General features: G+C 35.0%; 1 protein-coding gene and 2 pseudogenes across 1 annotated transcript in view; 1 reads left to right on the top strand and 2 right to left on the bottom strand.

Moving 5' to 3' along the window:
* Positions 1-9,423: 9,423 nt before the first annotated feature.
* On the bottom strand, positions 9,424-29,497 carry LOC142628449 (putative disease resistance protein At1g50180; annotated as a pseudogene).
* Positions 29,498-49,578: 20,081 nt separating this feature from the next.
* Positions 49,579-52,008, top strand: LOC142628448 (uncharacterized; annotated as a pseudogene).
* Positions 52,009-63,047: 11,039 nt separating this feature from the next.
* Positions 63,048-68,886, bottom strand: part of LOC142628447 (putative disease resistance protein At1g50180) — a 17,838-nt gene continuing 11,999 nt past the window's right edge. Inside the window, exon 2 of the mRNA XM_075802553.1 lies at positions 63,048-64,669. Coding sequence (XP_075658668.1) covers positions 63,048-64,669 — 1,622 coding nt within the window. The remainder of the gene's footprint in view (positions 64,670-68,886) is intronic.

Raw genomic sequence — 68,886 nt, 5'->3', positions numbered from 1 at the left:
CAATCGAAATTCATACCAAAAGTGTCCTTCTAATTACCCTACATAAATAAATCTTTTGTTCCTTCCTTTTTTTTTTTTAACTTTTTAATGGAGTGAATACACACACACACATCAATGTATTAGAAGAAAACATACTATAATTTTTATGACTATAATATTATGCTATATTTTACTTTATCATATCCATAAAACAGAACAAAATTTTTCATTTAGTTTGTTTCATTATTATATTTCTTTTATAATACATTTTATATATTAGGGCATGAAAAATACTATTTATTTATTTTTATATTATATACATTTATGTTTTTTAAGCCTATTGTTATATTCTAATATGTAATATTTAATTAATTTAATAAAAAAAACCCTTGATTTAAGATATTTAAAACCTGTATAAGAAATAACACACAAACTTAATGAAAGAAAATATTTGCCTCAAATTATAGAAAGCCACCATTATGAAATTTTCTTATGTAAGAAAAAATAATATTTAATATTAATAAATCATGTTAAAGGCATTTTTTTTTATGTGTGTGTGAATTTTTTTTATAAAAATATTAATATATTTGGCTTAGCTCCTTAAAAAACTTTCCAATTTCACTATTGGGTATAAATAATGGACCCACATATATAGGAAATGCAAACCAATAAGTCTTATTAATACTAAAAAAATTCACCAAAATTTCCAGATTCCACCCCTTATTTTTGTGTTTTGGGTTATGGTGGGCTCAGTCAAGATGAAATGACAATTCTCTGTGATAGAGGAGGATACCAAAATTTTGATGAAGCAAACAATGTAAAGAACAGAAATAAAAGGTTTGTAATTGTATCACTCTACACACAGCTAGGATCACTAATCTTCCACACCAAGTATGCTACAGTGGGCAAATCCGAGCTGTTGCTGAGTCACTAAGAACATTCTATAATCCAAAATATCTAGTGCCACAAAAAAATGACAATCTTTGCCGCAACTCTCTATGTGATTGATATATTATGATTGAAGGAGGAAAAATTGTGAGAGTATGTGAAAATGACATATAGTTAATCAAACAGTTTCAATTTATCTGAGAATTATGATAAAAGTTGAGTTTGTTTGTGGTACTAGAAGATAGAACTCATATAATTTCTTGCATCATGCCCACGTACTGCAGGCTTACGTGTGTGATTACATGTTAAGATTCTGGTCGGTTTGAAAACTTTTTTAAGTAATTGTAAATTATGCTGGGTTACGATATGAAAATGATGGATTATGCGTTCATGCATGAGCATGCAAGTCAACGAAATACAAAAAAAAAAAAATAGTGAGAGAGAGAGAGAGAGAGAGAGAGAGAGAGAGAGAGAGGGCAGAGGGTTAAATATTCCATGCCAAGTAGCGTGCTGCGTCCTGATCAGCTACAGGGAAAATAATACTTAGTTAAGGGAAAGAGTAGTATTATCACAGAAATTTGGGGGGAAAATAATTTTTTTACGTGCCAGAAGCAAACAATTCTGAAGAAAAATTTATCACAGAAATTTTCCTTTGGAAACTAATGGAGCTTTAATCTTGATAAACAAATTATAACATAAGATACATAAACTAGTGGAGCCTTAATCCTGATAAACAAATTATAAGATAAGATAGATAGCCAAACAAAATAAATGACTTTGTCTGCACTTTGTTGAAGATGGCACTTTGAAATAACTTTGTGCATGAAAGAATATGGCTTTGAATTGCTATCACCAATACATAAATACATAGATAAGAGCATCCACAGCAGTGGAGCTAAATAATTATATTGCTATTTTAGCTCCACTCAAACCACAAAAACCCTCCTGCAGCAGTGGAGGCAAAGCTAAAAAATTTTAGCTTTGCGCTACAGTGCTCATGTATCAATACATGAGCACTGTAGCTGAGAGTTATAAAAAAAAAAAAAATTTATTCGGGCATGGATTAAAAAATAATAGATCAGGTCTCTCTTTTCACGCTACCCTCTCTTTTCTCTTCAGTCACTCCGAAAGTCTCTCCATTTCACTCTCTCCTTCTCTTTCTCTTCACAGTCACTCTCTGAAGCTCACCGCCACCGACGCCGTCTTCAACATCAGCTGAGATCCACGCCGATCAGCTGAGACCCACGCCGACGCCGTCTCAACTCTCTCAAGCTCACCGCCGATCAACCTCAGCCCACGCCGTCCAAGCTCTCAACTCTCTCAAGCTCGCCGCCGCCGGCCCTTGCCGTCTTCAACGTCACCGTTCCACCTGGTAAGACCCACCGCCGATCAACTAAGACCCACGCCGACCCACGCCGATCAACCCTCTCGGCCTCAGACCCACGCCGATCAACTCAGACCCACCTCTCTGTTTCACTTCCGTCGATCAAACCAATCCGCCGATCAAACCCACACCTCTGTCCAGTCCACCATCTCAATGCTCACCCAACGCCGATTCACCGTCGATCCGTCGATCAGACCTCCGCCTCAATCCACTTCTCTTCCGCCGATTAGACCCACGCCGACACTGTCCTCCTCACCGAAGCCCAGCTCTATGATTGATGATTTTTATTTTGTTTATAATTGGTGATTTTGTTTGGTCTGGGTTGAGGAAAAAAATTGGAGATTTCGGTTGGTTTTTTTTTTTTTTTTTTTTTTTTTGCTGCTGTGGACTGGTGGTGGTGGTGGTGGTGGTGGTTGTGACTGTGGCTGATGGTAAAGGTGGTTGTGGTTGGTTGTATGAATGTTTTTTAAGTTGTGGGATATATTATTTTATTGTAGGAGATATATTATTTTATTGTAGGAGATATATTATTTTATTGTAGGAGATATATTATTTTATTGTAGGAGTTTATATTATTTTATTGTGTTGAAAGCTAAAATAGATCTACTGTTGCAGCATATGTGTAGATATGTATAGGTAAAATAGATAAAGTAACATTTGGTGAAGCTAAAAAGCTAATTTTTTAGCTCCACTGTTGTGGATGCTCTAAGGTCATAAAATATGTGTTATTATTTGTAAGTGATTGACAATTGGAATAATCAATTTTATAGTAGAGTTTATACATAATTTTAAATGATCAAGATTTATGAATCTAATTTTTATAACATTATAAAAGAAAATAATTCTATCTAATCAACTCAAATAATATAATTTTAATTATTATTTAATTGTTAACTATTTTCATATATTTGTAAATGTATAAAAAATCATCACGACCCAACACCTACAGTTTCAACCTATCAAAACAGGCCCATCTTTTAATTTAACCGACCGTCTTGTAAATATCATTTCATGGGGCGTGTTCTACAATGAGGCCCAGAAGCAAACTAACAAAGACGAGAACAGCTTAGAGCCCATTAAAACTATTATCCCATCGAATAAACCTCATAAAAGTTAGATGAGAAGTGAGAACCATAGCTCAGTGAAGCCCAAAAGCCAGATTTTTTTTTCTTTTTTTTCTTTTTTCTGACATGATATTTATGATTTTAGAGTATCACTAATCCTCCAAATAAGTGTAATTTGTGTATACCATTTTGATTAAGGATAATTGTCAATGCACATATCATACATACAATTTGTTTGAACCGAAATCGATTTCAGTTCAAAAACTGAAATATGCACATGATGTGTGGGATAGGCCATTTATAATAAACCCTCCCTTCTTTAAAACTTGTACATGGATAAATGTTATAATATTGAGTATCAAAAATAGCTATTCTTATTAAAATTGTAAATATTGTATCATATCGATCACTAAACTTATCTAAATACGCCCAAAACGTATCAAATAAATACAAGCATGTATAGTTGTATAAAAGACTTTTTTTTGAAAGCGTTGTATAAAAGACTTTCGAACTGGCTGATACAAGGAAAAAAAAAATTAAAATGTGTTATAAATTACGACAAATGGCCTCAGGTTATTGATAATTTTGAATCCAACATATTTAATTAAATTGTCAACATTTTAAACCCCTAAGCCTTAATCAATCTTGATTAAAATCAAAAAATCAAATTAAACCACATGTTTCAGCAAAATATATATATATATATATATATATATATATATATATATATATATCTTAATCAATCTTGATTAAAATCAAAAAATCAAATTAAACCACATGTTTCAGCAAAATATATATATATATATCAAACCACATGTGACCCTAAAATTTCAATTTTCGAGCATTGGAACATGATCTAGCAGGTTCAAGACACATGTTTCGATCTGTTTGGTTCTCTTGAAAATGAAAGAGAAAACAAAAAGGAAAAGGAATAATGCTCTAAAATCTAAATGCTAAACAACGTACCGCTTTCGCTAATAAATAGCAGCTTCATGAGGTAATTTTCCTTACTCTCTTTACCCACTGACGCTGCAAATGAAACAGGAGAAAAATTTGTTGAAATATAAAAAAAATAACTTCAATACCACAGAAGAGTTTTTGCAGAATATTCACAATGAAGACACCGTATATGTAACATTTGCTGAGAAAGAATTGAAGGTATGAAAGTATAAATTGAAACCCATCTTTCTGAACTTTAATGGCATTTTCAGACATATAAATTGACCTGGCAAAGCTAAGACTTAGTCCAACTTATGAAACATTGACTTATAAATAACAGTGACTTGTTCTTATCAGTGTTTATAAAGAAAATAGACTTGTTCTTATCATTTCTAATTATAGTTTTATTATATGATGCTTCCAGGAAAATTCATCAAAAAAAAATTATATATGATGCTTCCAGGACCTTGCAATAATGCAATCACAATGAGGAATATCCGAATATAACTCATAGGAAACCACTTATTAGATCAACCTAGTGTTTTACATACAGTCTAGGAAAAGATCCCAAACGATCAGCTTGGAGCAGGCACATGCCCCATGAGGATCAATTAAATATCAAACTCATATAAAAGTGCAACTACAAGTTTACACTGTCCATGCTTTATTAAAATAAAAAATAGAAATTAAAGCGAATAAAAAGATTTGCGCCGGCATTCTTGACTAATTGTCTATTAAAAACTTGTCTAGTTTTGTGTGAAAAATACTAATCTATACTATACTATACTACACATAGAAATATAGAAATAGAGAGAATAGCAAATTTCTAATATTTCTAATAGACACTTCTAAAGTTCGAATCTCCTTCCCCCACTTAAAATATATGTAACAAAATGTCAAAGTTCTCCTCCAACTTATTCCATTGTGATTTATAGGAAACATCCACATTTTAACAAATCACATAACTTATTTAAAAAATCATGTGACTAATTAAAAGTATACGAGGATGGATTAAAGGAATTTTCCTCTAAACTAGTTTTTAAATAATATTTCTATTCAAAAATGGAAAGTTATACCATATATAATAATATTCTTCTCAATATATGTATGTATAATAATAGAGAATTTAATTTTCTACTAATATTTTATTGTGCCACATCAGTCACCTATTTTGAATCAATCATTTCTTTTTCAATTTTGGACTCTTACAATCTTCACTTTTTCTATTGTGCCACATGACCCACATCAGTCACCTACCCTTTACTTCTATTTTTTGGCTTTTCTTCTCTCCTTTATTTTGCATCTTATACTTTGTTTGGTAAAACAAAGAGGGAGAGAAGGGAAGGGAAATGGGGAAGAGAGGGGAAAGGAGAGTGAAAAGAAAGGATAAATTTTTTTCCTCTCCCTTATTTGGTTTGTAAGGGAGAAATGAAGGAAAACGCACCTTATTAATGGGTCCCATCATAAGTACTCTCTTCTCTCTCCTATAGATTGCAATGGGGCGGGGCGGGGCTGAAAAATAGGATTTTTGTCCCCTCCCTGCATGGTTTTTTCTTACTCTATATATTCCTACCCCTTAGGGCCCTGTGAAGCCACGCCTCACTGTAAAACTCTATTTCTTGTTAATTTGCCTTACAACTATTACAATTTTTTCAAATAAAATTACACATTTCAATAATAAAAATATACTTGAAATTATATATAAATGGCGTAAATGTACTTTTAGTCCTTACATTTTGGGGTTTTCCATTTGAGTCCATACATTTTAATTTTATCACTTTTAGTTCCTAATTCAATTAACGCGTTCTATTTTGGTCATTTTCGTCAATCAACCGACGGAAATAGCTGAGGTAGTTGCCAGAAGAATTAAAATATTATAAAAAATGCCACATCACCATGACACATCAGCATATAAATTTAAAAATTTAATTTATTAATTTTAACTAAATAATAAAAACAAAAACAGAATTAAAAACTAAATTAAGAGGCCAGGTCCATTTAGGTGTGTTCCTACTCCTTTATACGACTAATATTTCTACAATTGGTTGCTTTGAAATGTGCCAGTTTCACATCAGCATCCTTGCGACTAGGTAGATGCAGAGATGATGATGGGGACGAGAATGAATTATTTGTCCTGTTAACACTACCGCACTATATACGAGGAATGGTGGCCATGATAAATCTGTGTTTATGCGAGTATAACAAATATTAATATTAATGGAATATTATTGTTCAAAAAACTTATTCAAAGATAGAACTTAATGTGTATTTATACATAAAAATGACCCCAAAAATAGGACATTTGAATTTTCTTTTCACTACTTTTTTCAATTTTTAAAATTAAAAGACGTAAAGAAAAAATTCATAAATATATGTGCAAAATTAAAGAAAGTACGGTTATTTGATCGAAATTACTTGAGATAAAATAAATAAATAAATAAAAAAAGAGGACAGTTCGAATAAAATCGTACGGTTTTTTTTAAAAAAAACATCCGGTTTTTCTCATTTTAATTGATTATTTTTGCTAATCTGGTATATCTTTAGTAGTAGCCCAAATTTTTGTTCAGTTCATTGGTTGACAGTTTAACCATTGGTTAGGTACGGTTGTAATAACTATGGTCTATTGGGATTGTGTGTTTGTAGTTGGTTTACAACATTTTGTCTTGACCAAAATACTTTTAGCTGGATAGGCACCTACCCCTAGTCTTCATGTTGTGAATTTAACCCGCCTTGCCCCCCAACCGAAACTGTTTGTATTGAAGTTCTTGTTCTAATAATATCACTCATTCACATTTAAAAAAAGAAAAAGAAAAAGAAAAAGAAAGAGGTGCTGGCTTGTCTAAAGTAGCTAGGACTAAGCAGGATACGAGTCGGGTTAGGTTAGATTGAAAGTCACCCCACTACAAAAAACGCGCACTATAGCCGCGTTTTTTAGCTGCGTTTATAAAAAAACGCGGCTATAGCTGATCTATAGCCGCGTTTTTAAGAAACGCAGCTATAGACATAGTCTATAGTCGCGTTTTTGGAAAACGCGGCTATAGGTCCCCCTCTGGCTGCGTTTTCAAACGCAGCTCCAGCCAAATAAATTTTTTTTTAAAAGTGGGGCCTGGAGCTGCGTTTGTGAACGCAGCTCCAACCAAATAAAATTTTTTTAAAAAGAGGGGCTTGGAGCTGCGCTTAGAAAAGCAGCCATAAGGGGGCCTATAGCCGCGTTTTTGGAAAATGCGGCTATAGGCTCTGGCTGTGTTTTTAGAAACGCAGCTCACAAAAAAAAAAAAAAAAAAAAAAAATTAAACTTCCCACGTGCCCCTCCCTTTCCCACCTACATCCTCACCCACCGCATTTCAATATAACTTCCTTTCTCTTTTTTTTTTTTCTTTTTTTTTCTTTCTTCATTCTTCACTTAGCTTCAGGTTCTTCTCTCTTTCCCTTTTTTTTTTTCCTTTTCTTTCTTCCTTCTTCACTAACTCTTCAGGTTCTTCTTCTTCTTTCTTCTTCTTTTTTTTCCTTTTTCTTTCTTCCTTCATTTTTCCAACGTAACTCTTTTTTTTTTTTTCTTTGTTTCTTTGGAGTTCCTGCATCTTTTTTTCTTCTTCACTCCAGCACAACTCTTTTTTGTTTTTTTTTCTTTGTTTCTTTGCAGCTACTTCTTCTTCTTTTTCTTCATCTCAGGCACTGATTTTTTTTATAGATCTAGTTTTTTTTTAATTTTTTAATTTTATGTTTAGTTAGTAAGAAAATGGAGAAAATGCTGAAAATTTTAAATTTGTGCTATTGTGTTCCTAATATTGTGCTTCTGTTTAAATGGGTTTGTGTTCTGAGTTTGTTCTTTTGTGTTTCTGAGCTTGTACTTGTGTTCCTTGAATGAATTTAGTGTTAGATTTGGGTTGGCTTTGTTGAAGGAGAGGAAATTTATGGGTTTGTGTTCTTATATTTTGGAGCAAGTTGTGGTTGTATTGTTAGTATGTTGTGTTTGATTTTGAATTTTTTGGGTGTGTTTGTATTGTGAGTATGTTGTGTTTGATTTTGAAATTTTTGGGATTGTATTTGATTTTGAATTTTCTGGGTTTACGTCTAATTTTGAATTTTTTTTTTTGAATTTTGAATTTCTTGGGGCGCAGCAACACCCAGAATTTTTTTTTTTTAAAAAAAAAAAACCTATAGCCGCGTTTTTAAAAATGCGGCTACAGACCCGTAGGGTCTGTTGCTGCGCCGCTTAGGCCGGGGTTGTAAACGCGGCCATAGAAAACGCGGCTTTAGGTCTATAGCCACGTTTTCGGGGTCTATAGCCGCGTTTTTGAAACGTGGCTATAGACCCTGTTTTTTGTAGTGCCCGCATGGACTCCAAACCTTATGAGATTTCAGCTACTTAAATTCAGAAAAATTGAATTTGGGATTTGTTTCATCAACAAAACATTGATCCATACCAAATGTAGGCCAAATCAAACAATTTACATCACTTACACGCATAATAGCCACAGTTGTTGAGATGCTATTGCTATACAAATAGAAGAGAGGTTAAGGTTTAAACTTTAATATGCTCTTCACCCATTTGCAGCTCCACATTGAGTCCAAAGTTGTCACACTCACCGAACCACCTTGATTTGTAAAAAGCATAATTATTTCATATAAAATTAAAAAAAATTTATTTTTGATTGTTAATTTTTTTTTTCCCTCCAAACTAGTAAGACGACATGTCTAAATTAGCTTCACTCCTTGATTTTATTTTGCAACATCCATTAGATTTGGGACAATCTGCTAAATAATTAAAAGAAACAATACTTTAGGTCAGTCAATGTGTATTGCGTGCATATATAGTCTATTTCTTACTTTTTAAAGACAATGTTAGTATATATATTTTATATTAGATATATAAACTCAGTTAGTTTACGTCCAAAACAAGAAGAAAAGTCCCAAATTAAGTGACTTAAATTCTATAGGTATTCTTTTTTACTAAACACAACCATAGTTTAGTGATATTAACCATGGTAAAACAAGATTTTTCTCCTTTCTTTTCTATCCTCAAAATCTGGTGCAAGATATCCACCATTGCTCCACCGGAGCTCCAGCTCTGTCCGCAGACCTAATATTGCTTCACTTTGTTTGTGCTTGGTAGTTATTGGTATCTTTACCTTTACAACCAAAATATTAAAAATAAAAAAACTTGAAGACCCTTTTCTTCATCCATCAACCAAGATCACCATGTTCCACACTCCCACCTGGAAACCCAGGGAAAATCAAAGTTTGAGTTTATATCAAAACATACTCTACTTGACTATATATTTAAACATGCCTTCCATCTGTTTTTTTTTTTTTTTCATATTTATCTTACATTGTAAAATTAAAGCATATAAAAATAATATTTATTGTAATCTTTAATTTATTTAATAAAAAACACCTTTAGTTATTTAAAATTTTATAAAAATATTTTAAAGGATAGTTACACATGAGAAAGAAAGAAAATATTTGCCTCAAATTATATAAAACCGACTTTATGAAATTGTCTTATGTAAGAAAAAAATACATATTATTTAATAATTAAATAAAGTTAGAATCATGTTTTAATTTAAGTGTAAAAGTACTGAAGGCAAACAATGTAAAGGCAACAATGTGAATAATAGAAGTAAAATAAGGTTTGTATCACCAGATACTGGTATATTATTACTAATCTTCAACAACAAGTGATGAGAATCAACAAGCATTCAAGGATCCATTGCCTGTTCCAGTTGGGCCTATTACAAGAGCAAGATCCAAGAAGATCAAAGAAGCACTTAATGGGCCGATTCTAACGCAAGACATTCCAAGCTTAGCCCAAAGGAAGATAAAGACGTAATAAATTTAATTCAAGCTATTGAGGGATGATCTGGCTTAATTGGGAGTGATTTATAGCGTGGATTAATGACTGATTGACTTTCCAGCTCTATATCAGTTAATAGAGATTTTTCCTATTCTAGAGCTGCTATTTCAGACCAAATCTACCTGAATTTAGGGCTTTTATTATTTAGAACGTTTTTTAGCTTTTTTCCTTGTTTTTAGGTGCATTTAATGCTTTTTAAGTCAAATTTGATTCCCGATATAGTAAGGTATCAATTAGGAATTATTTTAGAATATATTTTCTTGTCTGTCAAGTTTTATGGAACCCTTAAATAGGCCCTTAAGTCTGTAAACGTTTTTTTTTTTTTTTTTATAGATTATTGAATAAAATCAGAAAAGGTGAGTAAGGCTTTACTCTTCTTTTGGTTCTTCAAGAACTGTGAACTTATCAGGGATTCTTCCTTGTGGCATTCAAACTTTATACCTTCTGTTCGTGATTCTTTATAATCATTGGGTCAACGTCAACTTATACATTTGGTTCGCGTTTCGATTATAAACGTTGGGTCAGGGTTTCTATCATAAATCTGAATTTTAGCTTTCCTAGGTAAATATTCTAATATTTTTGTTGGGTCTCAAAGCGTGTCGATTGAGGTTCGTATTATTTGGTATCAGAGCTAAAAAACCTTCAATCGACACAAAAATATCTGATATCAAATGATACGAGCCTCAATCGACACGCTTTGAGACCCAACAAAAATATTGGAATACTTGCCCAAGAAAGCTAAAATTCAGATTTTTTATAGAAATCCTGACCCAACTTTTATAATCGAAACGCGAACCAAAGGTATAAGTAACACCACCTTGACCCAATGATTATAAAGAATCACGAACCGAAAGTATAAAGTTTGAACGCCACAAAGAAGAATCCCTGATAAGTTCACAGTTCTTTAAGAACCAAAAGAAGAACAAAACCTCACTTTTCTGATTTTTATTCAATAATATATGAAAAACGTTTACAGACTTAAGGGCCTATTTAAGGGCTCCATAAAACTTGACAGACAAGAAAATATATTTTAAAATAACTCCTAATTGATACCTTACCATATCAAGAATCAAATTTGATCTAAAAGCATTAAATGCATCTAAAAACAAGGACTAAAAAGCTAAAAAAACGTTCTAAATAATAAAAACCCTAAATGCAGGTAGATTTGGTCTGAAATAGCAGCTCCAGAATAGGGAAAATCTCTATTAACTGATATAAAGCTGGAAAGTCAATCAGCCATTAATCAACGTCATAAATCACTCTCAATTAAGCTAGATCAGCCCTCAATAGCTTGAATTAAATTTATTACACCTTCATCTTCCTTTGGGCCAAGCTTGGAATGTCCTGCGTTAGAATCAACCCAAATTTCTTGAATCAACCCATTAAGTACTTCTTTAATCTTCTTAGATCTTGCTCTTGTAATAGGCTCAACTAGAACATGCAATGGATCCTTGAATGTTTGTTGATTCTCATAAACAAGTATGCTAGAGTGCGCATATCCTAGCTGTTGCTGAGTCACTCTGCGATTTAGAGAACATTCCATAGCAATAAAATTTCTTGGGACATCAATGATCATGTCATGGCAACGTACGTAGGTGCAAAATGCCTACCAGGTTTGAATGATAATAAAAGACAAAAAGTTTTAATTTTGTCAGTTGTGAATTAAGAAAGATTTTTTTTTTATTACCAAACAATTTTCCAGCTTTTAATTATTTTGTAAACTATATATGTTCAGCAAAAAAATTATTTTGCAAACTATGCTGGATTAAGATATGAAACAAGTTAATCAATGAAAAGGAAAGCTTAATTAGGACATGAACATGATGGATTATGCGTTCATGCATATGCCAACCACTCTAAAAAAAAAAAATATTATGCCAACTTTACTCTACTTTTCATCAATCTAAACGAACCATTAAGATATGAAGAGCATTTTTGTTAAATATGTTTTAAGGAGTTAGTTCTTATAATTTTCAGCATCTAATTATAAGCCAGAAAAATTACTAGTTCAATGGCCATGTGCCATTTTTATTTTAACGCTCAGACCTCTTGGCTATTGTTAACTTTGTGATGCAAAGAACAGCTAGGCCTCTCTGCAGGTTATGCATTATGGGCTTGCGGAGGTTGACACCAACTCCTATATGAATAGCAAGAACCGCTTGCTCTCTGATTGGAACCCCAATTAATAGAACTCTTGCCTTTTTTTTTTTTCTTTTTTTGATAAAAGAAAATTCCAACTATTTAATCATTTAATGTTGTGTTGATTTTGATTCTATCGTGTGATTCTTTGAATTATATTCAACCTTGAGAGAGATAGAGGGAGAGAGAGAGAGAGGGGGGGGGGGGGAATATGAGTGCTATTCTTATTAGAAGTTTAAGGCAGGCATATCAATTGTTTGAGAAATGAGGGTGAGTCTTGAATTGGATTCTTGATATACTTATAACTATTTATGTACTATTAAGCAACAAATTTAAATCAACCTTCTTGGACTAATTATTTTTATTGGAACTCTTTATTCTCTATGTTCCTTATGTTTCTTAAGACTATTTTACTGGTTTTGACATGTATAAGTATAGTTATCTTTGTTTAGCATATGGATCAATTACTAAGCTTGAATATGCCTGGGAAGATAAAATTGTTGGACAATTTCGCTTGGCAATGAGAAGAACTTGATAAGTATCTTTTGTTTAAAGTGAATTTAAGGATGAAATAACCATTACATTAGGGAAATATTTGCTCAATATTATCAGGGAAATTTTGAATTAATTGGAGAGAGAGATTTAAAAGAAAAGAAGTACCATAAGATTTATCAAAAATGCAAGTGCAAGAATTCATTGATGTACCTTGTTTAGCTAAAGATTATCATCCTCTGCCATAGTTTTGAAATGCAAGGGAAGACACATGTTTGACTTTGTCAAAATCCGGTCCTCCTTTGTCAAGCTTATCTCTGAATGACTTTTTCATGCTTTTGATCTTCAATTTCTGGAGGGTTGTGACGAACCTCAATCCATCAGGAATCATCTTCAATCTAGGGCAACAGACAATTTCCAAATGACAGAGATTGGGCATGGCTCCTTCCTCCACCCTCCACTCCTCTAGTTGAAACAATTCAGAAAGGAAAAGAGATTGAAGCAAAGGAAATCCTCTTTCGGAACAAACCATATTCTTCCCTTCAAAAGCTTCAAAAAAAAAAAAGGCTGAGAATTTTTAAGTTGGGCAACTTCTCTAACGTTGCCATTTGGTCTTCCTCAAGCCTAGTCTTGAATAAGGTCAACTTGGCAAGTTTTTGAGAGAACTGGTGAGCTTCTAGAAGCTTCTTTTTTTATGGAGTTCAATATATTTAGCTTTTCTACATGTGGACACCTTGATATTAGACTTATTAGTATTTGTATTGTATCTTGGGCCCGTGTATTAGTCCTCACCTTAAGAACCCAAAGATGGTTGAGTTGGAATGATGTGGGAATTTGGATGGTATTGGGTTGAACATTCACCAATGTCTGCAAAAAACAAAGATTACCCAATTCCAACTTACCATGTACATTATAATCGTAGGGTAAATAGAGATGCTTCAACTGTTTCATATACTTAAACACATTTGGCACTCTTGAATGGTCTAATATCTGCAAATCTAGTGTCTCCAAGCACCTCAAATTGCCAATAGATGATGGCACCTTATTTATGTTGCTATCTTTGAGAGATAAATATCTTAAGTGGATGAGACATCCAATGTTTTTGATTAATTTTCTGCCATGCTTTTCAAAATTTTCCAGATGTATTACTCTAACCAACTTGAATTTTTTGAAACAAAACTCCTTAAAATAAGGTTCATCATGCCAATGAAGAAGGTGGAGAAGAGACCTGAGGTAAGGATATTCATTGAATTTAATTCCCTTGATGGAATTATCACCTGATTCTAGAATGATAGCAAGTCTTCAAACTTTACCAATTTGCACTTCACACTGTTTCATGGAAAGAATATTGGTGATATGGATAAAATTTTCCTTTTTAGCTTTTGATACGCAAAAGTCTAGCATAATATAATAGATTCAAAAAGTTTTGATCATTCCAAGGAAGCCCCTTCTCCACTTGAACCATGGACCTCTGCACTAGCTCCCTTAAATATCGTTCTCCCACATCTTCCATTGAATCCTCTCTTCCTCCTCCGTGTTGAATTTGTGATAGAAAACCTTCTCCCATCCACATTCGAATCAATTCTTTTGTTGGTATCTCAAAATCCTCTGGGAAATGAGCTAAATTTAGAAGACATGGTTTCAAGTGGCAAGATAAATCATTATAACTTAAAGCTAAAATCATGTTGATCTGTAAGTCTTGTTCTACATAAAAGTATGATTTGACATGTCTAAGCACTTCCTCCCACTCTTTTTGCGTCTGCTTTGTTGCTAAAAGGCCTCCAAGTACGATGAATAGTAATGGTAAACCTCCACAATATCCAATCATTTGCTTCCCTAAATCTTTCATCCCAATTTTGGCTTTAGAGTCTACAAAGTTAAAACAAAAAAACAAAAACAAAATAATATTATTTATTCTTGATCGACAACCACAACAATAACATCAAACAATTATATTTTACAATTTTTTTTTTCTTTTTGAAAAACTTAGGAGCCGTTTGGTAACTAGTAATGTTGTTTATATTTTTTGGAAATACATATAAGTAAAAAAGTGTGTAGAACTGCATGTAATGTTATTTAAAAACTCAAAATACGTTATTTAATACCAAACAGGGCCTTATATTTTACGACTTGAACGCCTACAAATAATTGATGGAATCATGGAAAATACAGCCCATGAGCCATGAGAATGAACATTTGAAAGAATCTATGAACCTTGGAACAGAGCCTACAATTGCCCAAGCTAGCAGCCCGCTATGTAAACTCCCAAGGGTGGTAATTAAAAGGACCAAGTTTCCAGCCCATGACCCACTCAAATTGGTCCATCACCCATGTTAATAAAGGCATAAAATTGGCCTGAGTTGGGCCCACAAGAACCCAAGAATTGCCACAGCCTATGTGGCCGAAATGTTTGGGCACCTAAAATTAATTAGGCTTGGCCTCACTATGATAACAACACTTGCTAGTAAAACAAGGAGTAGCTGAAGTCAAGACCCACAAAATCATAAACCATGGTCCACGTGTTTGGGCTGAATCAACAAAGCCTAAATAAAGGGCGAAAATGGCCCAATACCACGATTCTTCAAAAATTTTAGCCAAAAAACACTGTTTCGGAAATAAATGGCGATCTACCACTTTTTCCAATACTCGAACTCATCAAACTCGAGTATTAGATTTTCTAGTTCCACCGTGACATGCCAGCATGGCATTTTGGATTTAAAAAATCCCACTTGGTACTCGAGTTTTTTGGGCTCGAGTACTGTATACTGTGGTACCCGAGTCTACTAAACTCGGGTACCAATCTGGGTTGACTGCGATCTGTTGAGTGTCATACCAGTTGATACTCGAGTTTCATGGACTCGGGTACTGTTAACCCGAGTCCACTAAACTCAGGTAACAATTGTGTAATGCCAGTTGATACTCGAGTTTCATGGACTCGGGTACTGTGTTAACAGTACCCGAGTCCATGAAACTCGAGTATTAATCTATGTTGGCCCGAATTAGTTGAGTCATCATGCAATTAATACTCGAGTTTCATGGACTCTCGAGTATCAATCTGTGTTGGCCCTAATTTCTGGAGTGTTTTAATCATGCATATAAAAATTTTAACATCCATTTGCACGAAGTTCTCGCTTATTACACACTCTTAAAATCCATTTGATTTTTAGTGAACATTTTTTAGTGCTCTTTATTTAGGAAAGAGTTAATGAGGTGCTGCCATCTCCAGGCTCCCAAGTTTGTATGGGAAGACATCACATAATGGAGAGTGGAGAAGTGTAGGGGAAAATCTCTCCAAGCTGTGGTGTGTAAGCTAGCTTTAGGAACAATCTACGATATTTGGCATCGGAGAAATGCAATTATCCTTGGAAATGGCATTTTGAAATATGAAGGCTCTCTCTCAAACAGAGTCATTGCAATACTTGGAGTTTCAACTTCAAGATTTTGCAGTGCATTTCTTAAATGGGGTTTGTTTAGATTTTGGTTGTTGGTAGGGTAGTTTTACAAAGGCTACCTCTTCCTTATGTGTGTTTTTTGTCCTTTACTGTAACATGCAATTGTATAGCTGCTCTTTACTAGGACTAGGAGTTCTTTTGGTCTATGAGTTGAGATAGTAACTGTACATTGCTTTTTAGTTTTTAGTAGTTTATAAAAATATTTCTCATTCATCTTTAAAAAAAAGCATTGAAAGGAATATCTAGAATGCAAAAAGCGATTTCAAAGATAAAACTAACATATGCATGGCTGATCCACATCAAGATTATCGCATATCTTGCAATCTTCTTTGCCACACAATTCCTTTTGCCTAAAATGATGTGAATATAAAAATCCATGTAAGAAAAATCACCTGTCATGGAAGATAGAAGTAAGAAGTGAAAGGATTCTGTTGTTTTTAAATGACCAAAACAAGGAGAATGAATAAAAATTGGTTCTTGTACAAGTCAACTATCTTCTTGGTATGCAGAACAGAAGATTATATAAATATTACTAGCATACCTTTTGGATACTCTATTTTGTGATAATAATATGGTTCTTATACAAGTCAACTATCTTCTTGGTCTGTAGAGAAGTCAGGCTCTTCTAGCTTAAACAACTTGGGCATTTGCAAGGTGGTGGCATCAGCTTTTTGTTGAATCCCTTTCCTAGTGTTTGCTGCAAACTTTGAGGCCAATATTGTAGCTCTCAATTGCTGTGCTTTGTCCACTAATGATCTGCCAGCACCATCATCCTTATAATCAACGTTTGATCCATCCCAATAGCTGAATTCTTGGCCCCAAACGTGTCCATAGTAGTTGTCCTCTTGTCTAGCCAACTCCATTTCCTTCTTTCTTCTCATGTACCATCTCCATGCAACTTGTAGAAAGCAAGCTCCCTAAGTTCTCCACTGGTGGGAGTAGTACCTGAAAGCATGCTGGAGTTTCTTGCTGTGAAGGTGCTTAAATTGACTGGCAACAAACTTGAGGTCTTGAGGTCTTCAGCTCTGAGTGCAAATGCCTTAACTTCAGTTAGGGACTTGACATGGCACAGCATGATCTGGAATTATATATATTTTTATTAAAAAAAGTTGTAATATTTACAATTAAACCTCAAGAGAGCATTAGTAGAATTATTAATAGCTTATTATGTGAACTATATGAAGATTCTTCTAGCAGAAATTACTCGCATTCAAGGTCTTCAAATTGTCCAATACCAACTGCAATGATAGATTTGACAATGTAAACTTGTCTCAAAAAAGAAAAACAATGCATCATTCCCACATCGACAAATTTCAGGGAACAAACATTGTTTTTGGGTAAAAATGCATGCATTTGCTCAGTAAAAGTGTTCGGGGCAACAAATTTCATAGAGCATGTGCTTTGTGAACTGTTATCACACAAAAGTCACGACCATATGTTTCCTAATGAAATAGCTTGGTCTTTCTAGTTTGTATTACAGTCCAATGAATCATGGATGTTTGATGATCCAAGCAACAACAAAAATTTCCAAAAAATCTAAAACCCAAATGTAATAATCCAACCAAAATAATATAATTTCATTATGTAAAGGCATTTCCAAGCAACAAAGTCAGCCATATACCAAACTAAAACAACTTTCACTAAGTGGTCAGAATAAAATGCAGTGCTACTAGAAATTTCCTTATAATCCAAACACTCTTTTATAAATTGTTTCTATTTGGTGGCTGTGTCTGTGTCCTTCTGTGTCCTACAATGACTTATTGCTCTAATAACACATGAAAATGTTCATTAAAAAAAAAAAAATTCAAAAATTACACCACAAATACCCACATATACCCACATATACCCACAAATGCCCAATGCTCAAACAAATATTAAGATAAGGAGACATACCTTGTGAAGATGCAGATCGAGAGTGAGAGTAGAGACCGTGAGCAAGAGGAATAGTACAGAGCGAGCCCAGGACTAAGAGGGAGACTGAGAATGAGAGTGAGAGGGAGACTGAGAATGAGATTGAGAGCGTGTAGGAGAGTTAGAGTGAGAGGGAGACTGAGAAAGGGAGTGATGAGAGAGTGAGAAGGAGACTGAGAAAGGGAGTAAGCTTAAGTGTGGGTGGGTGTTCAGAGAGTTTAAGTGTGGGCAACAGCGTGGGGTTTGATGGAAATGGTACTCGAGTCCAAGAAACTCGAGTAGCAAGTGGAATTTTTAAATTCACAGATTGATACCCGAGTTTACTGGACTCGGGTACCACAGTATACAGTACTTGAGCCCAGTAAACTCGAGTACCAAGTGGAATTTTTAAATTCACAGATTGATACTCGAGTTTACTGGACTCGGGTACCATAGTACACAGTACTCAAGCCCAGTAAACTCGAGTACCAAGTGGGATTTTTAAAATCCGAAATGCTATGCTGGCATGCCACGGCAGAATTAGAAAATTTGGTACTCGAGTTTGGTGAGCTCGAGTACTAGAAAAAGTGGTAGATTGCCATTTATTTCCGAAACAGTGTTTTTTGACTAAAAATTTTGAAAAATCGTGGAATTAGGCCATTTTTGCCTAAATAAAGTCTAAAATATCAACTCCAAAGCCCATTAGCATGAGCAGCGAGGTGACCAGGTTATTTGATTGAATCAGCGTTGCCAAGCCCACAAAAATCGACAACAACCAACTAAAATCCAGGAAGTTCAGATTCAAGTGTGAATCAAGCTCACTAAAGGGGCAAAGGGGAAATTAAGGAATAGTGGATTGAAGGGCTGAAAGGAATCATTCCACGTCAATTTGGTTCCATTTAAAGTTTAACAATGAGCTTGGAACACTTGTGTAGGGTTGAAAAAGAAAAACCAGAATGGACCAACCAAAACTGATAAACCGAACTCTTTTATTTGGTTTTTTTTCCCTAATTCGGTCAAGTTTGGTTTGGAAATGAAAAAATCAAATTTGTCGGTTCAATCTCAATTTTAGTGAAATTTATTTTGACCCAAATCAAAACCGACCAAGATATATATATATATATATATAGGTAAAGTATTATTTAAGTGTGTAGTAGCTCAGTGGTTAACATGCAAAGACTCACCAGTGCAACCTACTCTTTTTTGCTTGGGTTTATTTTGATATTTCAAAACTTATATAGTTCATGTTTGTTCTCTATTTTGACCGCACTGACCCATGGCTCATGGTCGGCTTGGTGTGGTTTTGTTGGTGTATCGGTCATTATTGGTTTTAAATGTGGCAAAACCGAGAGTCTCAGGTTGGCGCACAAAGGCTAGCACAGGCTCTAACAAAGCACTTTGAGTCAATCACAATACTATCAAATACGCTCTTGATTCACGTACTCGGAGACTTTAGGCAAGTGATCTATTGATGACTTGGCCTTTGGCATTAACAATTTTATGCTGAGGCAGGTGTGGTTTTTTCGTTGTGAACTCAAGAGATTTAGCTATGGAGGTTCAAAGCATGAGTAAGGCTAACTAGTGTTTAGAGAGAAAGAGAAAGGAGAGAGAAAGAGTCACAAATTAAAGAGAAAAATGGGAATAAGCTATTTGGTTGGTAAGTGTGAAAAGGTGAAATAGAATTTTGTTCAATTATTTTGTTGTTATTTGATCGTAAATACAGTGGAGTGTAATTGTTTAGCTGGTGAGAAAGTGTTGGAAAGTGAAATGAAATTGTTTTGTTTTTGGTGGATTTAAGTAGTTTAGTTTGTGAGAAAGTGGAGGAGAGTAAAATAAAATTTTGTTTAGTTACTTTGTGATTTTTTTATGAAAAAAGATAATTATGTTCAATTATTTCAAATGGATTACAAATTTATTGTGAAAATTGTAATGATTGTAAGGAAGATTAGGAACCAACCAAACAAAATAATGTTACACTATTGATATGTGATGGAAATGTAACTAATAAACCAAATACTCTAATGTTTATATTGCTATAATTAGATTTTGTGAATCTAAGATTCGAAAAATCTAATATTACCATGCCATATAAAATTAGACGAACCAAACCATTTCAACCATGGATATATTTCTTAAAAGAATAATTGTTAGTGTACAAATATTGTTGCACACACAGTATAGACAATATTATTTTTTTGAACAGAAATCATGTCTTGAAGCCACAATTTCAATTAAAAAACTGAAATGCATGTACTTTGTGTGTAATAGGACAATATGTAATAGAATATGCCCTTGTTAAAAATAGTTTTTGGACTAAAATGATTTTAAATAAGATAAAATTATTTAACCAGCATTTATGTACACTTGGTCAAAAATTAATTCTATTGGAACTTATATCTTTTCTTGTAATATCTGACAAATTTAAATTTACATCTAGATAAATCTATTATTTAAAACTGATTACTTATTTTGTCTTCTAAATTGTTCTATTTTTAATTGTGTTTCATATATATATATATATAGATTTATATTTTTTTTTTTTTTTGAGGAAAAAAATTGTGTTTCATATGGGTAATAGAAGTCATTCGCACTGAGTATGTTTTACAGCTGTAAGACCTTTCTTTACTCTTTCACTTCTTCAAATTAATTTCAAAAGAGAAAATAAAAAATCATTCAAAATAATTACCAATAAAGACAAATTAATAGAAAAAAAAATTAGGATTTGATAGTATTTGTTCCTTCTCTCCAAGCTATCTTCTCAAACAATTCCCAACTCTTTTCATCATTTAGACAACGTAGTTCATAAAGTAAACTTCCGGGATCTATATGCAGAGCCACTTGTTTATTGCAAGAGGTAAGCAGTATTTTACTGTTACTATCATTCATGGGAAAGCCTCCATGTAAATTGTTCCAATCCTCAACATTCCAAATATCATCTAAAACCACCAAACACTTTAGCTCTTTCTGAGCTTGAACAAGTTTATAATCAGCGAGCTCTGCATCTGTCAATTGTCGAATTCCATCCCTTTGCTCTTTCGATAGAGACTAAAGGCTAAATAGAATTCCTTCCCAAACAAGTCTTCTTTGACATTGCTGTGAGATATATACCCAAGCGAAGCAGTCATAGTGTTGCTTGACTTCGTGGTGATTATAAACCATCTTGGCAAGAGTGGTCTTTCCCAGACCACCCATACCACATATGGAAGCAACCCTAGTATTGCCTTCTCCTTCTTTCAGCAAAAACTCTACCAATTCATTCACATCATCATCAAACCCAACAATGCTATGACATTCAAGATGAGAAAATGTTTGCGTTTGCTCTCGTTCCCTCTCATTCCAGGAACTGGATGACCCGCCTCCTTGTATTATAGATTCTCTTATGCCATAGTCTCGAAAACTCGTTATTAAAACATAAATCTTCTCCTTGATATCTACAATATGTGACCCAACCTTGTGCACTGTATTTCCTTCATACAAGATGCAAGTGCACCCCTTTCTATATGCAACTTTAAGGGCATATGTTGCGATGATATCTTCAGCATCATAAGCAAGATCTCTTACTTCAGCAACCCACAGCCTTAAAAGCTTTGATTCATCCTACCCGTATCTGCATCCTTTAGCAAGCTTTGCATCAGTTTGAGCTAAGTTTGTAGCAACTCAATTTAGTCACTCACCTCGGACAACAAGTTTGATTCTTGCATGAGCAAGTTGAAAAGAAACAGATGGTTGTGATGGGGACTGTTGGGGACATATTTTTATGTAATTGGCATATCCTTTGACAAAACGCAATTTACTTGTATTTGGGTAAATTTAAGTAGGTTCAAGATGATCATTATAAGTGGTTAAATTGAAGACATGAAGATTACTTAAGAACTGCTCAAGAAAAGTGCAAACTGCAGGTCTCAATACCTCCTCGACAGAAGCTCGATCTGTCGAGATTCATTAAAGCTCGACATATGTCTCGATCGATCGAGCTTACAGGTTTCAGATTATAGCCAGCAACGTTTTTACTCTAAAAGGCTATTTATTTATGGGTTTGTATAATTCTTATTAGACTAGGAAAGCCTAAGGTTTGTGTAAATCTACTTAGAATAGGAAAGCCCATTGAAGCTCCTATTTGAAGGAGGTGGAAAAAGAAAAACCTAACCCTAGAGAGTTTCATAAGGTTTTCTTTTTGAAACCCTAGCCTCCTTCTACAAAAGAAAGAATTCTTGCTGCGTTTCTTGTAGGCCTTTGGTTTTGTGACCAAGCAAAGTCTCTTGCACCAATATTGAAGATCTTATTGGTGTTTTTTGTGAAACTGCTGCAAATCAACTACAACAATGAAAGGGTTGCTGTGGAGTTAGTCACGTACTAGGATTCGTGCAAAGGAGTAAGTCGCGTACTGGGATTCGCGCAATTGGTTAGTCATGTACTGGGAGCCGTGCATTGAAAGGAGAAATTGTCACTACTGGAACAAGTCCAATTGGATATTGGGGTAAGGGTTCAATTATAGGTTGGTAAGGTACTTAGGATTCCTTTACTTGTAACCGCTTGTTGTGATAATAGGGGAATTTCGGGAGTGGTGACCTTAAAATCATCCGGTGGAATTTTTGCCGTGTAGGTTTTCTCCATTCGTAAATAAATCACCATGTCATTTATTTTTCGCTGTACTTTAGTTTATTGGTGATTTGTTTGTGCTATCACGCGTTTGCATGTAAATTTGATTAATTAATAAACTTGGCTAATTAATCAACTTAATTCATCACAAGGGGTCAATACGTTTTTGGCCTATCAAGTGGTATCAGAGCAGGCACACTCTCATTAGGTTTTAATCTTTGCTGTGTGATCCATTGACTCCTGTTGTCATGGAAACTCTTGATTGTTTTGATTTGCATGATCTTGTGTTGAATGATGATGATGGTAGTCAAGATGCCTATTGCAAGCTTTATAATTTTTGTATGAAATCTCTTGAATGTTCTACAAAATTAAAAGCTAAATTTAAAAAGGTCAAGCTTGAAAAAGATGATTTGATTGCAAAATTGGATGAAGACAATAATTTGAATAAGAATTTTAAAAATCAAATTTCATCTCAGGTGGAAAAATTAAGAGTTTGGAAGAGCAACTAGTTGAATTTAAAACTGAAGTTGAAAAATTAACTAGTGCCAAATTTGTTGTTGAGCCTAACTCAAAAAAAAAAAAAGATTTTTATATTCCCCCATTTAAAAGGAATAATGAAGATTTGAAGGCTAATATTGCTAGGATAGACAAAGGTAAACAATCTGATGTTAACGCTGAAGTTTCTAAACCTATGTCTAAAACTCCTCCTAGGCTGAATAAAAATTCTGAATTTGTCCCCACTTGTCATCATTGTCACATTGTTGGTCATATTAGGCCAAATTGTCCTAAATTGAGGCCTCTGTCAACCTCTATGGTTAGACCTCCTTCTAGGAAGCATAGTAGTTCAAAAACTACTCATGTTTGTCACCATTGTAGTGCTTCTGGTCACACTCGTCCTAATTGTTTCAAGTTGTTTCCTCATAAGCGAGTGTCCAATAGGTCCCATCCTTTGTCTAAAGGCCCTGTACCTATTCTTGGTGAGTTATTAAAAATTTTGAGTTTTTTGACTCAATTTAAGGGGAATTCTAATTCCTCTATGTCTTTTAGTAGTCATATTAGGACACGTGCATTTTCATCTTCACGGCTAAAGACTCGAGCTGTGTGGGTGATAAAGGATCCTAAGACTTAATTGTCTTTTTGTTTGTCCTTTGCTTTAATTCTTTCTATCTAAAGTAGGTCTCTCTTTGCTTGATTTCTTATATGCTTTTGGAATCATGCTCTACATCTTTCTATCATGTCTTCATGCACATGCATCTTTCTTTCATGCCTTTATGCACATGCATCTTTCTTTCATGCTTTCATTTTTTTTTTGTCTGTTTTTGTTTGGTTGTTTAGTTTTTATTTTTGTTTTATTTTCCAAATCAAAAAAAATTGAAAAATCAAAAAATTACAAAAACAGTGTGTGTATGTGTACATCGGTTCTTGTCAACCTTAAAATGGCCATTGAAACAGAGTTTTCTAAACTTTGTATCTCTTGTAGCTTAGATGAGCATCTCTATGCACAACTAAGCAAGTGAGTTTCGTGGCTCTTTGTTTGTGATGAGTAAGGTTAAGTGATATCTTGTACTTAACACTCGTATCACTCTTTTTGACGGGTAAGATTAGAAAATCCTAAGAAAAAGGCATAAATAACCATCTCACCACTATTACCCGTCAATCATGATATGACATCTGTATATTTCAGCATAGCAAAAGTGCAATGTCAATGACATCTGTATGTTTTGGCATAGCAAAAGTGCAATGTCAAAAGTTTAACATAATTGGGTATTTATTCTCTCTCCTTTGTATACCCATACATGGTTTGCTTAATAAAAAGAAAATATGCAAAGAAAATAAAAGCAAAAAGGAAAAAAGTGCTTTAAATATGATTGCAAGCGTGTTTTCTAGGAGATGTGGGAGTTATAGAATGTACCTTAAAGGTGATAGTCTCCATCAAACAGTTATGATTGTGTGCGAGTTAAAGTGATTTTCTCATATCTCAAATCATCATAACCTTGAGACACTGATGCAATCTTGCGATGTTTTTCACACACAACGTGCAATATTTTTTGCTACTTTTGATACATGTGCAGGTACAATGTGATTTGGCCATCACAAGGTTTACATGTGTTGATGTATACTTACTAAATTGTCTTGACTTGTTTTTGAAATATAAAATCGGTTAGACTTGTTTAGTGTGTGTGCGTGTGTTTTTGGGAGCTAAATGCTTAACTCTTTGTTGATTGAGAGATGTTTTGAAAGGTTAAAATGTTGGTTGGGTCATTGACTGAGTTCTATACTTGATTGCATTCATATCTGTGTTTTTCTCCTCTTTGAAAAAAAATGTTTTTAAGCCTTCTCGATACCTTCTTGACACCTCTCAATACCTGACTTATCTGTCGAGCTCTTCAATTGCATCTTATCGCAATCTCGACACCTCTCGATAGCTAGGTGGATCGATCGAGATATCTCATGTCTCCTCGATAGCTTTTCGATAGCTGTTCGATCCATCGAGGTATGCTTGATAGCTTCTCGACACCTCTCGATCGATCGAGATACCCTTGCATGCATTTCATTTTTCTTTGTTTTGCATTTTTTTTGTCCATAGCATCTTGTTTTTCTTTTTCTTGCAGGTCTATGGTTCCTTGTTCTCCTGTTCCCTTTATATCTGTTTTCTGTCTATCTTTGGTCAAGTTTTTTGGCTTTTTATGCCCTTTAACAATCGCGTCAAAAGGGGTGAGAAATTTAAAAATTGAATGTCATTCCTCAGGGGGAGTAATAGACTTAGGGGGAGAACTTCATGTTAAAGGGAGAGTTAGTTTGATACATATTGATATTGATATATTTTTGTGTTGTGTATCTTTTGGTTTTGTAACCATTTTTACATACATGATACTTATCAAGTGGTATATGTGATGATGTATGTGTTTCACTCTTTATCTCACATGTGTTGTTTCTTTTCTCTTTTTATACACATGGTTCTTATTTATTTAACTTGTCATTGTTTTCCACATGGTACTTTGATGTGTTTTGTTTAGTGCCTTTCAGGAAAGACAAGTTAAAGCCAAGTCAAGATTCCAAACCTTCTTCTTGCAGCAACTTCCAAGGTTCAGATCTTTAGACTAGGCTTATTTATTCTGTAATCTTGAGTAGAATGTATTCTAGGACATTCAATGTACTCTTGTGGTTTTCTCACGGATTGCCAAAGGGGGAGATTGTTGGGGACATATTTTTATGTAATTGGCATATCCTTTGACAAAACCTACTTTACTTGTATTTGGGTAAATGTAAGTAGGTTTAAGATGATCATTATAAGTAGTTAAATTGAAGGCATGAAGATTACTCAAGAACTGCTCAAGAAAAGTGCAAACTACAGGTCTCAATACCTCCTCGACAGAAGCTCGATCTGTTGAGATTCATTAAAGCTCGACAGATGTCTCGATCGATCGAGCTTACGGGTTTCAGATTATAGCCAACAACGTTTTTACTCTAAAAGGTTATTTGTTTATGGGTTTGTATAATTCTTATTGGACTAGGAAATGCCAAGATTTGTGTAAATCTATTTGGAATAGGAGAGCCCATTAAAGCTCTTATTTAAAGGAGGTGGAAAAAGAAAAACCTAACCCTAAAGAGCTTCATAAGGTTTTCTTTTTGAAACCCTAGCCTCCTTCTACAGAAGAAAGAGTTTTTGCTGTGTTTCTTGTACGCCTTTAGTTTTGTGACCAAGCAAAGTCTCTTGCACCAACATTGAAGATCTTATTAGTGTTTCTTGTGAAGCTGCTACAAATCAACTACAATAATCAAAGGGTTGTGTGGAGTTGGTCATGTACTAGGATTCGTGCAAAGGAGTAAGTCGCGTACTGGGATCCGTGCAATTGGTTAGTCACGTACTGGGAGCCATGCATTAAAAGGAGAAATTGTCACTACAGAATAAGTTCAATTGGGTATTGGGGTAAGGGTTCAACTATAGGTTGGTAAGGTACTTGGGATTCCTTTACTTGTAACCACTTGTTGTGATAATAGTGGAATTTCGGGAGTGGTGACCTTAAAATCACCCCGTGGGGTTTTTGCCGTGTAGGTTTTCCTCATTCGTAAACAAATCACCATGTCATTTATTTTCCACTGCGCTTTAGTTTATTGATGATTTGTTTGTGCTACCACGCGTTTGCATGTAAATTTGATTAATTAATAAACTTGGCTAATTAATCAACTTAATTTATCACAAGGGGTCAATACGTTTTTGGCCTATCAGGGACGGATGAAATAAAGGAAATTTCCCTATGCTTCAAGCGATCTCTTTCTCTCTCTGTGTGCAAAACATTTCGCTGAATAAATTCAAGAATTACTTTCTTGTCTTGTTTGTTTAAAGGTTGTGATACCTTACTTGGACACTCCATTCTCGTGCATCTCTTTTTCTTTTGCATGTCCTTGGATGATGAATAAATTCAAGAATTGTATTTCATTGGATGGGACTATGGGGGTTGGACCACACTTCCAAAACTAAAAAAATGACAAAACAGAGTCGCCCTGCCTTTCCCACATGAACAACACCTCTCGGTCCTTGACCCTTCATTTCCCTTATAAATTATAATACCTCTCTTTTCCAATCAAAATCAAAAAGCAAATCTCTCTCGGTACTAATTTTTATATACTTTCTGCTCTCATGTGTATATATATACACAGACACTATTCTGCAATCTTTCACATTTATCACACTAATTTAAATTTTTCTTAAACTTCACTTTTATTTGTGGTTTTAATCTTTGTATTTTACATTCAAATTTTTTGTTTTAATTTATGAGTTATTTATCATTAAAATTCACAATTTCAACATATAATTCAAAAAAATTAATTAATTATTCTTCCTTCTCATTTTTATTGTTAATTGTTAAATTGGCTTAAGAATATATCTTCCTCATTCTTTGGCATCGTGCTCATTTATGTGGAAACTGTTAGCACTTGTTCCTTGTACACTGGAATCAAAGTAGCAGGAAGAGTTAGGGCTTTTTTTTGTGCTTAGAAAACTTTACGTTTTTAGATAATGTGCTGAGATTATTTATAATTGAATTTTAGAGTAATAAGTAATAACTGAAAGAAAATATTTGTTTCATTGAACATCAGTGCTGTCCATTGCCCATTTTGATCTTTAGACAAATTACAATTTATGCGTCTATGGTTTGGTCGAATTTAAGTTGTTTACTTATGATTTAAAATTTGACACTTTGCCTACTTGAAATTTGACTAGAATTTAAGTTGTCCAAACTAATCCTTTCATAACTGAAACATGTGACGAACACATGACTAACTTAAGATGATTATTCCTGATCACGATGACAACGTTTCCCTGGGCTCTATAATGTAATAACATCATTTAGTCTTAGGCATTTGATCAATTGCTGAATACGACACTACTTTAGTGTCATTGTTTTTAAATTATGCACAATTACTTACTTGAGACCAAAAAAATAAAAATAAAAACAATCATTTGATACAATTATCACAAAATAAATGTTGTACATCTGTTATTTATAATGTAATGGCTAATAAAAACCCTTAATAATTGCAATAGTATAAGGGCCTCATTTTTTTGTCACACTTGAAATTCTTCTACTTCACAACCCAAGTGTATTTTCAAACTCATCCAGTTCATCTTTATCATTTGATACCACTCTCAAAATTTTTTTTCATTTCTTTAATTTGAACTAGTCCATGGCCTCAAAATTTTGGTCAATACAGACTACCCATATTGGAGCATCTTTTCTTACTACAAACCTTAGCATTTATTCTTCAGTAAACATAACAGAAGGGATCAAGGCAGTCCACGCGCACTGCCTAATTTGTTGTATATGCATGTAGCAGCGCTAGTTATTTGATTCTTTAGTGAACAAAGAGAGAACAAGATTGATGATGCAGAAGCATAATTGAATAATGATTCTAGAATGCAAAATTACTCAAATTTCTCTTTTAATTGCAGATTATTTTATTGATTCGAATGTTGAACACAAGTACGTCTTTGTTCCTAATTTATCTAGTGGGTACAGAATGTGTCATTGTTGATGTGGTCCATGTGGACTCCATGACCCATGAGTCTTATGCATTGCGGTTTAGGGGAATGTGAAAAAGAGAAAGAAGAAAACACACAATTGTCAGTCAGGGCGGTGTGGGTTCTTTTTTTGTTAGCACACAGGCTCAAATAGAAACAAGGATCCTGGGCCTTTGTGCTTAAGTTTAAGGGACTGGCCTTGGTTCACCACAGCTAAGTTGGGCTGATTTCGAACTAGGCTATGCGCAAAACGTGGGTCCTACAATACATACATACTAACACATGGAAAATACATATATATTGCGTAATGAGGAACAATAAAGAAATGATATAAGTAAAGGGAAAATGAAATAAAACGTTAGGATCCTTAGGATAATAAGAAATGCTTCATTATTTTTCTTAAGTTTTTTCAATACATTATGCTCTTATTGCACTAGGATATATCACAAGGTTCAAATAGGTTCAAAAATCATAGACTTAAATAGCTCTTTTAGGCTTCTAAGATTTGTGAAGTTTGAATCTCTTTAAATTCAAGTGTATTCTCTAGTGTCTGTTGCAAGATCCCGAACGGTGTTTTCCCTCTCTTTTCTCTTTTTGAATTCTAAAGATGTTTTCTAAAAGATCTTTTTTGCTCTAATTCCCTATTCCTAAATGCCATTTTACTATTGGCTCCCCTACCTTTTATAGTACCCTTTTAGGGTTTTTGGTGTACTCGAGATTCCCTCTATTTACTGCCCAGGGTACCAGAACCAATGTTGTGTCAGCAACAATGGTTGCTAGTCCCTTCCTCATTTTCTCATTATTTTCCCCTTTTGAGGTTCCTTGTCCAAAATCTCCTAACTGACCTTCCTCTTATCGAAGGTCCTAAGGGCTGACTTTTGACCTTTCTTTTCCCAAAACTTCTAGAGATTACTTTTTAGACCTACTTTTTGACTGCTTTCCCTTTTGTCATTTTCTCTAAATGGGTAGATTCCTTTCTATCAGGCTGAAAGATCCCCAACCACCTTCCTTCATGGTCCATCTCCTTGGGTTCTTTGAGGTACCAGACCTTTTTTCTTGAAGCATTGGTTCCTAAGTCTTCTGCCACTTTTCTACATCATTTGGTGGCTGATGGAATATATTTGTTCTCATTCTTTGTGTTTCTAGGCATGCCCCCTTGAGCTGTCTCAGTCCCAAACTGGCCCTATTGCATATCCCGAGGATTCGAGGCTTCTGGGAATCCCCAAGTATCCTGGTTTAGTCTTCCCTCCAGTTTCTCCAACGATTTTCTCACTAAGGGCTGGGCTGAGCTTCTCTTCCTTCTTTGTTTTATAAGGCCTGAAGCCTGTCCCTTTATGGGTTTAGGCCCCTTCCCATTGACTTTAATGAATTTGGGCCTTACCTTTTCCTTCAAAGCCCACATGGTTCTTAGATTTCAATTTTTTGCATTGTTTTGGGCTTGGGTAAAATATTGTGATATTTTGAACCTCAACATTTAGCCCCCCGAGCTCGTGGGTTGCCTGCAACCCACGCTTGAGTAGACGAGAATCTTGATTTTTGCAAGGATTTTCACTTGTTTTCCCAGTCAGCTTCAGGATCCCTTCTCTTCGCCCCTTGGGATCCTGCTCCTTTACGTTATCCTCTAGCGTCCTGCTTCTCCATGTATCCCACTTCTTTCATAACTCCCCCCCCCCCTTTTTTCAAGAAACGTGGCAGTTAAGTGTCTGGGTAAACTTCCTACCCACTTTTTACGTTTCCCATAACTCCCCATTAATTAGCTGACAATAACTTCTCTCAAAAAATTGAATATTGGCAACTGGCGCATTTTTCTATACTTCATCTCCTTCAACCTTTCTCTGTGCTATTATTGTAGTCACTTTAAGCTATCCTTTCACTCCCAAAGATATTTCCCAACTCACCTTCTTTCTTTCTGCCCTTTCTTTTGTCACCTTTTTTCTATTCTGCACTCCTTTAACCTTTCTGTTACATCATCCTTCCATGGCTTCTTCCTCTTCCTCACGAAAAAAAGAGAGAGCGTTCTCCCACTCCTTCTAAAGGTGAGGGTTCTTTAGCAGGGTCGATACAAGGCGAGGTGTAGGAAGTTGTGGATCATCTAGCCTTCCCGTTACGGGATCCCTGGTACACCCCTAGTTTGTTTTTCCTCAAGTGTCTCATAGTGAGACTCCTCCTTCTCCACATACCTGGTTGTTTTTTGGTCAGTCTGGGTTTGCCAGTTCTACTCAGATTCTAGATCCAAGGGAGATCTTGGACCTTTAGATCATACGAGGATCCTGTGAGGTAGTTCCTATCTTCTTCAATTTTGCCTCAGGGAAGATTACTAGTTGGTCCACTTGGGTGGATAAAGAAATTTATGATGGTGAGTGTTGGGAAATTTAGACTCCAGTTGATATAATTAACAAGTTTTAAGCCCGAATGGTTAATTAGATTTATTATGAATAAACCTTGTTAAAACAAACAAATGTCAATATCATGCCAATATCATATGCAGCGGAAAAGTAAATAAGACAAGATATGATGACCCAGGAAAACCAATGAATCAAACTAGTTTCACAATGAAAAAACCTAGGGGGAAACCTTCCCGAAAAGCAATCCACTATAGTAAAGAGAAGTTTTAGATCTAGTACAAAAAATTTGTCTCTAGACTCTGCAATCCTTGTAGATGACTTACAGCAAAAAAATTTTACCACTTCAGAACCTTTGAACTCTTTAATATATGAACACCACCCTTTGGATGCACATATCCCAGTACATGAATAACTCACCAACTTGAGGAAGAAGAATGTTGGCTGCAAAGTTCTTCACTTCATCAACAATGAAGATCAAGAAGCACTTGGTTACAAAACCCTAAGGTGCAAAGACGCAGTAGCTTCTTTTAGAAAGAATAAGGCTTCGATCACCTTTTGCATGTGTTCTTCTTGATGCACATATCCCAGTACGTGAATAACTCACCAACTTGAGGAAGAAGAATGTTGGCTGCAAAGTTCTTCACTTCATCAAAAATGAAGATCAAGAAGCACTTGGTTACAAAACCCTAAGGTGCAAAGACGCAGTAGCTTCTTTTAGAAAGAATAAGGCTTCGATCACCTTTTGCATGTGTTCTCCTTGTATACTTTTTGTGACGGCCTTTAAAATAAGCCTTATATATGTTCAGGGTTATGAAAAAAGAAACCCTACACATACATGTCAGCATGGGCCAAAAATCAAATCTGAAAATCTAAATTTCGTAAAGCTCGATAGATACAGCTGTCGAGCTAGATGTTAAGATCTCGATAGATAGCTATCTGTCGAGCAGTTGTCGAGTTGTTGTCGAGCTTTAATGAATCAACATTTCTTCACTTGTTTCTTGGACAGATTTACATGGCTTCAATACTAAACTTGAACTCTTGTTCTTTGAAGTATTAAACACATCCTAGATCTATCCAAATACAAGTATAGTGCATTTTGTCAAAGGATTAACCAATTTTAAATGACATATGTTCCTAACATCAATCACATATGTTCTAACAATGAGTTTGTTAGCTGTTTTGAGGGCACTGGGATCTTGAAGTCAGTAGTGATTTCTAGGAATCTCGAAGGTTTCAGGGATACTAAAGGCCTTAGACATTTGGTGTGTTGCTGGTGTCCTTCTCTTCACACGATCTTCTTCTTTATGGGTGAGCTCACCATTACTTTGGAAGATTTGGTTAATAACTTTCTCCTCCTAGTGTTTGGCAATGAAAATTCTTTTGATATCAACCTTTCTGGTGAGGATCTCAAGGTTGAGGATAAGCTCTTCAGTCACTTTGGTGGGCGTACTACTTCTTCTAGGGGGAAACCACCCAGGATGGGCAAGTGGGTACCAACCCTTTCTCAGGAAAAGGACAAGATGGTTAGGCGAGCCGGGTTCTTGACGTTGTTGCTCAGCAAATTTCTCTTTAGCTAGTTTCTCGGATATGGGATAAAGTCCACCTTTTTTTTCTTACTATCAGGTTGGCCAAGGGGGGGGGGGGGGCTCAGTATCCTCTAGCCCCCTATTATTGGACCATGTTTACCCTCAGCTGGACTTGCTCAATGGTGACGAGGTTGAAGGCAACTTCTGTTACACCATTACCTCGTCCCTGCACTGTGCTATTCTTTAGGTGTTTATATGGGATAGTTCTTTTGTTACTTTGGCGAAATGCAGGAACCTGAAGTATGTGAAAGATAAGTTCCAGGGATCCCTAGACATGATCAAGGGTTTGTATGGCAGCTCTACTGATAACCACCCTATCATCTTTCGTTGGTCCAACTTGAAAGTGGTAGCCTTAATCTGATAGAGCTGTTTAATTATGTGGGCATCTGAGTTGGCGTTCTCCTCAGGAGTTTAGCCTCGGGTTTGTGTGTTATTCTGTTCTGGCTTCCTTCCTTAACTCTCCAGGACATGCTTTTGACCTTCATCGGGGAGATGAAGGCAGCTTGGCGTACCTGGCCTATATTAGCCCCTCATGGCTTCCGGTACCATCATCAAGTGGTCCGAGGTATACTCACTATTCTGCGCATCAAGTGCTTAGACAATTTGGCTTTGATTAGGACATCCCACTGGTATTCAAGGAGGTGGTGCCTTCTCTCCCATCTCTTGATCCATTTCTAAGCCTTCAAGCCTTTTCTTATTGGTTACGAAGGAGCCTCCAATTCGTAGTACCGAGCTCTCAGCGGGGAGTCTTTGCTTTCAGTGGCTTTGCTAGTTATTAGAGAAGGGTTCAAAAGTCTTTCATAGACTTTGTTGGTTCTAGTAAAATTGGAAAGGTTCCCTATCTCGGTCTCTTCTCTTCCCCATCTTATAACAGGCATTTGGCCCTTCTACTGCTGGCATTGTGTCTGCTGCAATAAGTATTAAAACAGGATTTGCAGAGTGGCTTGCCTCTAGGGGTGGTTGGGTGTGCTATGCCCATGATTTCCCTAATGCTTGGCCAGGGTGTGACCTCATTGTGGGCGCTTCCTCTGGTGTGCTTATTAAGAAGGGGGTGATAGAGGCAATTGGTGCTGCAACCCTTGTAGGCAAAGGTAAGGATAGGAAAATCAAGCAGGACGTTGTCAAGAAGTCTAAAATTGAGGAGAGTGCCGAGGGTACTGAGGCTGGCCAAGGAACCAAGGGGAGGAAAACTACTAAAGCTCACAAGCAACTTGTTATTTCTGAGGGTCCTGAGGGAGCGGACCCTTCTGCTATTGGAAAGGAGGTCAGCCATCCTCTCATCCCAAAGATTAAATTGAAGTATAAGGTATAATCTTCTATCCTTTAGATCCCTGTAGGTTACCTTAAAGGAATCTCTTCAGTAGCTGTCACTTCCTCAGCCCATGGTTCTTCGGGGTCCCTTGACATTATTCCCCCATCTCCGCAGGGACCCTCTGGGCCTACCCGTAGTAAGCAAAAGGCTATTGAAGAATCTGTAGAGAGAGAGAGAGAGAGAAGGGCAAGGCCTCATTCCTTCTTCTTCTTTTTTGTTGACATTTCCTTACTTTTTGTTGTTCTGTTGTATCTCCTTTTCTTTTTTTTTTGGTGGTCTAAGTGCAAGTCAAACCCCAAGGCAGCAAAAGGTCATTCTTCTGATGATGTGGTATCATTATGTTTCATTAGTCACTTGTTCCTCTTCGCTTTCTCCTTTCTTTTCTTCTTCTTGTTTTTGGGACTTGTACATTTCTCTTGCAGGCTTGCTAATTGTTTCTTCTTGCCTCCTTTTCTTTTGCAGGTAAAGGTGCCTCCTCTTGTGATTGGTGATGCCCTAGAGAAAGGAGTGGAGGCAACTCAGCCCCCAACTGCCTAGTGGTGATATGGCTGAGGATATTGGGTAAGCAGTCAAAGGTGCCAAGCCTGTGCCATCTCCTGCCTCCTTAGGTGTTCAGGATCCTGAAGCCTCTCGCTCTCCCATCCCCTAGGATCTTGAGCCTGCTCAGACTCCTAGCCCAACCAAAACTGTAACGATTGAGCAGACTACTGAATTTGTGTTAGTAAAGGAGTCTTTTGAGGGCACATTCTAATCTACACGAACAGGTAAACCCTATCTCATCCTTTATTAACGCCTGTTTTTTTTTTTCCTTTCCTACCCCCCTCTTTCTAAGGACTTTGTTTCTCTCTCTTTTTCCTTTTCAGGCCAAACCAGCGCCCAGCTTGCCCTTGAAGCTGCCCCTTCCTTGGAGTCAAAAGCTTCTGAAGGTGCATACTGCTGTTGCCGTTGCCTTCCCCCTTTTTTAACTCATATCTTCTCTCTTCTCTTTCCTTTGTCCTGTTCTTCCTTTTTTTTTTTTTAATGGGGAAGCCTTCGGCGTCCCTTCCCTCCTTTAGCAATTTTTCCAAGATTTCCTCACCCTTCTTTCAACATACATTATGTTCTTTCACAGAGTCCTCTGAGGGCTTAGAAGGACAGGACTAAACCTCCCATGATGATTGAAGTGGTTACCGAGGCTTATGAGGAAGCTTTACCACAAGGGGTGGTACCTGTTCTTTACTCTTACCCCTCTCTTCTTTTTGTCTTCACTTTATCTTGCCATAACTCTATCTACTCTTGCAGGTGTTGACACGGGTACCAAGGAATCTAAGCTTGCGGTTGCTAAGGAGGCTAAAGGGCCTACTCCTAGTGTCCAGACTTCTGAAGCTTAGCCAGGGATCCCCTAGACCACCTAAAGGCCTGAAAGTCTCTCAGTTCCTGAATGTGAAGACACAATAATAAGGAAAGCCCCAAAGATGACTGTCTCAGATCCTAGCTTTGGGCTCCCTGCTTTGTTGACCCACTTTGATTCTTTGGAGTTCAATAGCCTCCCTGCGAGCCATTTTCACCATTTTGGGCCACCTTTTGTCAGCTTCTTGCGATTCTCTGTGTTTGCTAAAGGCTTGCCACTCTTGGAGGGATTTTTCAAAGCTCATGGGGACTTCTCTAGTGCATTTAGGGGAGGCGTGTTTCTAGGCAACATCTTGATGGAGCTCCTCTGCGTCGTGTTGATTTCTCTAAGAGATTGCTCCCTTGACTCTTTATCTAAGGGAAGGCTTTTGGAGTGGAGGGGAGTGGTGCAAGACCTTATAGAAGCTAAAGTCAACTTGTACTTTTTGCTGGAGTTTCTTAGGTCTTTGGCCCACACGTTATTTTAGAGGAAGGCTGCCAAGGATCTTGATGCTAAGATTGTTGCTGTTGAGGAAGCTCTAGCTCATGCTCACAAGGCATTGCAAGACTTGAAGATTAAGAGGAAGTTGGTCTTTTCTTCCCCGTCTACTTCTACAGTTCCCCCAGAAGGCTCATTATTGGCTGGCCTTATACCTTAGTTCCTTTGTGTTTTTTTTTTTTTTTTTTCTAGACAATTCAAGATGTATAAGTTTATCTTTCTTTTTTTTTTTCTAGACAATTCAGGATGTATAAGTTTATTATTATTTTTAATACACTTAACTACCTCTCTTTTATGATGCATGGATATTGGTAATATGCTTATACATTCTTTTGTTATCTTTTTCTTTTAACTCTTTCCTGTTGTTTGTTTTTGGAACTAAGTCCTGGATCATGGCTCCTACAAATTTTGGGGTAGGTCTTGGACCAAGTACTTTAGTGATTGTGTTCCTGCACAAGTGTTGAGCTAGGTACATTGGATACTTTTTTTTTCCAAGTCCTAGATCATGAACTAGGCAGACTTGTTTTGCAGCAAGTACTGGGCTGGGTACCTCAGGACACTTATCCTCCTTCGAGGTCCTAGACCATGTACTTGGACTGATCTTGGTGTGAGTCTTGGGCCATGTGCTAAAAGGTTTTATTATTATTTTTTCTCCAAGCGCTGGCTCAGGTACTCGACCTAGATTTGGCCAAACTTGGGTTGTGTCATACAGTGCTATCTAAATACAATTGTACGGCTTACTCAAGACTTCTCCCTTTTTTTTTTGAAAGAATATTCCATTGAGATTCATCATAATAAATTACTAAACAAAGTTCTTAACATAACAAAAGAAAGGCATGGCAAAAGATATGGCCTTTAAGGAAAAATAAAGAGTGACGGGACACATAATAGGATGGAGGGTGGCAAAAGGGGACCCTTGATGTACTAGAACCTCTTCCTCTTCATGCATAGTACTGCTTCAGCCATTTTCCATATATGGGGTCTATTAAGGAGGTCCCATCTTCCTTAGCGAGGTAATAGTATCCGTTGTTGTGGGCCTCCCTGACGATGTAGGGCCCTTCCCACTTTAAGGCAAACTTAAAGGGTCCAAGGATATTCTTTCTTACATGTTCTGCTACTCTTAACACTAGCCATCCTTCTGCAAAGATTCTTGGGTGTACTGTCTGCTCATATGCCTTAGCTATTCTTTTCTGATACCTCTGGCTCCTCCTTCTGGCCAATTCTTGCTTCTCTTCTAGCCCTTCTAGATTTGCCAATCTTTCCTTGTCATGCATGCTATCTGTACCCTCTTGAATTTCTTCAAGTACTAATCTATGTGTGGGGATGACTAGCTCTACTAGACTGATGGCTTCAAACCCATAAACAAGGAAAAAATGATGAAAATCATGTGGTCGTCTTTAAGGAGCTCTTGCATGTCCAGAGTACATCTGTCAGATGGGTACTCCACTTCCCTCCATATTTGTGTTTCATCTTCTTGAGGATCTTTAGTATCACTCTATTAGTAGCCTTAGCCTGACCATCTCCTTGTGGGTAGTATGGTGTGGACCTCCTGTGTTTGATGTGATACGCCTATGTCAAGTTCTTCACGTCCTTATTTATAAACAGGGTACCGTTGTCACTAATCTGCCTCCTGGGGATCCTAAATCATGTGATGATGTGCTCCTAAATGAAATTTGAGACAGTTGCCCCAGTGGCCTTCTTTAAGGTGATGGTTTCTACCCATTTTGTAAAATGGTCGGTGACTGCCAGGATCCATATATGGCCATTAGAGGGTGGGTTTATGAGCCCTATAAGATTAAGCCCCTAAGTGTGGAAAGGCCTTGGTGTGGTCATATCTTGTAGCACATTTGGGTGAGTATGGATTGCATCTCTTAGTACTTGGCATGCATGACATGCCTTATCAGCTCCTCGAAATCTTTTTTCATTGTGGGCCAATAATATCCTAGCTGCAATAGTTGCTGATGGAGCTTCCTCTTCCCCGGGTAGCTTTCATATTAACTAGGGTGAACTTCTCTTGTTGCCTCCCTGGCTTCCCTGGGTCCCAAGCATCTTAAACGATCCCTGTTATACCCCCTATTGAACAGGATCCCGTTCTACAGAAAGTATTGAACAACGAGCTTCCTGAACTGATGATCTAGCTTCCTGCTAGTTGGTAGGATCCCTTGAGTCAGGTATCCCATAAATGGGGTTCTCTAATCTTCTGCTATGAACACAACATAGCTTTCTTCTTTGTCCACTGAGAGCTGACACTTTTGACATTTCTCCTGTACAGCTGTAGCGTCTTTGCTCATGTCTGGCTAGTTTACCCCATGAGTTGCATCCTCCTGTATAGGCTGATTTTTTCTGCGACCCCATAGACTTGGCTATGTAATTCTTCTACCTTTAACTTTCCTTCCTTTTCATTAATACATCTGGACAAGATTCCTCCGAGCAACCTCCTGTACAGTTCCCCCTCTATCAAGGTGTAATCTTTCAATTCCTTGATACTTCCACCATGCTCCAGCTTTCCTATTTCCTTTCTTACTTCATCTCTCCAATCGTTCTGCTCTGATTCTTCTGGGAACATCTTTTTGAGAGTCCTATGATGGAGTTTTGCTGCTTGCTCACCTTTATCAAAGTGCTCTCTCCCTTAAAGGGTAACTAGGATCCCAGAGTAGCCAGTGCGTCAGAGAACTGGTTTTCACTTCTTTGGGCATACTCCACACTAAAGGTCTGGAATCTCTTTTCCACCTTCTGCGCATAAGTTCGATAGGCTGCCAAGATTTGTTATCTTAATGCAAAATCTCTCTTGACTTGGGAAACCACCAGGCTGGAGTCACCTAAGACCCTCATATGCTTGACTCCTATGCTGAGTGTTATGGCTAGCCCAGTTAGGTACGCATCATACTCAACAACGTTATTTGAACATGGGAATTCGAGCTTAAAGGATAATGGTATGGTGTCCCCGTCTTCACAGCTTAACATAACTCCTAGGCCATTTGAAGCTGTCATTGCTGATCCATCAAACCTCATGGTCCACTTTTTTCCTAGGAGTTCTGCTACTGCCACTTCTCCTGGGATTTCCTTACTTAACGAGTACTCCTTTTCGGGGGGGAACTGGGCTAGCAAATTTGCTATGGCCTGAATCTTGACAGCCTTGGGAGTCTTAAGATCAAAGTCATTTGAGAGAGCAAAACCAGCCACTGTGTTATCCTTTCAGTCAGCAGACGCTGATGGAGGAATGCTTTTATGGGATGAGACTTGGTCACTAGGAGAATCTGATGGGCTGAGAAATATCGTTTTAATCTTTGGGATGCATAAATAACCACCAAACATGGTCTTTCTATTATGGGGTACCTAGTCTCTATATCCTTCAAGGTTCTACTTAAATAATAGATGGGTTGCTCATTCCCTTTATCATCTTCTTGGGCTAGTAGGGCTCTAATAGGCCAAGAATGTATTGACCTCTTGTGATGAATTAACCAATTAATTAGACAAGTTAATTAATTAATTCAATTAGCATGCAATATGCATGGTAGTACAAACAAATCACCAACTAAGTTAAAATGCAACGGAAAATAAAGTTGACACGGTGATTTGTTTACAAATGGGGAAAACCTCCAAGGCGAAAATCCCACAGGGTGATTTTAAGGTCACTACTCCTGAGAATCCACCATTATCACAACAAACAGTTACAAGTAAAGGAATCCCAGTACCTTATACCAACCTATAGTTGAACCTTTATCCCAATACACAATTAGACTTGTTCTGTAGTGACAATCTCTCATTTTCAATGCATGGCTCCTAGTATGTGACTAACCAATAGATACACGAATCTCAATACGCCACTTAATTACCAACTTGAGAAATATGTAGGTTGTAAAGTTCTTTAGTTCATCAACATGATGAAGATCACGAAGCTTCTTGGTTACAAAATTCTGTGGTGTACAAACGCAGTAGCTTCTTCAAGAGAAAGATGAACGAGGGCAACTTTTGTCTCCAGTCACACAATGCACGTAACAACAAGTGCAACAACCTTTGCATCATCTAAGACGACCTTTAAAATAATCCTTATATATACTTAAAGTTGTGAGAAAAGAAAGCCTAAACATGTATACACAGATTGGTGTGAAATCAGATCTGAAAAACTGATTTTCGTAAATCTCGATAGATGGGTTATCTGTCGAGTAGCTATCGAGCATCGAGCAAAAGATCCCTTTTAAACCTCGATAGATGCTATCTATCGAGCTAGCTGTCGAGTTTTAAAATATAGCACTTCTTCACTTGTTTCTTGGACAGATTTGCATGGCTTTAACACTTGGTCTTGAACTCTTGTTCCTTGAAGTATTAAACACATCGTAAATCTACCCAATTACAAGTAAAGGTGTTTTGTCAAAGGATTAGCCAATTCTAGATGACATAAGTTCCTAACATGATTCACATATGTCCTAACGGGCCCCAATAACTTGAGAATTTGATGCTAAGTATAGTAACAGAGGCCATCTATGTACTGACACCTACAAGGTAGGCAGATGATTCATGACCTACTAGATCTTTTGAAAGGCTTCTTATTGTTCAGCCCCCCAAGTGAACTCAGCTCCCTATTTCAATAGTTTAGATTACTCACTTGTGACCGAAGCTAGCCCTTGCACAAACCGTCGTAGGCCTTTGCATGGTTACGATGGCTATGGCCTTAGCTGGGTCCACACTTATGCCTTTGTGATGTACCAGAAACCCAAGGAACTTAGTAGCAGATACCCCAAAAGTGCACTTCGTGGGGTTCATCTCCAGCTTGTACATCTTACATCTCTCAAAGCCTCGTTCAAATACCTAGAAGTGTCCTGCCCAGGTCTTCGACTTTACCATGATGTCATCTACATAATCTTCCATTTTCTTGTGCATCATATCATAGAAAATGACTGTCATGGTATGCTGGTATATGGCTCTTGCATTTTTAAGGCCAAAAGGCATCACAGTGTAATAAAAGTTTCCAATCGGGGTTTTGAATGCTGTCTTTTTTGCATCCTTGGCGGCCATCCGGATCTAGTTATATCCACTATACCCATCCATAAATGAGAACATGGAGCTTCCCACGGCTGAATCTACGAGGAGATCAATGTTGGGTCGAGTAAACTCATCCTTTGGGCATGCTTTGTTTAAGTTGCGAGTCCATACAACATCGGATTTGGCCATTCTTTTTCTTCACGGGTACTATGTTGGAGAGCCATCTAGGATGCTGGATTGGCTTGATGAACCCTACTGCCAGCAGTTTCTTGACTTCTTGAGTTATTTGACCTTCTACTTCAGTGTGAAAGACCTTGGCTGGTTGAACTATTGGCTTAACTCCTGGGTCCACATTAAGAGAATGGACTACTAGCCCGGGGTCCAGGCCAGACATCTCATCATATATCCATGCGAACATATTCGCATATCTCTTAAGTAATCCTACTAATTGCTTTTTTTCCTGTACTGTTAACTGACTGCTGATAAGAACAGGGTTTGGGGATCCTAGGTCAGCCCCCAAGTTTACTTCTTCTAGTTCCTCTTCGAGCTGGATCTGTGCCTCTTTGTTTGGATCCTCCAAGATCTCTTCTTGAACCATCATGCAATCTAGTGGTTCGAGACCTTCTTGCATAGTGCATTCGGGTCCCGCGTACCTTAATAAGTGATATATTAACCTTCCCCCCAGGTTCCTGGACTACTACGCATTCCCAAGATTTTGAGGAGTTGGCTTCCTTCTTTTGCCTTTTTCTGTCTAGAAGGTTTCTTAGGTCACAGGTACCCCTTTCTTCTTCTTCTAAGATAGGTGCGCTAGGGGTCCCTAGTATGGGACTTTCGTCATCTGGTACTAACTCATCATAAAAAACTGTCTATGAAATTTAATTCTCCTTGGTTGAATGGGTTTGGATTGGCAGGGATCTTTATGGGACTCCCATTTAGCCTCCCATTGACACATGGTACGTGGAGGGAATGAGGTAGTGCTTATGAAGCCAGGGGTGTCCCAACAAAATATGGTAAGAAACTTCTAAATTGATCACATGGAACTTGGTCAGGGCTACTATTGGGCCTACCCTCAAGGCTAACTGCACATATCCTTCAGTTGACTCTACTGCTCCTCCAAACCCTATTATCTCTACAAGAGCCCCCATGATCTTCCTACCAGCCATGCCTATGCCCTCTAGGGTGCTCAGGGCAATGAGGTCAAGTAAAGCCACATTGTATATTATTGCTCTCCTGATTTGAATACCATTTATGATAGCCATTAAGTAAAGGGGTCTACAATGATCTGGGTACTCAACCTCCATTTCTTCATTTATGAGGGTTATTGCATTGGTTGTTTCCAAGTAAGCTCAGCTGGCATGGGATTCTGCCGTGAAACACTCCATCCTTGAGTCTGCTACTATGCTCATGAGGGATTCTATGGCAATCCTCCTTGCTTCTAGCCCAAATCTCAGTTGGTTGAATAGTAATCCAATTAATTAGATTAATTTGGGTAGTAATTTCGTGAGGCCCATTAAGCCTATAAATAGACACATTCAGACTCAATCCAAGTTTTTGCAATATACACTAAAAATATAGAGAGGTTCTTGGCAAGGAAAGGTGTTCTTTTTGGTGGAGTTTTGGGCTTGAACACCTTGTGCAGAGGTTGTTCCAACTATACGACACTTGTTGGGTTGTTGTATCCTAGAGGAGACAAGTTAGAGAAGGTCTGTACTAATTACAACATTTATCCAACCAAGGGCTAGAATCCCCTTAAAGAGAATGAGTGTCACACCTCAGTTCAAATAGTGTTGTGTATTTTCTTTCTCTTCAAATTAATAATATTTAGACATGTTATTCAGTTTCTTTTTGTGTTATTTCCATTATTATTGTGTTTGTACCATCAATTTTAAGGAGGCTCAATCGTAGAGACTACACAAGAGAAACCAAATGGGACTGTTGGAGATCTCAACTAGCCCCTTTGCTTCAAGGGAGCCCACTTTAAGAGGTGGAAAGGAAAGGTCCTCTTCTACTTGAGTCTTCTCAAAGTCGCCTACATGCTCACTGATAGGAATCCATCTAAAGTTTCTATCGATGAGATGAGTAAGGAAGAATATAGTCTCCATCAAGAAAAAATAGATAAATATACAAAATATGAATACAATTGTCGCTCTTATCTTTTAAATTGTCTTGCCGATAATTTCTATGATTATTATGATATCACTTATAATTTTGCCAAGAAAATTTGGAAAGCTTTACAGAGCAAGTATGATACCAAGAAGGCTGACGCAAAGAAGAATGTTGCTAGTAGATTTTTCCATTACCAAATGGTGTATGGAAAATCGGTGGTGGATCAAGCACAAGACTTCCAAATGATCGTGGTTGAATTGAGATCCCAAGGCATAAAGATTGGAGATAATATGATGGTAGCTGGCATAGTTGATAAACTACCACAATCTTCGAAGGAGTTCCAAAAGACGTTGCGGCACAAACAAAAGGAGACATCCTTGGAGACTTTGATCACACGCATCCATGTGGAGGAGGAGGCTAGAGGACAAGATACACTCATGACACAAGAGAGCAATGGTAATTTCACCACAAAAGTAAACCTTATTTCAACCAATAATAATATGCCCAAAAATCATTTTCCTAGAATTAGTCAATAGAAGCCTAAAAAGAGAGCTTTTAAAAATAATAATAGACCTCAAGGAATGGAAAACCTGAATAAATATTACAATAAGAACCGAAGAAAAAACTGTTATGCTTTGGTGACTCTAGCAAAACCAAGGTTCTTGAGAGTGGTGAGGTAGATTTGAAATTCACTTATGGACGTGTGCTAACATTGAAAGATGTACTTTACACTCCGTCCATGAGGAAGAATTTGATGTCAAGTTTTTTGCTTAACAAGGCTGGCTTCAAGCAAACTATGGAATTTGATAATTATATAATTACTAAAAAGGGATTATTTGTGGGCAAGGGTTGTGGTTGTGATGGAATCTTTAAACTGAATGTTCAGAATAATAAAGCATCTACGAGTTCAGTTTATATGCTTTCTTCTAATAATTTTTGGCATGCTCATTTGTGTCATATAAATAGTAGATATGTGGGAATCATGAGTAGTTTAGGATTAATTCCAAGACAGTCAAAAGATTTTAAAAATGAGAAACTTGTAGTCAAACTAAGATTACAAAAATGCCTCATAATAGCGTTGTAAGAAATATTGAATTGCTTGAGTTAATTCACTCCGATTTATGTGAATTTAAGGGAATTTTAACTAGTGGGGGATATAGATATATTATCACTTTTATTGTGATTTCTCAAAATATACAACTATTTATTTGTTGAAAAATAAAAGTGATCCTTTTGAAAAATTTCAAGATTTTTTAAAAGAAGTTGAAAATCAATTCGGTAGAAAAAAAAAAAGAAAAAAAAAGTGATAGAGGCCGTGAGTATGAATCAAGTGCATTCAACTCATTTGTTCAGTCTTTGGGATTTATCCATGAAACTATTGTACCATATTCAAGTGCTTCTAATGGTGTGGCTGAAAGAAAAAATAGAACTTTAATTGAGTTAAAAAATGCCATGTTAATTGAATCTGATGCACCTTTACATTTTTGAGGTAAAGCTATCTTAACTGCATGTCATGTTTTGAATAGAGTGCCATATAAAATGTCACATACCACACCTTTTGATATGTGAAAAGAACATAAGCCAAATTTGGGATATTTGAGAGTATGAAGTTGTCTTGCTTATGTAAAGCTTACTACCCCAAAATACCTAAATTAGGTATAAGAGCTACTACCTATGCTTTTCTTGGTTATGCGATTAATAGTGTAGTCTATAGATTTTTTGATCTTGAAAAAAAAAATTTGAATATGGTGATGCAATTTTTCATGAAGAAAATTTTTCTTTTAAATTGAAAAATAGTGGGGGTGAAGAAAATATTTTGTCACAACTTCGTTCTTCTACTTCTCATTTACAAAATCAAGAAATTTTTGAAATGGAACTTAGAAGGAGTAAAAGAGCTAAAGTTGAAATGGATTTTGGTCCTGATTATTATGTCTTTAACATTGAGGAAAATTCCCAAAATTTAAAAGAATCTTTAACATCATTTGATCCTATATTTTGGAAAGAGGCTGTAAATGATGAGATGGAATCTCTAATTTCTAATAGAACTTGAAAATTAGTATATCTTCCACCGGGTTGTAAGATCATAGGATGTAAAAGGGTCCTTAGAAAAAAGTTAAAACCGGATGGGTCAATAGATAAGTTTAAAGCTAGACTTGTTGCAAAAGGCTTTAAACGAAAGACCGATCTTGATTTCTTTGATACATTTTCTCAGGTAACAAGAATAACATCTATTAGATTGTTAATTGCTATTGCTGCAATTTTTGATTTGAAAATTCATCAAATGGATGTGAAAATTGCTTTTCTAAATGGGGACCTAGAAAAAAAGATTTATATGGACCAACCCGAAGGCTTTGTAGAGCCTGGACAAGATTGCAAGGTATGTAAGCAAATTAAATCCATATATGACTTAAAACAAACACCTAAACAGTGACATGAAAATTTTGATTCATGCATGATTGAGAATAGTTATAAATTAAATGATTGTGATAAATGTATCTATTCTAAATCATGAAATAATTTACATGTTATTATTAGCCTCTATGTGAATGATATGTTGATTTTTGGCTCAAATATGCATGTTATAAATGAGATAAAAAATATGCATAAAAGCCATTTTGATATGAAAGATCTTGGTAAGGCTAATTTTATTTTAGGCATGAAAATTACAAAAACATGTGATGGATATTTCTTGATAAATCACATTATATTGTAAAAATATAATTTTCATGATCACAAAAGCATAGCTACTCCTTTTGATTCTAGTGTTCATTTATTTCCTATGAATAAAGATGATAAGATTTTTAATTGAAAGGATTATGCTAGTATCATTGGTAGTTTGCGTTATACTGCTAATTGTATTAGACCTAACATTGCATATGCAGTAGGAGTGTTTCGTAGATTTACAAGCAAGCCTAGCAGAGATCATGGGCTAGCTATTAAGCGAGTCATGAGATATTTAATTGGTATCAAAAGCTATGCCTTATTTTATAAAAAATACCCTACTGTAATTGAAGCTTATAGTGATGCCGATTGAAACACTTTGTCAAGTGACAACACACGGCCATAAAGTGCTAGTTATAAAAGCTCATGTCAACACCTGGGTTATTGTGTGTAAGTAGTGACGCTTAATTTCCTCAAAGTAGTCCTAGTTCAAGTCAGAGACCACTACAACTCTGGAGTTGAGATCGCTACTTTACTAAGTGAAGGTTTAATGCAGAGCACACCATCATGATGCATAGTGACCCGTCTTTGCTTGGTAATCTCTCTTAAACTAAAAAATTTAATATTAAAATGAGTGGGGGATGGTTAGAGCATTTTAATATTATATAATTAAAATTGATTTATATTATAACATAAATGTAAAGATTTGGGAGTTAATATGGAAGATGGGGAGTTAGTGAAAATGTTTAATCCCACATTGAAAAGACGAAAGACTATTTTATTCTTTTTAATCATGATGATTAATGGGCTAATATGAATTGACTCAGATATTGGGCTAGACATGTACGCAAGGGAGAGGTGAAGGGAGAAGGTGTCAAAAATTAAAATGAATTAGCCTCTTGGATCCTTCCTACTTGACAGCCCATTCAGAATAAATACCATATCTGCTGGTAAGCAAATGACCCGAATTAATACTCTATTTTTATCATGGAAAATGAAGAGCCATTGACCCACTTAATGGACTATCTGTTTGGGTCTTTTCATTCTTCAAAAACACCTTATCTCATCCACTAATTGTGTAACTCTAGCTCATCAGATTAATATCTAGCAATTAATCTTGTAACACCCACTACATCGGAATAATGGACCTAATTAATCAGATTAATTTGGGTAGTAATTTCGTGAGGCCCATTGAGCTTATAAATAGACTCATTCAAATCTAATCCAAGTTATTGCAATATACACTAAAAAAATAGAGAGGTTCTTGGCAAGGAAGGGTGTTCTTTCTGGTGGAGTTTTGGGTTTGAACACTTTGTGTAGAGGTTGTTATAACCATACGACACTTGTTGGGTTGTTTTATCCTGGGGGAAACAATTCAAAGAAGGTCTACACCGGTTACAAAATTTAGCCAACCAAGGGCTTGAACCTCCTTAAAGAAAGCGAGTACCGCAACTCAGTCTAAATAGTGTTGTGTATTTTCATTCTCTTCAAATTAATAATATTCAAAAGTATTATTCAGTTTCTCTTTGTGTTATTTCCATTATTTTGTGTTTGCACCATCAACTTCTTCTATATTCTATTTTACATGTTCATAACATATATATGAAGTGAGGATTACTATCAATATAATATATAAAAGTGTTGTGAAATAATTTGTTTATATGAGATTATCAAAGAAGAGAGAAAATAAAAATAGACATTGAAAATTTACGTGATTTTATAATATGTCTACGTTCACAAGCGAGGATAGGGAAAAAGTTTTATCATAAAATAAGATATTACAACTGTAGCATAAAAACACTCTCACAAAACCTAAACCTCAGATACTTAACTCTTTAAAAAAAAAAATTTATTTGAAATTTAATATTACAACATTGAGTTAATAATTGTGCGATGATGTACCAAAACCAAAACCACTAGTTCACAGGTCATTAAAAGGAAGCATGACTGCCCCAACAATTTCAAGAATTTGAGAATGTAAATTTATAATGCAAAATTTTATATTAAGAATGACCACATAATGCAGTTAATCTTAGGGTTCTTTTTTTCTTTGATCTTTGATGAATCATTAAAGAATTTATTAATGGGGAACAGAGAATACAAAACAAGACCAACTACAAAAATGCGAGACAGTGAAGTCTAGGCTAAAGCATACAATAGAGGCTATTTAAGACCAGAACTCATCACAAGAGACTAGATTTTTACAAATCAAAACAAGAGACACACATGTAAGAACTGATTATAGACACTTTTACCCCAAAACAGAACAACTCATAATGATATTTGGAATTTACCCCCCCCCCCCCATTTATAGGCTTATTCAGGGGCGGAGCCACGTAGTGGCTTGGGGGGGCCATGGCCCCTGCAAAAAAAAAAAAAAATCCATTAAGCTATGCATAAAAATCAATTGGGCCCCCCCAATATATGATATCCGGCCCCCCCATACCCATACTAGTTCCACTATTCTTACTTTCTTAGCCTCAGGCCCCAGCTTCAGTTTTAGACTCCAAGTAAAACAAAATATTGGCCCACCTACAATTAAGTAGTCAAGACTTAAGTCCAAATAATACAAACAAAATTCCACTTTTCTCTCAATCTCAAAACCCACCCCACCGAATCCATTCCCTTGACTTCTTATTCTTTTTTGTCTTCTTTGATACACTTCCTTCTTTGATACACTTCCCACTCCTGACTCCACTGCCTACCAGAGTACAGCCCCAAAACCTTTGCACCGTCAGTCCCCTGTTCTCACAGTCCGAAAAAAAAAAAATCTTAACCAAAATTTTCTTTGTTCTTGCTTTCTAAAGCAAATCACTCAACATATTTCATTGTCCAATTTCAAGATTTGGAACTTGGTGATTGGCTTGGTGATTGGCTGGTGAGTTTTCATCTCTTTCTTAAGCATTAGACATTCATTTATTTTTAGTTTCTTTTTTTGATTTTCTCAACTATCTACATCTAATTATTTACATGCTCTTTATATTTTCATAAATTTTTTAGAGAAATACATTATTGAAGGCAGTCTTGAAGGGAGAGGCAGTAGACTTAGCCCACACCCATCTTTGATCTTTGCACTTTGTGGAGACAAAGTTTCTAAGGTAAAATTATTTTAATTCATTACCTATTTTTAATTAGTTAGATATCATGTGATGTGGCTATGAGTATTGTTAAATTTTTTGGTTTATGTTGTGTAACAATATTTGTGTCATTGTGTGTTTAATTTTTGTTTTTGTTTGAGGCCAGCACAAACTTAGGAGATAGGTAAATTGAAGATTTTATTTTAGGATGTCTATATTTCCGGAAAGCATGTGAGCTTGTTATGCTTAATGCCAGTAATAGTATTGCCAACAGAACTTGAAAACAGTGAAGCATTTTTTTTTCTGCCCAAAACGAATTGTGTCATAAAATTAAAACCAAAGATTCTCATATAATAAGCTCAACAATCATCTCTAAAAAAGACAACTAGACAAGTGAAACCCACATGTAAAGTAAATAAATATAACTAAACAATATTAGGTAAGAGATACACAAGAGAGAGCATAAAGAACTTAAACAACTTGTTTGTCTCAGAATTGGCAATATCAGTCAAGATTATCATTTATAATTGTGTGATTGTGTCCTTCCTGCAATCCGTTTCTATCCATGTTAGGGGAAACTAACAAAAAGAAGGATATCACAAAAAAGGCATGGGCCAAAGTTGTGTATAATATATTAGAGTTGTATAATGACCCAAATCAAGTGCAACAAGTCCACTAGTCCAGCTCAACCCAACTGAGAAGGACGTGTGAAAATACCAAATCATGTGTATGCATGGATAATATCAATTGAGGGGTTATTATTAATTATAGTTGTATTAAAAATAGGTTGAATGTTTAAATTATAGTGGAAATTTTGTTTTTTCTTGAGTATGAATAACATCCATATAACTAAGTAAAAATTTCTAATTAAAATTTTATTTTTTAAAATTCTTTTCAGGTTAATTTTTGAGTCATATTCTTAAAGCTAAAAGAATTATGAGCAAACGAAAAACAATTGATGCATTCTTTAAGAAAAAAGATGTTAGCAATTCAGAAATTAGGACACCTGTGGCTGTAGAAACAAATGTTGATACTTCAATGCCTGATGAACACCCCTCCAAATGTTCAAGAATTCAATTTGAAGAGATAGATCGTGATCCAGGATCACGTAAACAAATATGTGAATTCCCTATCAACAAACAAGATGAAATCCGACGAGCTTATCTCAAAGAAGGTCCATATCAACCTAAAAATATAGACTATCCATACAACAATGATACTCATCGTCGTCGATTTCAACCTTCATGGTTTGAATTACATTCACATAGGGATTGGTTGGAATACTCACCTTCAATGGATGCGATATATTGTCTACCTTGCTACCTTTTTAGTAAGAAACCAATAGGTCGTCCCGGATCAGATGCATTCATTTCAACAGGTTTTAATAATTGGAAAAAGGTGAATGATGGAATGAATTGTCCTTTACTTCGTCATGTAGGGAAAGATCCAAACTCCCCACATAAAATTGCTGTGAAATGTTGCGAGGATTTAAAGAATTATTCACGACATATTGACAAGCTAATTGAGAAACAAACGTCAAAAGAATTAGAGAATAATCGATTGCGGCTCAAAACCTCAATAGAGTGTGCTCGATGGCTAGCATTCCAAGCTTGTGCTTTTAGAGGTCATGATGAAAGCCTTGATTCAAAAAATAGAGGTAATTTTATTGAGTTGATAAAATTCACATCAACTTTCAATGACAAAATAGCTAGTGTTGTCTTGGAAAATGCTCCACGAAATGCCAAATATACATCACCCACAATTCAAAAGGAGATTTTGCATATTCTTGCTAGTAATGTGCGAAGTGCTATTCGTGAAGAAATTGGAGATGCAAAATTTTGCATTCTCGTTGATGAAGCCCGGGATGAGTCGAAGAGAGAGCAAATGGCCATTATTTTGAGATTTGTCGATAAAAATGGTTTTCTTAAAGAGCGTTTCTTTCATGTTGTGCATGTTAGAGATACTACTGCGTTGACCCTAAAGAAAGAGATATGTGATGTCCTTTCTCGTTACAACCTTCACATTGAGAATATTCGAGGTCAAGGGTATGATGGAGCTAGTAATATGCGTGGTGAATGGAATGGATTACAGGCTCTATTTCTTAAAGAATGCCCTTATGCTTATTATGTACATTGCATGGCTCATAGGTTGCAATTGGCTTTAGTTACTGCATCTAGAGAGGTAAAAGTTGTTCATCAATTCTTTGATCATTTGACTAATATTATCAATCTTGCCGTTGGTTCGAGTAAGCGTAATGATGAATTGCAATATGCTCAAGGGGAACAAATTGAGAATATGATTGCTTCTAATGAAATTGAGACTGGAAGAGGAGCAAACCAAATTGGTACTTTGCAACGAGCTGGAGATACACGTTGGGGATCTCATTTTCAATCTATTTGTAGTTTGATAAAAATGTTTGATGCAACTTGCAAAGTTATCAATACTATCTCTGAGGAAGGGGCTAATTATAAACAACGTGGTGATGCCGAGGGAGCTTATTAGGTATTAACATCATTTGAATTTGTTTTAATTTTGCATATGATGAAAGAGATTATGGGAATTACTAATATTCTTTGCCAAGCTTTGCAACAACATTCTCAAGATCTTTTAAATGCCATGCATTTAGTTTCAACTACAAAATCACTTATTCAAAAGTTGAGAGATGATGGATGGGAGCCTTTACTTGATAGTGTTACATCATTTTGTGGACAACATGAAATTGATATTCCTGATTTAAATGCTCGTTACACTAAAGCTCGAGGTAGATACCGTCATCAAGATGAAGCTTTGACAACAATAGAACATCATTTAAGAATTGACATATTTACAGTTGCAATAGATTTTCAATTGCAAGAATTGAATAGTAGATTTTGTGAGCTAACAGCAGATCTTCTCACTCTTAGTTCAGCATTAAATCCTAAGGATGCTTTTAGATCATTCAAAATTGGTGATATTTGCAATTTGGCTGAAAATTATTATCCTCAAGATTTCACTGAGCAGGAAATTTGTCTTTTGAAGTATCAATTGCAACATTATGAGCTTGATGTGACAAAGCATCCAGATTTTCAGAATATGGGTACAATATCTGAGCTATGTAGGGGATTAGAAACTTCAGGGAAGTCTAAAATCTATCATTTAATTGATAGACTGATTCGTCTTGTGTTGACTCTTCCAGTTTCTACAGCAACTACAGAACGAGCTTTTTCAGCTATGAAACTATTAAAAACAAGACTTCGCAATAGAATGGAGGATGAACTTTTGGCAGATAATATGATAGTTTATATAGAAAAGGAAATTGCTGGAAATTTCACCATGGAAATGATTATGGATGAATTCTATTCCATGAAAAATCGTCGCCAGACATGATTTTGATGTGAAGTGTTTTTTTTGTGTGGATATTTTTGTATATGTCTATAGTGAACTAGACAGTTTTTGTATGTTCATTAATGTTTAAGATATATCAAAATTGAAATTTCATATTTAATAGACTTGTGATTTATGTTTTTTATATCAATACTTCGAATCGGCCCCCTCATATAAAAATTCCTGGCTACGCCCCTGGGCTTATTTTTAAGAAATGATATTTAGAATTTGATTCACGACTCTAATATACCTCTAACATCCTTCTTAATTCTTCTCAAATTCTACCCTTCAGACCACAATGACAAATTATGTATATTGGCATTTATCTGGAACCAAACATAAGACACAATGGCCCAATGAGCAAGCTAACAAATAGATGATCTCAGGATTTTCCCTCTCAAGTTGGTAATACCCTAGCTCATTAGATCATGTCTGTTGCACTTAGCCTCTGAAACTAAGCAATACCCAATGACAGTGTCCCAGACTCAATGGCAAAACAACATTCTAAGAAAATATGATCTTTACTCTCAATACAATCTTTACAAAACACACACAAGCAACACCTAGTATAGCCCCACTGAGCTAATTTTTCTATAGTTGTTAGTTTGTTTTGATTCACAACCAACTTGTAAAGGAAGCCATGGGATAGCAAGGTTAAACCACGACATTCTCCACCATTCCACCATATCTGCCTTAGCTCTAAGTTCATTGCCAGTGGCTGCACAAGAGTAGCAGCCTGATCAAGTAGCAGACCACCTAACTTTTATTATCTGGATCTTTAGTCTCAATCAACACAACTGGCTTTGTATGGTAATTATCTTCAGACCTTGCATGTTTCCAAATATATGCTTCGTTCTTAAAAATAGAATCCACTTTGGCCTCAAAATTATGTGCTACATCATGGATAACCCTAAAGCCATACAACGTGAAAATGATAGCCTCAATTGTTAGTTTAAGGATTTCTCTCCAGTCCCATGTACATATGGGACATCTATAGTCCAAAACACGAGCCTTTATACTTGGTTTATCCATAAATATGACAAACTAAGTGGAAAAGAGAACTACTGCCATGCAGTAAAATCTAGCACTCCTCTCATTACTATGGGAGGCATAGAAATTTCTACAATCTTCGTATTTGAAGTAAAACTACTGTAGAGTTGTCCAAGTTATAAAGACTAAAATGTTTGGAAAGAAATTGAACTCCCATACAGTTATCAATTCAAGGCTTGCCTAAAGCATCAATTATGGGTAATCCGCGAAATGGAACACATAAATAGTCATTTGATACTACTCTCAACAAAAGAATTTCAAACAATTGTCATACATATGCAATGGCAATGATTCACCCACTAATCACAATAGTGTAAAGACCTCATCTTCCAGTTTACCGCTCATATTCACCTAGCCTCTATTGAACTAGAACAATTTAAATTATTATTAAGAAAAACCAAATTCCTTCTTGTTCATCAAAAAAAAAAAATTCCTTCTTAAAATGATTACTTTGATTATGCATGATGTTGAATTTATTGATTTCCAATATAGTATAAAATCTAAAAGGAATAAAAACTCCATCAAATATAATTTGTCTACATAATTCTCAACTGCAAATAATTAGTGTTTTAGTTATTATATTGATACGGAAAGAGAAGTGAATTCCATGCTACTTGATGTTCTTAGCTCAATAAGATTAAGTGCTACTGCATAACACAAGGACAAGATGAACTAGCTTTACTATAAATAATATACATCTAAAATGCTGTGAGATAAGCATAACTTAAAAAAATATGAAGAATCCCACGTTAAATGAAGAATTATTTTTCTCCTCCAATGACACATTGGTTTCTTTTATTCAACAGAATACACGAACAAAGAGTGCAATCAAGCAAAGTAGAACAAGAAAGCAACACTAAAACAAGCACACTAATGCAAACAAACCACCCAACAAAATATTACAACGCAAAGTACCATCACCAAACAAACAATTCTTTACATCACTACTCATAGGCGTCAGAGAATATGTTTAATGAGTCTGTGCAATCATATCCTTCAAATTTTATAACCGATAGGTCCAACACCAACATGTACCAGTTGCAGACCATGGACTATTTCACCTGCCAAAAAAGACAGTGGATAATGATTAAGCCTAAAACATCAAAACCAAATTAAAATGAATATTATGTAGACATGAACTCATTAAAGTAACATTTAATAACAATGGAAAAAATTAAGAGACCACCACAAGATGAAGCGGAAAAGAATTTGCTTCTAATATACATTAATCTAGCTCACTGGGCTTGGCCCAATGTAACATATTTGTAGTACACTTATATTATTTGTACTTCATACATACTATGCCTATATAAGGCTCTCTAGTGTACAACGTTACACACACATCATACATACAAAATATATAATTATTCTCTCAATCTTTTTATCCTTATAATGTTAACATGGTATTAGAGCCTTTTCTTTAACCTAGAAATATTATCTGACATCAAGAATTTTCATAATAATTGCATTAGAGATCCTCCGAAAGTAATTCAGAGCTCTATGCAGTAATTACAAGGATCATAGGTCACAAAAGAATGAAGATTTGAATAAACATTATTACATATTATTAGCTTGTCCCATCAATGGATATAAAAAGCCATAACCACTATTAGATACAAACGAATGAATCAAGCCTACTCTAGGATGTACATCATCTAAAGATCATTATCACGAAAGTCCAGCCTCCATCCGTAATTAGTCCAACTACTGCTAGCCACAAAACTTGTCTCAAAATGATCATTGCCTACTCTAAAGAAGTTGTAAAAGAATGGGATGAGACAAAGGCCAGTAAGTAGCATAATTAATGGGGGTGGGGGAAATGCAAGTTTCATGATGATAAATAGTTTACAAAGCATGTTATCATTTGGGAAATTTTGACTGAAATCTACCAAAATCATTTTCAGTGAAAACATGACAAGAACAATTTTACAATGTAGCACAAAGCTTATAAAATACAATTTATGATCAAACAATACAGCACAAAGCTTGTTAGAATAATGTTAGGAACCTAGAGGTTCCTAATGGGGATGGGTATGAATTATAAGAGGATTGATGGAAATTGTAGAGAAATTGACTTGATTCGAGGTAGTCACCCTCCATAGAGAAAGATAGAGATTAAGAGAGATAGAGATGCACTAATGTTCTAAGAAGTTGGTTTATGCTTCAATTCATCTCTAATGTTGGATTACAAGCATGTATTTATAGTAAACTAGCTCTAATCTCATTGACCCACATGGCCTTAGCCTATTAGTTCTATTATTCCCCATGTGCATTAATAATTCCAACATGTGCTAAATGTGATTAACATGCTTGGAATTGTAACTAACCCATGTGCATGAATAATTCCAACATGTGCTACATGTGCTAACTGTGATTAACATCTGCATTAATAATTTCAACATGTGCTAAATGTGATTAACATGTTTGGAATTGTAACTAACTAACTAACTAAATCTCAATACAACAATTATTATCCATATGCTTATTGCATTCCTAACAAATAATCATCGTGAAACTACATAATATACAGATACTATGAGCAATAAAAACATCTTTCCAAAACTAAGAAATTCAACCCAAGGCCATATGACAATGCCAACACAAAGCTGAAACTCAATCTACCGACACATAGCCGAAACTAATCTGCTGACACAAAGCCGGAACTCATAACCATCACAAAGACGGGTGCTGAGATACCAATGTCACACAGACCATAGTATTTAGCTAGGTAATCACCGGGTAAACACATGTCACTGTCCAAGGGTAAAAACATAAAGAGCTCACAGTTTACATGAAATCAAAACACAATTCAATTCCAAGTAGTTTCACAAAACCTTTGTAATACCCAATATATCCACAAGGTTCTCAAAGCCTTCAACCTCATTTCTTGTCAAGAATATTTTTTATCAATTTTCCAAATATCACAAGTCAAGATAAAGCATCTTTCAATTAATACAATAATTCATAAAATCTATTCTCAAGATTTTAATCAAAGATGCAAATGTTTTCCATAAATAATCATATAGGTTAAGGTTATAGCATGACACTTATTAGGAATGTAAGGGACATATTTTTATGTAATTGGCATATCCTTTGACAAAACGCACTTTACTTGTATTTGGGTAAATCTAAGTAGGTTTAAGATGATCATTACAAGTGGTTACATTGAAGACATGAAGATTACTCAAGAACTGCTCAAGAAAAGTGTAATCTGTAGGTCTCGATACCTCCTGGACAGAAGCTCGATCTGTCAAGATTCATTAAAGCTCGACACATGTCTTGATCTATTGAGCTTACGGGATTTTACTATAGCCAGCAATGTTTTTATTCTAAAAAACTATTTGTTTATGGGTTTGTATAATCCTTATTGGACTAGGAAAGTTCAAGGTTTGTGTATATCTATTTGGAATAGGAGAGCCCATTGAGCTCCTATTTAAACAAGGAGGTGAAAAAAGAAATACAAAAAACCCTAGAAAGCTTAATAAGGTTTTTTTTTTGAAATCCTAGCCTTCTCCTATAGAAGAAAGAGTTCTCACTGCGTTTTTTGTATGCCTTTGGGTTCTGTAACCAAACAAAATCTCTCACACCATCATTGAAGATCTTATTGGTGCTTCTATGTGAAGCTGTTGCAAATCAATTACAACAATCAAAGGGTTGTTGTGGAGTTAGTCACGTACTGAGATTCGTACAAAGGAGTTAGTCACGTACTAAGATCCATGCATCATTGGTTAGTCACGTACTAGGATTCGTGCATTGAACGGAAAGATTGCTGTTAAAACATAAGTCCAATTGGGCATTGGGGTAAGGATTCAACTGTATGTTGGTATTTTGGGATAGGCCAAAAGGTTTGGTAAGATTCCTTATACTTGTAACCGCTTGTGACTATTAATAGTGGATTCTTGGGAATGGTGACCTTAAAATCACCTGGTGGGGTTTTACCTTAGTGGTTTTCCCCATTCGTAAATAAATCACCTGTGTCAAATTTATTTTTCCCTGCATTTAGTATAATTGGTGATTTTTTTGTGCTACCACACTATTTTATGTAATTGAACCTAATTAATTAACTTGGGTAATTAATTAACTTGCAAGGGGTCAATACATTTTTGTCTTATCAAGTAATATCAGAGCAGACACACTTTGATTATGTTTTAATCTTTGCTGTGTGATCCATTGACCCCTGTTGTCATGGACACTTTTGATTATTTTGATTTGCATGATCTTGTGTTGAATGATGATGAATATATTTAAGATGCCTATTGCAAGCTTTATAATTTTTGTATGAAATCTCTTAAATGTTCTACAAAATTAAAAGCCAAATTTAAAAAGGTCAAACTTGAAAGAGATGAATTGATTGCAAAATTGGATGAAGCTAATAATTTGAATGAGAAATTTAAAAATCAAATTTCATCTCAGGTGGACAAAATTAAGAGTTTGGAAAAGCAACTAGTTGAATCTAAAACTGAAGTTGAAAAATTAACTAGTGCCAAACTTGTTGTTGAGCCTAACTCAAAAGAAAAATATTTTTATATTCCTCCATTTAAAAGGAATAATGAAGAGTAATGCTAATATTACTAGGATAGAAAAAGGTAAACAATCTGATGTTAATTCTGAAGTTTCTAAACTCATGTCTAAAACTCCTCCTAGGTTGAATAAAAATTCTAAATTTGTCCCCACTTGTCATCATTGTCATATTGTTGGTCATATTAGACCAAATTTTCCTAAGTTGTCAACCTCTAAGGTTAGACCTCCTTCTAGGAAGCCGAGTAGCTCTAAAACTACTCATATTTGTCACCAATGTGGTGGTTCTGGTCATACTCACCCTAATTGTTTCAAGTTGTTTCCTCATAAGCTAGTGTCCAATAGGTCTCATCCTTTGTCTAAAGGCTCTGTACCTATTCTTGGTGAGTTATTAAAAATTTTAAGCTTTTTAACTAAATTTTAGGGGAATTCTAATTCCTCTATGTCCTTAAGTAGTCATACTAGGACACATGCCTTTTCATCTTCACAGCCAAAAACTCGTGCTGTGTGGATGATGAAGGATCCTAAGACATAATTATTTGTCCTTTGCTTTAATTCTTTCTATCTAAAGTTGGTTTTTCTTGCTTGATTTCTTATTTATTTTTGGAATCATGCTTTCATGCTTTTGCATCTAGTTTTTATGCTTTATAGTAGTTTCCTTGTTTTTGTTTATTTGTTTTCAGTTTTGTTTTATTTGTTTTTCAAAAAAAAAAGAAAAATTAGAAAAATATAAAAACAGTGTGTGTTTGTGTATATTGGTACTTGTGTACCTTGGATGGCCATTGAAACAAAGTTTATAAACTTTGTATATCTTATAGCTTAGATGAGCGTCTCAACGCACAACTAAGCAAGTGAGCTTTGTGGCTCATGTTTGTGATGAGTACGATTAAGATGATCTCTTATATCTCTTGCGCATATCATTCTTTTTGATAGGAAGAACTAGAAAATCCTAAGAGAAAGGAATAAATAATCATCTCACCACTAAAGCCCGCCAATCATGTATAACATCTGTGTGCTTCGACATAGCAAAATTGTGATATTTTGACTTACATAATTGGGTATTTCTTTTCTCTCTTATATGCCCATGCATGATAAGTTCAAAAAGAAAATATGCAAAGAATATAAAAACAAAAAGAATCAAAATGCTTTTAAAATGATTGTAAGTGTGTTTCTAGGAGACGTGGGAGTTATATGATGTACCTCAAAGGTTATAGTCCCCATCAAACAATTATGATTGTGTGTGAGTGTATTAGATGTTCTCATATCTCAAATTGTCATAATATGAGAAACTTGTGCACAATTGTTATGTTTTCATACATAACAAGCATACTCTTTGCTACTCTTGATTCATGTGCAGGTATAATGTGTTTTGATCATCACAAGGGATACATGTGTTAATATATACTTGCTAAACTGTCTTAACTTGTTTTTGAAATATAAAATTGGTTAGACTTGTTTAGTATGTTTGTGGATCTAGGACTGCTTTGCATCTAGAGTTGAAGTGTGGTTTAAGTGCTTAACATGTTGCTTGGATGTTTGTTTAAGTAGCCATCTTGTTGCTTTCTCATCTTATGCGTTTTTCCCTCTTCAAAAACCTTTTTTTTCTGCATCATCGATAGCTTCTAGACAGATACCTCTTCTATCGAGATTTTTGGGTTTAACCTCGACAGCTTATCAATAGATAGGTCGATCCATCGAGCCAAAATCTTGTGCTCTCTGTCTACTCGACACATCCTCGACAAATTCTCAATCCATCGAGGTTGGCTTCTTCTCGATACTCGACACCTTCTCGATCGAGATACCCTTGCATGCATTTCATTTTTCTTTGTTTTTCATTTTTTTCCTTTGTGACCATTGCATCTTGTTTTTCTTTTTCTTTTCGGTCTATGGTTCTTTGTTTTCCTCATTCCCTCTATATCAGTTTTCTGTCTGTCTCCGATCAAGTTTATTGGCCTTTTATGCCCTTTGACAATCGTGTCAAAAAGGGGGAGAATTTTGAGAATTGAATGTCATTCCTCAAAGGGAGTAATAGACTTAGGGGAAGAACTTCATGTTAAAGGGAAGAAAGTTTTTGATGTAACTAACTTAGGGGGAGAGTTAGTCTAATACACTTTGATATTGATATATTTTGTGTGTTATGTATCTTTTGGTTTTGTAACCATTTACATACGTCATGTGTTGTTTCTATATTTGTTGATGATGTATGTGTTTCACTCTTTATCTCAAATGTGTTGTTTCTTTTCTCTCTTTGTACACATGTTTCTTATTTATTTAACTTGTCATTACTTTCCACATGGTACCTTAATGTGTTCTTTTTAGTGCATTTCAGGAAAGACAAGTTAAAGCCAAGTCAAGATTCTGAACCTTCTTCTTGCAGCAACTTCCAAGGTTCAGATCTTTTAGACTATGCTTATTAATTCTGTAATCTTGAGTAAATGCATTCTAGGACATTCAATGTATTTTTTTGGTTTTGTCACTGATTGCCAAGGGGGGAGATTGTATGGGACATATTTTTATGTAATTAGCATATCCTTTGACAAAACGCACTTTATTTGTATTTGGATAAATCTAAGTAGGTTCAAGATGATTATTACAAGTGGTTACATTGAAGATATGAAGATTACTCAAGAACTGCTAAAGAAAAGTGCAATCTGCAAGTCTTAATACCTCCTCAACAAAAGCTCGATTTGTCGAGATTCACTAAAACTCGATACATGTCTTGATCTATCGAGTTTACAGGATTTAGACTATAGCCAGCAACTTTTTTATTCTAAAAGAATATTTGTTTATGAATTTGTATAATCCTTATTGGACTAGAAAAGCCCAAGGTTTGTGTATACCTATTTGGAATAGGAGAGCCTATTGAGCTCCTATTTAAACAAGGGGGTGGAAAAACAAAAACAAAAAACCCTAGAGAGCTTCATAATGTTTTCTTTTTGAAACTCTGGCCTCCTCCTACAGAAGAAAGAGTTATTGCTGCGTTTCTTGTACGCCTTTGGGTTCTGTAACTAAACAAAGTCTCTCACACCATCATTGAAGATCTTATTGGTGTTTCTATGTGAAGTTGTTGCAAATCAAGTACATCAGTCAACTGTGGAGTTAGTCACGTATTGGGATCCATGCATCATTGGTTAGTCATGTACTAGGATTCATGTATTGAGCAGAAAGATTGCCACTACAATACAAGTCCAATTGGGTTATTAGGGTAAGGGTTCAACTGTAGGTTGGTATTTAGGGATAGGCCAAAGGGTTTGATAAGATTCCTTATACTTGTAGATTGGTAAGATTATTATCAATAAAATATTTGTTGAATTCTTACTCTGGTGGATTCTAGTTTATCTCCTTGTGGATTCAAGGAACCCCTTGTGGATTCGAGGTTTACTACCCAAAAGCTAACAATTTAGTTTTCGTCCATCAAAGAGAGTATTGTGTGTGCTTTCCTCGGGCTTCCGTAATATCACTCACCCATTTGGTTTTCTTCAAGATCTTATATCCAAACTCTCGTTGGCTTCTTCCTTGCCACCTTGAGTTTGAGGGGGATGTTAGTATATATGTTATTTTAGCCCAGTAGGCTTGGCACAATGTACTATATTTGTAGTACACTCATATTTCTTATACTTCACACATATTATGCCTATATAATACTCTCTATTGTATTGTGTTACACACACATCATATAAATATATAATTATTCTCTTAGTCTCTTTATCTTTATATTGTTAACACTAATCAAAATAAGAATTACCCTTATATGGGCACAAGGGGGGGTCACCACCTAATTTTTGCAATGGTCTAGGAACTATATATATATATATAGCGTCCTTTCGGGGAAGGACCATTGATCTTACTACCAAAGATATGGGTTTAGAGTTTAGGTACGTTTTTGGGAAAGTGTTAAGCACCCAAGATCGCCTAACCCTAAGGTTGGCCTTCGATCATTGTGTCTTACACCTTAACCTTATTAACCACAATTTCAATACTTGTATTCTAAACTTACACACACACACTAGCATGCATCTAAACATACAATCATGGCATCTTTATCCCTAAACACATATCATATCAATCCATGAAGCAAAAGAGAGCCAAACCCAAAGGCATATAAGCAAACCCTGGCATGTGAAATTCTATCATACAAGCATATGCATCTCTAACATCAAAATAAGACCATAGCACAAATGCATGAACATTTCCAATACATGATTTACCCTTTACTTACCTTGCAGCAACTCAGCACCTATGGCATTAATGCATGGACATGTGAATAAATGGCATGGCATTAAAACTAAGAAACCCTAATCTAAACATGTGGTAGCAAACAAGCATGTGAACGAGGCAAACAAAAACTTATGGAGCCTAAAACATATGAAAAGAAGCTAAACAGAACAAACATGTGAAGGCATAAACAAAACAAGCATACAAAAATTAGGGTTTTAGGGCAATGGCTCACACACGCAAGAACAGGCCTGCGTACGCATAATCAAACATGTGTGCGTAGGCAAGATTATGCGTACGCAAGTCATTGCCCAGAAAACCTACAAACACAAAAATAGTGCAGAACTTTAAAACAAAAACCTAATGGCCTAACATGCATAAAACATGAAAAGAACTATACTACTGACCTAAACAGACATACATAAACATAAGCAACGCAAGAATAAGATTAAAACGTAAAAAGAAAAACAGAGAAGAAAAAGAAATAAAAAGAAAGGGTTGGACTTAATACCTCAAATGAGAAGATGTACAAGCTTGATTTTGACCGTTCCCCTTAGTCAAATCTATCACAAGCCATTAAACAAGCGATTAATAATCTTATACTCAAAGGATTGGGGACAAAAAAGGTCTCAATCAAATAAAATATAACTTGAGGGTGTTTTATGAAAAACTCCCTTATTGATTCACTATTTTCTCGTGAATATCAAGTTTTTCCTGTGAAATTTCTGTGTGTTTTGAAAATTTACCATGTAAGACTTTATATAGTGTAAAAAAATGGAGTTTGGAACGACTCCCAAACAATGTGGGATTCATTCCAAACCTCATCCATTATTGCAGAAACTTGCATTTTTTATACTTCTGAAACCTTAGCTACATATGTAGGAGCGTAGCTACGTACGCATGTTTTGACCCACGTATGCAGGTTGTTGCCCACATACTTGAGCTGAGAGCCACTTTAGTCATTTTATTTCCAAATATAGATTTTTGCTCATTTAAAAGTTTATATTTTCTATTTTAACACTTCTCAAGTTAATTTGATATCTAATTGGGCTCTAAACTAGCTTTGGGCCTTAGAGTTTGAGCATCATTGGGGAATGGGGGCCCGAGTTGTAAAGGGTACAAAATGTGGTGTCTACACCATAGATTAGGGAGAAATTGAATTAATTGGAGAGAGAGATTTAGTAGAAAAGAAGTGCCATAAAATTTATCAAAAATGCAAGTGCAAGAATTCATTGTTGTACCTTGTTAGCCAAAGATTATCATTCTTCATCACAATTTTGAAATACAAGGGAACGCACATGGTTGACTTTGTCAAAATCTGGTCCTCCTTTATCAAGGCTTTCTTTGAATGACTTTGGCATGCATTTGATCTCCAATTCCTGTAGGGTTGTGATGAATTTCAGTCCATCTGGAATCATCTTCAATCTACGGCAATATTCAATTTGCAAATGATAAAGACAGGTCATGGCTCCTTTCTCCACCCTCCACTCCTCTAGGTTGTACAATTCAGAAAAGACAAGGGATTGAAGCAAAGGAAATCCTTTTTTAGCACAAACCATATTCTTCCCATTAAAGACCGTACCAATAAAGCGGAGGATTTTTAGATTGAGCAACTTCTCTAACGTTGCCATTGGGTCTTCCTCAAGGTTAGTTTCCCTTAAGCTTAACTTGGCAAGATTTTGAGAGAATTGGTGAACTTCTGGAAGCTTCTCTATACGGTTACATAGATTTAGCTTTTTTACATTTGGACACCTTGATATTAGCATTTGTAGTACATCTTGGGCCCGTTTATTAGTATTCACTTTTAGAACCCGAAGATGCTTGGGTTTGAACCATGTGGGAATTTGGATGGTTTTTGGCTGAACATTAACCAATGTCTGCAAATAACAAAGATTAGCCAGTTCCAAATTAACACCCACGCCATATTCCGTGGGAAAATAAAGATGCTTCAACTGTTTCATATACTTAAACACATTTGGCACTCTCTGTACGGAGAAGCATGTCCGCAAATCTAGTGTCTCCAAGCACCTCAAATTGCCAATGGATGACGGCACATTATTTATATGGCTTTCTTTGAGAGATAAATATCTCAAGTGGATGAGACATCCAATGTCTTTAGATAATTTTATGTTGCGTTTTTTAAAATTCTCCAGATGTAAGACTCTAACCAACTTGAATTTCTTGAAACATGATTCACTAAAATAAGAATGATCATGACGAGACAAAAGGTGGAGAAGAGACCTGAGGTAAGGATATTCATTGAATTTAATCTCCTCGAAGGAGTCATCACCTGATTCCGAAATGATAGCAAGTCTTCGAACTTTACCTATTTGTGTTTCACACTGTTTCATGGAAAGAATATCAGTGATATGGAGAAAATTTTCCTCTTCGGCTTTTGATATGCAAAATTTTCGCATAAGTTCATGCATTCGACAAGTTTTGATCCTTCCAAGTGAGCCCTTTTCCCCTACCTGAACCATGCACCTCTGAACTAACTCCTGTAAATATTGGTCTCCTACATTGTCCATTATATCACTTCCTCCTCCACGCTGAGTTTGTGATAGAAAACCTTCTCCCATCCACATTCGAATCAATTCTTTTGTCGGTATCTCAAAATCCTCTGGGAAATGAGCTAAATATAGGAAGCATGGTTTCAAATGGCAAGGTAAATCATTATAACTTATAGCTAACACCTTGTCGACTCGTAAGTTGTCATGTACATAAATGTTTGATTCGACACGTTGAAGCACATCCTCCCATTCACCTTGTGTTTGCTTTGTAGCTAAAAGACCTCCGAGTGTAGTGATGGCCAATGGTAAACCCCCACAATATCCAATCATTTTCTTTCCAAACTTCTCCATGTAGGTTTTGGTCACAAAGTCTGGAAAGCCAACAACAAACAAAATAATATCATTATTTTTTTTCTTGAAAAACGAGAATTACAACATTAACAACTTAAACAATATATATATATATATATATATATATATATATATATATATATATATATATAAGCTAAAGTATACTACGCTTCAGTTGAGCCACATCAGTAGCTATATTATTATCTTTTTTTTTCTTCCAATTTTCCTATAATTTTAAGGTGAATTAAAAACTCCATTATTTAACAATCAAATATCCTCTTTTTTAACTCTGATTCTTATTATTAGTTTTCCAACTTTCACTAACTTTTTTTCCTCACTTTTACCTTTTCATCTCCTTCATTACTCTCTATCTTAATATGATCATCCTTCCTCTATCCCTTTATCTTCTTTTATGTTGATTCTTCTTATTCTCATTTTCTTACTATAAATTTGTCATTTTATCTCTCATTCTATGCATATTTTTCCCACACAAAGAAGTTATTTCTCTCTCTCTCTCTCTCTCTCTCTCTCTCTCTCTCTCTCTCTCTCTCTCTCTATATATATATATATATATATATATATATTGTGATTTAAAAAAAAATTGTTTTACCTTTCTACTTGGGGATGATAAATTTGTGTATTATTGAGAACTCTACTTTGGAATGATGTGATTTAGCTTTAGTGTTTTAAGTTGTATATTTTTTTGTTTTCTTTCATTGTTAAATATTATCCTATTATAAAAATAGAATATAAGAATATAATGTAATTCTATTGCATAACATAACTTGAATAATTTGGTGCTTATTGTTATATATATATATATATATATATATATATATATATATATATATATATATATATATATATATATATATATATATTTTCTCTTTTATCTTCTTATTTTACTTTATTTAACATTTAAATTGAGCTACACCTCCATATCATTAAATTATTTATATTTTCTCTCCTCTTTATTTTTTTTAAAATAAACATATAAAATTTTACTTAAATTCAAATAAATAAAATTATTCTCATAAAGTTTTTTTTTTTATAAAACGTTACAATGCATTAAAGGAACAATGGAATACGAACACATACTAACTTAGAAACACTAAATTTAAAAATAAAATAAAATAATAATGAGAATATCAAACAAAACATAACATTTAAAAAAAAAGTTATGGATATACTAACTTAAGGGCAGTAAAATTGAATTAAATATATATATATATATATATATTCTTATTTTTAATTTCTTAACTTATTGTTACAATTTCTCTAATTTTTTTCCTCCCTTTTACTATTTCATCTTCCCAATACTCTTTATTTTAGTATCAATATTCCCTTATGCCTTTATCTTCCTTTATTATCTCTCTCCCTCTCTCTATTTTTTTCTGGATTTTTTTTTCTTGAATTTTTACTTTAGGTTGATGAATTTTTGTGTTTTTTTTAGAACTCTACTTCGAGTTGCTGAGTGATTTACTTTTGTTTTTAAGTTGTTATCATTTTTTTTTTTTTTTGATTGTTAAATGTTATCCTAATATAAAAATATTATTTAATAATATAATATTATTCTATTAAATAGAATGACTTAATGATTTGGTGTTTAGTGCTATATCTTCTTTTTTTTTTTTACCTTTTTCTTCTCATCTTAATTTATTCAATATTTAAATTCAGCTACATCCTCCATAGCATTAAATGATTTATATTTTCTCTCATTTTTTATTTTTAAAAATTAAACATATAATATTTTACTTAAATCCAAATATAAAAAAAAATTCCTCATAAAGTATCCTTATAAGAAAAAACATTACAATGCATCAAGGGAAAAATGTAATACAAAAAACGTGCCAATATAGAAACACTAAATTGAAAAAAAAAAAAAATTTGGAATATCAAACCAAACATAACCAAAAAAAAAAAAAACTAATAGTTATGGATATACTAACTTAAGGGTAGCAAAATTTAATGGAAAAAAAATTATCAAAATTAAATCAATAATCAACAATTAAATATAATTATACCAAATTTAAAGTTAAAATTAATCAAACTCTAATTAGGGAAGCCATATTTCCTATCATAACTAAAAATGAGATGTTCACTAGTAATAATAGAAATTAAATTAGAAATAAAGTTGGTAATTTTTAAGATCCATTTTTTTACATTTCATTTAACCTTATTTGTAAAAGAATATATATATATATATATATATATATATATATATATATGTTAAGGATTTTATTAAATTAATAACAATGAAAAATCAATGGTTAATAACTACAACAATCACAACTCCATAAATTACACACAACACCACATTTAATATCCCAAAAAACTTATAAATTTCAACTCAAATCCATCATACAACTACACAATCAAAGCATGGTCATGCAACATGTATTACCTTCTAAATTACTACTTGAACTACTATGTACATATAACAAAATTGATTTTTGCTATGCATATACAAAGAGAATATTTTATTCATAATGGTGAATACATCACACAAATGCACATAAGAAGTATCCACCAATGGAAATAAAAATCCATCCATCTAAAATTTACAAGAAAATTGAATATTCATATCTATCTAAGACGCCACTTTCTAACATTGGTTAACAACAACAAAATCAACAGAGTATCTTTAGATTTTCACAAATAAGAGAAGGATTTTTTTTTTTTCTTTCGAGGAGCCAAAATCATTAAATTTATGGTTTCAAAAGTTAAATAAAACATTTCTACAATAGTAAAAAATTATTTTGTAATAAACATGAATATGAAATGCATTAATCTTCACTAAATTAGTCCAAATTCCAATAAAAATAATAATGAGATCATCCTAAAAGAATTATCATGCGCAATGCGCAGGTCTAAAAATAGTTCACTCTATGAAATAATAATAAAAGCTCTTAGCTTTTAAGAGCAGTAAAAGGTTTGACAATTGTTGCATGTGTGTCAATAACGTTGGTAAAAATCTGATTATTTTACCACAAGATTATAATGCCCTTTTATCCTCACTTTTTCTTTTTTTCTTTTTTATCCGCTCTTCTCCACATTCAATGATAGATCTAGCCATAGGTTGATGATAAATAACTATCATCAGGAACGGACGTCATAGGTTGAAACTTTCTCAAAAAAAAAAATGATAGATCTAGCCATATCGGGGAACCTTCCCCTGTTATGCCCCCTTCTCGTTCCATCAATAGAAAATTATTCTCAAGCTTGTAATCCAATGTGCTTCTTCTTTTGGTATTTAATAGAAATATTTCAACTATGATATAAGCTAAGTTTTCCATAAAATTAAAATATTTGAGTGGATTGAATTTAATTTTTATTTAAAGAAAAAAAATCAGCGTTTACATTTTGTTGATCAATGCAACTAAGTATTTGAATTTAACTGGAGAAATATATTAGGCGTAGTGCATTAGATTCTTCAGTTGCATTTAAGCACTTTTTTTAAAAAAAAAAATTAATTGTTTATGGAAAAATATAACACTATTATTATTATTATTATTATTATTATTATTATTATTATTATTATTATTATTATTATTATTATTATTATTATTATTATTTTGAGAATGAACACTATTATTATTTTATTGGTCAATGCAATTAAGTATTTAAATTTAATTGGGAAACCTAATGTTAGAATACTTATGCTTTACCTTTTGGGTTGAAATGTTATTTTAGTACAAGTATACGACTAGTTGTTATAAATAAATATATTTAGATTTTTTTTTAATGCTTTGACAAGCTTGTCTTCAAATATTCTTGGGATCTCCTAAATTCAAATATTCATGATTAGAGCCGGCTCAAGGCATTGTGAGGCCTATGGCGACTATTTTAAACGGGTCTATTCTTGTATTTCGAATATTAATAACAAATTATTTAACCTTTTTTTTTCATTTAATCAATATTTCAATTTCATAAAATGAAAATAGAAATATTTTAGTACCAGTTAATTATGGTGAAATATAATTAAGATTAATAGTCAAAGTAGGAGAATGATGTGATCAAACTTTAGTAGGAAATGGTTAAACTCAGTCAAACCCTAGTCAAACTTGGTCAAATATCAGAGATGGTCTCAGGATTGGTCAAAACAAGTTGCATATGTGTTGTGCGAGATTAAGTCCCTTGTTAGATAAGCTAATCTCACCTTACCAAGTTGCATGTGGTGCTGGTACACCAAGTAGTACACTCTTTAAAGAAGAGAAAGAAAGAGGGGGGGGGGGGG

The sequence above is a fragment of the Castanea sativa genome, chromosome 3 (genome assembly GCF_040712315.1).
Source record: "Castanea sativa cultivar Marrone di Chiusa Pesio chromosome 3, ASM4071231v1".
Taxonomy (NCBI): Eukaryota; Viridiplantae; Streptophyta; class Magnoliopsida; order Fagales; family Fagaceae; genus Castanea; species Castanea sativa.
Note: the sequence above shows the minus strand (reverse complement) of the source record. Positions and strands in the feature narration are given on the sequence as shown.